Source organism: Miscanthus floridulus, chromosome 6, assembly GCF_019320115.1.
Source record: "Miscanthus floridulus cultivar M001 chromosome 6, ASM1932011v1, whole genome shotgun sequence".
Classification (NCBI taxonomy): Eukaryota; Viridiplantae; Streptophyta; class Magnoliopsida; order Poales; family Poaceae; genus Miscanthus; species Miscanthus floridulus.
The window spans coordinates 48,791,842-48,863,675 of NC_089585.1; the positions used below are offsets into that span (position 1 = coordinate 48,791,842).

Sequence of the window (71,834 nt, forward strand, 5' to 3'; positions counted from 1 at the left end):
CGACAGTTGGCGCGTCAGGTAGGGGCCTTTTGCGCATCTTGACATCCACACCAGGCTTTCGATGGCTAGTCACAATGCCAGCTAGGTCTTAGGCACACACATGCGCTTCGGGAGCCTGGACTTCATCGTCACGACGGATGGAGAGTTGGTGCGGCATCTCGTCGCCATCCAACCTCTCCACTTCATCGGCCTCGACACGATCGTTGAGGCAATTGAGGAGCTATAGCTGCACGCACCAGAGGCCCACGTGAAAGCTCTAGTTTGGTTTTGGTGAATTGATGAAACCCTAAGTGCTAACCTAGTTTATCAAGTGATCACACTTCAAGTGGAGAAGCTAATGAAGATCATAACATGACATTGGTGATGGCATGGCGATGATCAAGGGCTTAAACTTAAAAAGAAGAAAGAGAAAAACAAAAAGCTCAAGGCAAAGGTATAATTTGTAGGAGCTATTTTGTTTTGGTGATCAAGACACTTAGAGAGTGTGATCACATTTAGGATTGATAGCCGTACTATTAAGAGAAGTGAAACTCGTATCGAAATACGGTTATCAAAGTGTCACTAGATGTTCTAACTCATTGCATATGCATTTAGGATCTAGTGGAATGCTAAACACCCTTGAAAATATTTGTGAAAATATGCTAACACATGTGCACAAGATGATACACTTGGTGGTTGGCACATTTGAGCAAGGGTGAAGAAGTTAGAGGTGAAATGGAGTTGGTCGAAATGACGCTGGCGTCGGTCAACTGACCGGACACTGGGTCACTCTACGACCGGACGCTGAAGGGCTATGTCCGGTCATGTTGTCGGTCGACACAGTGATTAGGGTTAAGCACCGGACGCTGGGTTGTGTCCGGTCAAGCATGACCAGACGCGTCCGGTCGGCAAAAACTTGTTTTGGACCCTTACTGTAAATGACCAGACGCTGAGGGTCCAGCGTCCGGTCAGCTCTGTTGGAGCGTCCGGTCAACATTTCGACCGTTGAGATCAAACGTTCACAGTTGAATGCAAGAGACACGTGGCCGCCATCGGGCAACCGGACGCTGAGGAGCAGCGTCTGGTCAGTTGGACCGGAGCGTCCGATCAGCCCGTGTTATGCCTAGTGAAGGGGTATAACGGCTCTATTTCATGGGGGGCTTCTATTTAAGCCCATGGCCGGCTGTAGCTAAGATCTTTGGCCATTTTCATTGACATAGCAACCTTGTGAGCTTAGCCAAAGCCCTTCCACTCATCTCCATCATTGATTCATCATCATAGTGAGATTGGGAGTGAATCCAAGTGCATTGCTTGAGTGTTTGCATCTAGAGGCACTTGGTGTTCGTGTTTCGCTATAGATTTCGCTTGTTACTCTTGGTGGTTGCCGCCACCTAGACGGCTTGGAGTAGCGAGGATCGTCGAGCGGAGGTGGTGATTGTCTCTGACTCCGATCGTGGTGATTGTGAGGGGTTCTTGACCTTTCCCCGGCGGAGCGCCAAAAGATACTCTAGTGGATTGCTCATGGCTTATGTGATCCTCATCTTGTGTTGGTTGTGCGGCACCCTATTGAGGGTTTGGCGTGTGAAGCCAATTAGCACGTGAACCTCCAAGTGAGTGAATCGCCACAACGAGGAGTAGCTTGCCGGCAAGCAAGTGAACCTCGGTAAAAAATCATTGTGTTCATCATTGATTCCGAGGTGATTGGTCTTCATTGTCATTCATCCTTGTGATTGATTGGTTTCTTCATCTACACGATGGTATAACCTTCTTGATCACTCTCTTTACTTTATCACAAACTAGTTGACAAGCTCTTTAGTATAGCTAGTTGTGAGAGCTTGCTTGCTTGGTTGGTGTGGCTCTTTAGTTAGCCTTTGAGAGCACACTAACATAGGGTAGTGTCATAGCTATTGTGTGAATAGACACTATCTAAACTAGAATTGTTGTAGGTGGCTTGCATTTTGAGTAGGCTAGCGCAACACTTGCTTCGCCTCATAATTATCTAACCATTTTGTTAAGTATTGTTGTAGAAATTTTATTAGGCTATTCACCCCCCCCCCTTAGCCATTAGGACCTTTCAAGTGGTATCGGAGCTGAGGTCACCGTTATTTGAGGCTTAACAACCTTTGGTGTAAAAATGGCTCAAATCAACAACACCAAGAAGCCACCCCAATTTGATGATACAAAGTATCCTTATTGGAAGTCAAAGATGACCACACACATCAAGTCAATCAATAGAAAGGTGTGGAAGGTGGTAGAAATCAAAATTGAGATTGGTGATCCAGAGAATCCCACCGCCGCCGAAGTGCTTCTCCAAAACAATGACATTGCTCTAAGTGCTATTCATGATGCAATCGATGATAGAACATTTAAGCAAATCAAGAATATTGAGATGGCTCATGAGGCATGGAAGAAGTTGGAAGAATCATTTGAGGGCACTCAAGCCATGAAGGGTGCAAAGGCTTACATTCTCAAAGAGAAGTTTGCAAGCTTCAAGATGAAGGAGGATGAGAGTGTGCCGGAGATGTTTCATAGGCTTGAAGTGCTTATCAATGATCTCAAAGCACTTGGAGAAGAGGTGAAGGACAAGAACTTCTCTCACAAGTTCTTGAGATGCTTGCCTTCAAGATTTGGCACATTGGTCATAATTCTAGTGAGGAGTGGTTTGAACACCATGACACCAAACCAAGTGTTGGGAGACATCATGACCGATGATACATATAGAGATGAAGATGAGAAGGAAGAAAAGAAGGAGAAGAAAGATGAGAAGAAGGATGAGAAGAAGAAGAGTGTGGAATTCAAGGCCACATCATCCAAGGGCAAAGCTAAGCAAGAAACATTAAGTGAAATAGATGAATCATGGGATGATGATGATGATGAGAAGATGGCTCTATTTGTCAAGAGATTTGGCAAGTTCATGGTGAAGAAAGGCTACCATGCTAGAAGAAAGAAGTCTTCATCCAAGAACAAAGAAGAGTCAAGAAGGTGCTTCAAGTGTGGAAGCAAAGATCATCTTGTTGCTCAATGCCCATACAATAGTGACAATGATGATGACAACAAGAAGAATAAGAAGAAGGACAAGAAGGAAAAGAAAGAGAAGAAGGACAAGATGACCTTCAAGAAGAAGAAGGGTGGCTCATATGTAGTCACTTGGGATAGTGATGCTTCCTCAAGTGAAGATGATGATGATAGTGATGATCACAAGACCACCAAGAAGAAGGTTCTTGCAAGCATTGCTATCAATGAGAAGCCTTCTCTCTTCAAATCTTCATCATGCTTCATGGCTAAGGCCACTAAGGTACAATCTTGTGATGATGAAAGTGATGAAGAACATGTTGATAATAATGAACATGAAAATGAAAATAATAGTGATAGTGATGATGATGAACCTACTAAAGATGAATTAATTGGCATGCTAGAAGATGCTAAAGAACACTTTGACATCAAGAGAAGGGAATGCAAAAGCTTGCGTAAGGAACTTATAGCCCTTAAGCAAGCCTTTGATGAGCTCAATGCATCTCATGAGAGGCTAGAGGAAGCCAATGAGAAGCTTGGAAAAGCTCACAAAAAGCTTGAAAAGGCTCATTCCTCTTTGCTTAATGAGCAAAATAAAAAGAAGCATATTGAAACTTGCAATGTAGATTTAACTTGTGATATAATAGATGAATCACTATCTATGCCTATCATTGTTGCTCCTACTAACCCTTCTTGTAGCACTCCCACTTCTACCTCATCTAGTAGTGATGGTCTCACTTGTGACAACTCACTAGTAGTTTAGAATGAGAACCTCAAGAAGGAGGTCAATAAGCTCACTCACACCTTAGCTAAAGCTTATGGTGGTGAGGACCACTTGCTTATGTGCTTGGTAGCCAAAGAGCTTCTCTCTACAAAGAGGGATTGGGCTATACCTCCAAGAAAGGCAAAGTAGCCTTTGCTCCTCACAAGACTAATTTTGTGAAGAACAACGGTCGGTTTTGCACTAGTTGCAAGAAAGTGGGTCACAAAGAGCAAGAATGCAAAAATAAGAGCAAAAATGCTAATGTATCCTTCATTAAGCTTGATTTATGCTATATACTTACTAAGGGTACAAAAAGTGTGAAGGCTAAGTTCATTGGTAAACCATGGATGGGCTCAAATTTGGGTACCAAAGAGCTTAGTAACTAACCTTCAAGGACCCAAGCAAGTTTGGGTACCTAAAAAGAATTGATCTTCTTTTATAGGTCAATTACAAAGCCAGAGGAAGGCATTGGGTTCTTGATAGTGGGTGCACTCAACATATGACCGGTGATGCAAGAATGTTCAACTCAATCAACACCAATGGCAATGATGGTTATGATAGTATCACATTTGGTGACAATGGCAAAGGCAAGGTCAAAGGGCTTAGTAAGATTGCAATATCCAATGACATGAGCATATCAAATGTGTTGCTAGTAGAAAGCTTGAACTTTAATTTGCTATCTGTGGCTCAATTGTGTGATCTTGGATTCAAATGCATATTTGGAGTAGATGATGTAGAGATCATAAGTGTAGATGGCTCTAACTTGATCTTCAAAGGTTTTAGATATGAGAATCTATACTTGGTTGATTTCAATGCTAGTGAAGCTAGATTGTCTACATGCTTGTTCACTAAGTCTAGCATGGGTTGGTTATGGCATAGAAGGCTTGGTCATGTTGGAATGAAACAATTGAATAGATTGGTTAAGCATGACTTAGTTAAAGGCTTGAAAGATGTTGTGTTTGAAAAGGATAAGCTTTGTAGCTCTTGTCAAGCCGGCAAACAAGTTGGAAACACTCATCCTAAGAAAAGCATGATGAGCACTAGTAAAGCATTTGAGTTATTGCACATGGATTTGTTTGGGCCAACATAATACACTAGTATCGGTGGTAACAAATATAGATTTGTCATAGTGGATGATTACACTAGATACACTTGGGTATTCTTTCTAGTGGACAAAAGTGATGTGTTTGCAATATTCAAATCATTTGTCAAGGGCATTCACAATGAGTTTGAAACAACCATCAAGAGGGTTAGAAGTGACAATGGTAGTGAGTTCAAGAATACTAGAATTGATGAGTTATGTGATGAATTTGGAATTAGACATTAATTCTCAGCCAAGTACACACCTCAATCAAATGGCCTTGTTGAGAGGAAGAATAGAACATTCATTGATATGGCAAGGTCTATGCTTAGTGAGTACAATATGAGTCAATCTTTTTGGGCCGAAGCTATCAATATGGCTTGCTATTGTAGCAACCGCATGTATTGTCACCGATTGAAAGAGAAGACACCATATGAGCTCTTGAATGGTAGAAAGCCCAACATTGCATATTTTTGGGTCTTTGGTTGCAAATGCTATATCTTGAAGAAAGGCACAAGATTGGGCAAGTTTGACAAGAAATGTGATGAAGGATTCCTACTTGGCTATTCCACCACAAGCAAAGCATATAGAGTTTGGAATTTGGATAGTGGTACTCTTGAGGAGGTTCATGATGTTGAATTTGATTAAACCAAGGGTTCACAAGTAGAAGATGAGAACTTGGAAGATGTTAGAGGCATTCAACTTTCAAATGCCATGAAGAACATGGATATTGGTGAATTGAGGCCTAGGCAACTAAATGATGATGAAGATGATCAAGTGCAAGTGCTCTCTAACTCAAATGTGCAAGATGATACAAATCAAGTTAGTGCAAGTGGATCTCATGAAAATGAACAAGATCAAGTGGCTAGTACATCATCTCAACCCAATGATCAAGCAAGTGCAAGCAATCAAGTTCCAATCCTCTAACCAACCAATGTTGCAAGAGATCATCCTTTGGACACTATAATTGGAGATATTTCAAGAGGTGTACAAACAAGATCAAGATTGGCATCATTTTGTGAACACTTCTCATTTGTGTCATCCATTTAACCAAAGAAGATAGATGAAGCTTTGAAGAATGTTGATTGGGTGAATGCTATGCATGAAGAATTGAATAACTTCACAATAAATCAAGTATGGGAGTTGGTAGAAAGACCAAAGGGACACAATGTGATTGGAACCAAATGGGTCTTTAGAAACAAGCAAGATCAAGAGGGGATAGTAGTAAGAACAAAGCAAGATTGGTAGCACAAGGATATACACAAGTTGAAGGTCTTGACTTTGGAGAAACATATGCCTCGGTTGCTAGATTGGAAGCAATAAGAATCTTGCTAGCCTATGCTTGTGCTCACAACATCAAGCTCTATCAAATGGATGTCAAGAGTGCATTTCTCAATAGTTATATCAATGAAGAAGTATATGTTGAGCAACCTCCTGGTTTTGAAGATGATAAGAAGCTCAACCATGTGTACAAGTTGAAGAAGGCATTGTATGGCTTGAAGCAAGCACCTAGAGCATGGTTTGAGAGATTGAGGGACTTCCTCCTCTCTAAAGGGTTCATAATAGGAAAGGTTGATACCACTCTATTCATCAAGAAGATTGGAAAAGATCTATTTATTTTGCAAATCTATGTAGATGATATCATATTTGGATCAACAAATCAAGAAATTTGTGACGAGTTTGGAAAGATGATGGCTAATGAGTTTGAAATGTCCATGATTGCAGAGTTGAGTTACTTCCTTGGTCTTCAAATCAACCAATTGAAAAATGGTACATTTGTGAGTCAAGGCAAGTACATCAAGGACATGATCAAGAAGTTTAGAATGATTGATAGCAAAGTCATTAGCACACCAATGGGAACCAATGGCAACTTGGATAGTGATGCAAGTGGAAACATGGTAGATCAAAATTGTATCGGTCTATGATTAGAAGCCTACTCTATATGACTGCATCAAGGTTGGATGTCATGTTTAGTGTATGCATGTGTGCAAGATTTCAAGCCTCACCAAGAGAAAGTCATTTGAAGGCTACAAAGAGAATATTGAGGTACTTGAAGCATACACCAAATGTTGGTTTGTGGTATCCCAAAGGAGCAAAGTTTGAGCTAGTTGAATACTCCGACTTGGATTATGCGGGATGCAAGGTTGAAAGGAAGAGCACCTCAGGCACATGTCAATTGTTGGGAAGATCACTTATTTCATGGTCATCAAAGAAGCAAAATAGTGTTGTATTATCAACTGCCGAAGCCGAATACATATCCGCCGGTAGTTGTTGTGCACAAATACTTTGGACGAAGGCCACTTTGAGTGACTTTGGAATCAAGTTCAAGAAAGTGCCATTGCTATGTGACAATGAGAGTGCAATTAAGTTAACCAATAATCTGGTTCAACATGCAAGAACAAAGCACATTGATGTCCGCCACCATTTCATAAGAGATCACTAACAAAAAGGGGACATTTGCATTGAGAGTGTAGGCATCGAAGATCAACTTACCGACATATTCACCAAGCCATTGGATGAGAAAAGGTTTTGCAAGCTAAGGAATGAGTTGAACATATTGGATTTCTCAAATATGTGTTGATGCACCCCCACTAATATGACATGCCTCTCTTTTGAGCAATCCAAGGTAAAAGTTGATTGGCATGACATACATCCTTGCTAAGGACATGTTTAGTGCGTCTAGTCATATTTTCAATCTAATTAGGACCTTTCAAGTGGTCCTATTTTATTAGGCTCATTCATAAAAATCAAATGAATTTGATGTTTATATGGTATCACTATTGCTTCTATGCTTGATTTGATCTAGTGATAGCATATGATATGTTTATGGGCTTGTAAACCTAGTGTTTGATCTAGAAAATGAGTTATAAGTGTTTAACTCAACATGGTACAAGATAACCCTTATTTGGAGGTGTGAAGAAGCTTGTCCTTGGATCAAACCGAGTTAAATATCTTTGGCAAATAATCTAGACTAAACCAAATTTGGGAAAATGATCCTCACCCCATTGATTGACATTGATAATCTCAACCCTACAAGTAATACTATCTATTTTTAGAACCTTTGTGGTCATTGATGACAAAGGGGGAGAGAAACAAAGATAGTGAAAAAGGGAAAAAAAACATAAAGATATCTTGATATATGACATAGGGGGAGAGATATGACAAAGGAAAGGGATCAACTAAAATTTTGAGCACACAAGTAGGGGGAGCAAGCTCATGAACTTGTATGATGCATTTGAATGTGCATTTCATATGTTTGCTTGCATGGCATAAGTTCTAAAATTCAAAATATCCATGCTTGTGTGATATAAGCTAGTTATAAGATTGAATAATAAAATGAAATCACTAGATAACTTTCATTTCCAAGTAAGTCTTTACAAGTGGTATCTTTTCAAAGTATGTTTCCAAGTGATATTAAGCTAACCATGGTGCTAAGGATGGTATATTGGTGCACTCTGATTGGTATCACGCTTCAAAGGTCCATCTTTTATACCTTAGCATCATTTGGTAGACATTGACTCCTATATTTCCTATCTAAGCATATGTGCAAGCTTCAATCCAAACTCTTAGCACATATGTAGGGGGAGCAATTGCTATCATTTGGGGTTTATGAAACTTGTCCATATCCTTTTACACATGGTAAATATGCTTGGGCAAGCAACATGGATTCAATTGAATTTCAATTCATATCTTTGTATAAGGGTTGACATCAATTACCAAAAAGGGGGAGATTGAAAGCTCTAGTTTAGTTTTGGTGAATTGATGAAACACTAAGTGCTAACCTAGTTTATCAAGTGATCATGAGATAGGTAGCACACTTCAAGTGAAGAAGCTAATGAAGATCATAACATGACAATGGTGATGGCATGGCGATGATCAAGGGCTTAAACTTAAAAAGAAGAAAGAGAAACAAAAAGCTCAAGGCAAAGGTATAATTTGTAGGAGCTATTTTGTTTTGGTGATCAAGACACTTAGAGAGTGTAATCACATTTAGGATTGATAGCCATACTATTAAGAGGAGTGAAACTCGTATCGAAATACGGTCATCAAAGTGCCACTAGATGCTCTAACTCATTGCATATGCATTTAGGATCTAGTGGAATGCTAAACACCCTTGAAAATGTTTGTAAAAATATGCTAACACATGTGCACAAGGTGATACACTTGGTGGTTGGCACATTTGAGCAAGGGTGAAGAAATTAGAGGTGAAATGGAGTTGGTCGAAATGACGCTGGTGTCGATCAACTGACCGGACGCTGGGTCGCTCTGCGACCGGACGCTGAAGGGCTGCATTCGGTCATGTTGTCGGTCGGCACAGTGATTAGGGTTAAGCATCGGACGCTGGGCTATGTCCGGTCGGCAAAAACTTGTTTTGGACCCTTATTGTAAACGACCGGACGCTGAGGCTCCAGCGTCCGGTCAGCTCTGTTGGAGCGTCCGGTCAACATTTCGACCGTTGAGATCAAACATTCACAGTTGAACGCAAGAGACACGTGGCCACCATCGGGCGACCAGACGCTAAGGAGCAGCGTCTGGTCAGTTGGACCGGAGCGTCCGGTCAACCCGTGTTATGCCCAGTGAAGGGGTATAACGGCTCTATTTCGTGGGGGCTTCTACTTAAGCCCCATGGCCGGATGTAGCTCAGATCTTTGGCCATTTTCATTGACATAGCAACCTTGTGAGCTTAGCCAAAGCCCTCCCACTCATCTCCATCATTGATTCATCATCATAGTGAGATTGGGAGTGAATCCAAGTGCATTGCTTGAGTGTTTGCATCTAGAGGCACTTGGTGTTCATGTTTCGCTGTGGATTTCGCTTGTTACTCTTGGTGGTTGCCGCCACCTAGACGGCTTGGAGCAGCGAGGATCGTCGAGCGGAGGTGGTGATTGTCTCCGACTTCGATCATGGTGATTGTGAGGGGTTCTTGACCTTTCTCCGGTGGAGCACCAAAAGGTACTCTAGTGGATTGCTCATGGCTTGTGTGATCCTCATCTTGTGTTGGTTGTGTGGCACCCTATTGAGGGTTTGGCGTGTGAAGCCAATTAGCGCGTGAACCTCTAAGTGAGTGAATCGCCACAACGAGGAGTAGCTTGCCAGCAAGCAAGTGAACCTCGGTAAAAAATCATTGTGTTCATCATTGATTCCAAAGTGATTGGTCTTCATTGCCATTCATCCTTGTGATTGATTGGTTTCTTCATCTACACGACAGTATAACCTTCTTGATCACTCTCTTTACTTTATCGCAAACTAGTTGACAAGCTCTTTAGTGTAGCTAGTTGTGAGAGCTTGCTTGCTTGGTTGGTGTGGCTCTTTAGTTAGCCTTTGAGAGCACACTAACATAGGGTAGTGTCATAGCTATTGTGTGAATAGACACTATCTAAACTAGAATTGTGGTAGGTGGCTTGCATTTTGAGTAGGCTAGCGCAACACTTGCTTCGCCTTATAATTGTCTAACCATTTTGTTAAGTGTTGTTGTAGAAATTTTATTAGGCTATTTGCCCCCCCTCTAGCCATTAGGACCTTTCACCACGCCCTTAGGAGCGACCAGCTCCTTGGCTTCGACTACGGGAGGTTAGAGCGTCAGCTCGCCATCTTCCTATGACCCCAACCATCACAAGAGGATCTACGCTACCTCACCTTTTCGTTCACCATTGTCATGGCATAGCTTGCCAGGAGAGAACCACTCTCGCCAGAATACCTCATCCGGAGCACCCCGATAGTGCTCCCATTCAATCTCCGCAATGCCGCAGAGACCGTTGGCCACCTTGTGGCAGAATGCACTCCTCCATCCCCCATGAACGACGAGTTCGTGGGGATGACCAAATATGTCGTGGCGTCTTTCCACGACCTCCTCGTAGGAGAAACAGAGCCGCCCTTCACCTCTGACTCTAGCAGGGGGAGCCATCACTCCTCTCGTGAATGTGACATGACAGGTACCCCCAAGGAACACTTCGAAAGCATCCATGAGGAAGAGGCTGCCCCTATGAATGACCTCGATGACGAGGTCGAGGGGGACGTAGGGGCCCCACCTTGCCTACAGATGGAGCAGCTGAAGGCCTGGCACCAAGAGCTCAAGGAAGCATGACTCTAGCTCGAGTAAGAACGCACAGAGCTCGGTCGAGAGATCGAGCGCCATGAAGACAGTGGGCGTGCGCGCACCATGGCCCGTGACATGAATCGGAGGATCATCGAGGACGATGAAGCCTTCCCACACTTCACCCAGGCAAGCCAGAACATCACCGCTGCGGCGGCCTTGCTCCGGGGGCTTCTGGGGCCCATGACACCCGAGCATAATTGGGCCCATCTTGAGATTCGCATGCTACTCGAGTGTGCGGTGATGCAATAGGTCGAGAGCTCGCTGTCTCGACGACGTGAGCTCGATGATAGCCCGCGCATGCCCTCGGAGTGATCCAACTTGGATGCCTTAGTCCACCAGGTGCCGCAAGGCGGCAAGCCGCGCACCATGGTCCCGGTGCATGAGCGTCTCGACCACCACCATGATGCACGCGACACCCTTGATGCCCATAGGCATGCCCATGATGATGTGAGGGAGGGGGCTAGCCATGGCTACCACCCTCATCATGGTGGACGCTATGACAGCGGCGATGACCGAAGCCCAAGCCCCGACTTGCCGAGACCTCAGGCCTTCGGTCGACATATCCTCAATGCCACCTTCCTGCCACTGTACCAACCACCAACCAACATCCCAAAATTCTTTAGGGAAACGAACCCTAGACTATGGCTCAAGGATTATCGGCTTGCTTGCTAGGCCGGTGGAGCAGATAATGATGATTTCATTATCTGCAACCTTCCATTGTTCCTGGCCGATTTGACACGAACATGGTTGGAACACCTTTCGCCCAACAAAATCCAAAGTTGGGCGGACCTAAAAGAGATCTTCGTGAGAAACTTCTAGGGCATATTCATGCATCCTGGGAACCCATGGGATCTCAAAAACTACTGATAGAAGGGTGGAGAAACCCTTCGTGGGTACATCCGACGCTTCTCCCTGCAGTGCAACAAGCTGCCTAACGTCGCTGACACCGATGTCATAGGAGCTTTCCTATCTTGGAATACCAATGAGTCCATGGTCCATATGCTAGGACATAAGGGCCCGTGAACCACCAAGGAGCTCCTCGACATCACCACTAGCCACATAACATCGCCGACGCTGACATCATAGTAGCTTTCCTATCTAGGACCACCTATGAGTCCCTGGTCCATAAGCTAGGACGTAAGGGCGCGCAAACCACCAAGGAGCTCCTCAACATCTGCCTAACATCGCCGACGCTGATGTCATAGGAGCTTTCCTATTTGGGACCACCTGCGAGTCCCTGGTCCATATGATGGGACGTAAGGGCGCACAAACCACCAAGGAGCTCCTCGACATCTACCTAACATCGCCGACGCCGACGTCATAGGAGCTTTCCTATCTAGGACCACCTACGAGTCCCTAGTCCATAAGCTAGGACGTAAGGGCCCATGAACCACCAAGGAGCTCCTCGACATTGCCACCAGCCACATAAACGACGCCAACATCATAGGAGCTTTCCTATCTAGGACCACCTGTGAGTTTCTGGTCCATAAGCTGGGACGTAAGGACCCATGAACCACCAAGGAGCACCTCAACATCGCCACCAACCACACCTCAAGCGAGGAGGTAGTCGGTGTGATATTTGACCGCCTTAAGGGCAAGGTGAAGTGGCACGAGGATGCTGACGAAGGTGCCTCCAACTGCCCTAGCAAGAAGAAGAACCAGTAGTGGAGCGAGGGCTCGCTCATGGCCACCGCTGATCGTAAGGGGGGTCAGAATCCCATAGAGGATACCTCAAACCACTTTGAGAAGCTACTCAAAGGACCATGCCCGAACCATGCCTTCCCTATCAAGCATCTTTGCAAGGACTGTGGCCTCATGAATCAGTTCTTGTTCGAAGGCTCCAACAAGGGGGAGCATAGGGGGGACCCCAAGCCGGCCATAGACGATGCCGTGGGGAATGACTATGGCTTTTCGACGCTAGATGGTTGCCTCATGATCTTTGGAGGGTCAGCGGCCTACGACTCTAAGCGCCACCAAAAGCTTGCACACCGTGAGGTCTATACGGCCAAGCCAGTCATGCCTGCCTTCCTCTGATGGTCAGAGTCCGCCATAACCTTTGATCGGATCGACCACCCAGAGAGTGTCCCGCAACTAGGGAGATATCTGCTCGTGGTCGACCCAATCATCGGCACGAAGCGGCTCACCAAGGTATTGATGGATGGAGGCAGCGCCCTCAACATCATGTATGCCAAAACACTCTATAACACACTAGGTGTTAGGCTTGCATAATTGCACTTGCATTGCATGAGCATAAGCATCATTCATTCATGCATAAGCATTTTCATATGAAACATTGCTATGAAACATGTGAAACATACTATTGTTCTTCAATGGTTCATTGTATGTATGCTTTATGATCATGTGTGGCTAATGCAAGTGGTGATGTTTGGTCACTAAAACACCTTAGCTACAATTAGGATGCCTAATGGAAAAATGTTCATGTGGATCACCTTACCTAATTAAGCTCCTAAGTGATAACAAGCTTAGTTTGACCTAGGATGTGACCAATGTATGAAATGCTTGTGGGACCATAGGCGTGCCTTAAACATGTTTAGAATGTCATATGGAACAACTTTGGTATTCATGACTTGGACCAATTTAGCCTCTAAGTCATGGTTATAGTGTAAGTAACCATTTTCATGATGTATGTTTGACCTAAGTTGAACTATAGCATAGAGTGCTTGCATGGTAGTGCATCCTTAAGAAAAGTTGTAGTACTTGACTAGAGTAACAACTTTTATTTTTGGGTCAAGAGCTAATTCAGTGGCTAACATGGTCAAATAGGGCTCACAAGAATCAACAAATTACTGTTTTTCAGACTTAGAATTTTCTCTAAGTCAAAAACCGGTTTACAGTTTCATGTGCCTTACTTTGATGCGTTACAATTTGAAAACCAGCTTGAACTAGACCAAGCTCATTTAAGCAAAGTTGGAGTTTACATGTAGCTCTACAACTTTTATTAATGGAATTTTTGCTAACTCACCACAGATTAGGAGTACTAACGGCTTGAACATTCGTTGTCAGATGGCCTGATGCCGGGTTTGAACCGGCGCCGCGCGCCGTCAGTGGTCGACCGTGTAGGCCACGGCCGCTATGTGGTGGTCGTATGCCGGCGACGGCCGAGCTGGTCGGGCAGCAGCGCAATGAAGACTGAGGCGACCTCGCTGCTCCATTCACTTCCCATTCTCTCACTCTCGCACACCTTCTCTCTCGCCTGCAAAGCCACAGCGCCACCGTCGCCATCGCCACCATGAGATCATCGAGCTCGCGCGCAGCCGTCACTGCTCCAGTGTCCAATTGCTCATGCATGTAGCATCGCCTTGCTCCGCTCTACCACCTTGAACCACCAATTTTACCGCTCGAGTCAAAGTGAGCTCGTATTTCCAGTCGTCGTCCGCCATGGCCGCAGTGCATAGCCGAGCGTGAGCTCACCGTGGCCAGCCACAACGCATGCACCTCCGCTCCTTCTCACCCTCCTCTAGTCTTTGTCGTAGGTCCTAGGATCTTAACCCACTATCCTTTTTAGATTCTACCATCGGGTAGCGACGAAACGTGCCACCACTCCCGCCGCTCCCGACATATCCACCGTGACATGCAAGTTCGCCGCTGCCGAGCTGACCTATCGCCTTCATCCTCTCTCATGCGCCTTAGGTTGAGCAACAATATACCTAGTAGGTGGCATGATGGAGACCCACCTCTCGTCGGCGTTTAGCCGAAACGCTGAGAGCACCACCGTGCTCTGTGCGCCACCGCAATGGCATGCACGCGGTCAGAGCTCACCGTTGCATCACTGGATCCCTAACCACCCTAACTAGCTCTGTTGAAGCATCGTGGAGCCGTAGGGCTCGTCACCTAGGCAAATGGTGGCAAGAGACCGCCGGCGTACCACCGCGCACCCTCCACCATCCGCCATTAACGTGGGCGAGCTTGCTCTGGTGGACCTCCGACCAAACCAAGGGTACCCCTGTGCGCGGGAGGTCATGGGGAGTGCAGCGGTGGTGATCTCACCGCCGGTGGCTTCCCCATCGACGAGTAGTGGCCGGTCAACCACCTTGCTCTGTCTCTGTTTGACTAACAAATGGGGCTGTTGTCCTCTGGGTCTCACGCGTCAGCGGCTATAGCTTTAGGGTTTTGTTTTATTCTTTTCCAGAATTTTGTGCTAACTTTAGAAAATCATATCTGGAGCTATTGGTGTCCAAATTGAGTGAACAAAATTTTGTTGGGTTCCTCATGAAATAGTATTTGATAAAAATATGAAATGCACTATTTCTGGTATTTTTCTGGGAGAATAAAATAGAGCTAGATAAATGTGTTTTAAATGTTTCAATCTTATCAAATGTATAACTTGAGCTAGGAAAGTGATAAAATATGATTCCATTTTTGCTGATCTTGTGTTGACATGCTCTAGCTATGAAAAATACTAAAACTACAGTAAGCATGCTTGGAATAGGGTCTTCCTATTTAATCTTAAATAATTGCTGGTTTCTAGTGAAAATAAATGAGGTAAAAATACATAACTAATGATCATGCAAATTTTTACAAAGTATTATGGTACTAGAAGGCATGTATGAAAAATATAAAATATGTTGTTTGACACTTTTCACTAGGCTAAACTATTTTTGCTAAAATAATCCTAGGCAACTTGTCATTTTTTTAGAGATGGCTATATTTATCCAAATGGCATGAAGTTTGTACAATATACTTTTGGGAGCATAAGTAGGCTACTATAATTTTCTCAGAATTTATGGTGCACTTTTGATAGAATTTCCTTATTTCACCTTAGTATCCAAATAAATTAATAAATGTATTTAAATAATTTACTTGGGCTTGACCATCATGCTTTCTAGAGTGTATGTGATGCCTATGAGCTGTTGGTACCATTGGTTGTGCCCAAATTTGATTACTTGTATGTAGTGAAATATTAATTGCTCTATAATTCAATTTTAGTGACTGTTTGGACAGTTTTGGTTGTGAAGTAAATTGCATGGGTAAAACGATGTTTTCTGTGAATATTTTCAGTAACAAAGTTATAGATAACTTACTTATCTTGCTTGTGTCAAATTTTCATGGCAATAGGCTAAATGGTTTGAGAATTATAGCTGTTAGAAGTTGGTCTCTAGAAATGCTCATTCTCTAGAAATTTCTAGACAGACCTGGGAAGTTTACCTATTTTCACTAGGATAATGCTTGAATCTCCTGTTGGTGATTAAATGAAAGTTGTAGGAAGTTTTATAAGCTTTCCATAAAGTCCAAGATCATAGTATTTGGTTGAGTAGAACTCCTGATATAACCAAATTAAGTAGCTTCTATTTACAGCATGAAATGACTAAATCAAGTATAGTTGTTTGTCTTATGTGATGCTTGTGTAGATGCTTAGGCTAATTGAGATTAGTTGTTAGCTGTAGGTTCTAGGCCTCTTACTAATGATGAACAACTTTACCTTAGGTTGCTAGAACTTAGTGAGTGTATGTTTCTTGTATTATTGGGGAGATATGCACCTACTCAATAAAAATCAACTAGAAGAAAGTTATACATCTACTTGGTTGACGAGTGTTAAACTTATCATACACCTTATGTATAACCATGCTCATGCATACACAATTTATCATATGATCTAATCTCTTATGCATTCATGGTACTCATTTGTGCATATGCATGCAATAGGTTTTGTGGAAGGAGTGACGCTTCTCGAGTTCGAACTCAAGCATCAGGAGGAGCAGGCAGCCCTTGCCGCTGGAGCTCGACGGGGGCGCCATCTCACAAGCCTCGAGTGCCTTCGACAGCTCACCGGCCTCATGCATCCGGTGGACCTCCTTGACACCTGTGGGATCCTGCTGCCTGTGGTGGAGCCCAGCGTGACGTGGAGCTCGTCCTTGAACCCCGAGTGCATCGACAGGTCGCACTCATCGACGAGCACGCCGTAGCTCTGGAGAATGGACTTGGTGGACCAGCAGTCCTCGTACGTCTTGTGGATGCCGTGGAGGCTTGTCAGGTACAGCACCACCTTTCGAGCACTGTCCGCGCGGGGGTGGTAGAACCGACGGCTATGGCTACGGCAGTGCCAGCTTGGCGAGCTTCATGTCGATCCTCTGCTAGAATGCGCTGACCCAAGCGCGGACGATGCCCAGGAACCTCTGTATCTCGCGCTTCTTGACGCCCTCTGATGTAGACAAGGCCCGATCTTTTGAAAGGTATGGTAGCGTCGATTGGTGGAGACTCAACGTTCATGATCTAGGATTTGAACCAAGTTTGATTCGGACCCCCACAACCGTTACACCACTGCTCCGTTGGTTATCAACCACACGAACGCGATTGACCTCGCCGAGAAGGCATTTCTGCAAGCGAATCGAGAACACAAGCAAGAACGGGATGAACGCAATCTGAAATTGCAAATAAATATGAGGCTTATGAAATCAAGAAGAAGTTCAAGTCTTTATTCAAAAGGACTAATCGCCACAGGCGAACAAGATCAAGAACTAGGGCCCTGGTTCACAGCAAGCAGCCTTGGCAGCACAGTTGCAGCAAAACGATATCTATTTCACGAGGAAATTAAGAACTAAACAAAACCCAAACCCTAAGGAGAGCGATGGCTTCTATTTATAGAGTCTTGGGCGTCACTCCCCTGGACGCGCCCCCTAATGGGCCCAAACATGATACACAGTCCAACGGACCAAAAGAGGGTGTCGCAGCACCCTGATAGATTCTGGATGCTAACTTGTTTCGACGATTCCCATTGATTCCAAAGGTCTTTTGATATGAAACCACTTGGATTGGCTTCCTTATCAAATTAGCTTTCCAACCATATGTGGATTGTTGAAAACGGAGTCCGGATGCGTCCTAGATGACCAGTTTAAGCCAGACTGGTCCTAGAGCCCGAGCTGGACTCGAACTTGAGTTGGACTAGGCTTCCACCATGAAAAAGATGAATTGGACACCCATGTTGGACCTCGTCCTCTCCTTGGCCTGTATGCGATGAAGTAGTGATGTCCTCATCATCCTCCCTTTCTTGAATTGAAGTCGTCCTCGACTGAAGTAGATCGTCTCCTCTATTGGATGACAGCAATGATGGTTCTAGAAGAAGACGTTTATCTTGGCGCCCCATCCTTCACAAAGGCGGCTGCCATAGTGGCTTCCCTGTTGGGAATTCATCCTCCTTCTCCTGCAAAATGTTAGTACCAATAAAAGGCATAGCACTAGGAGTAGGACCAAGTGGACATATAGGCGATGTACAAGTTAGAGCATAATATGGTTCATCATGAACAGCAAGAACATATTTTAGAGCAAATAAAACTTCTTTCATGTTACTTGAAGGTTCATTTAATGGTTTGCTAGAGTCGTTATCAAGGCCTTTCTTTTTCTTTTCAGCAAGTTCCTTTTCATATTGCACAATTTTAGCAGGTGTTAAAGGAAGTAAAGCAATGGTCTTTCCTTTAAACATAAAAGTATATCTATTTTGACTACCATGATGTAGAGCATTATTATCATATTGCCAAGGACGGCCTAACAAAAGTGAACAAGCTTGCATAGGCACGACATCAAAATCAACATAATCATGGTATGACCCGATAGAAAAATGCACATGAGCAGATTGTGTTACCTTTGCCTTACCACTATTGTTGAATAACTGAACATGGTATGAATGTGGAAGAGCACGTGTAGATAAACCAAGAGTCTTGACAAGCTCAAAACTTACTAAGTTATTGCTGCTCCCTCCATCAATTATAGCACGAACATGGAAATTATTGACAATGAGGAACATTTGAAACAAATTATGGCGTTGTAGCTTATCTACTGGCTCAACTTGTGTACTTAAAACACGCTGAACAAGGATTGATTTATAGTCTGCAGTGCATGCCACACTATTAATTACCTCATCAGGATCCTCAGCACTATCCGCAAATTTATCTGCATAAAGATCAGTTGCAAGTGCAAATTCATTCTCTTCATCACTAGCACTAGCATACCCACCATCATCAGTAGCAATATATGCGCGTTTGCTGGGGCATTCTTTCGCAATATGTCCCATGCCCTTGCAGCGATGGCACACAACTTTAGAAGAGCTGCTAGAGGAAGGTGTAGCAGATCCACTAGAAGGAGGTGTGATAAGAGAACTCTTCTTTACAGGCGCTGGTGGTGTCTGCACATTAGAAAATTTACTCACCTCGGTTGGACGTGAAGGAATAGATGGAGATGGTGTCACGGATGGAGTCGTGGATCATCTAGGTTGTCGTCTCTGTACTTCCCTTTCAGCTTTAATAGCATAATAATATAATTGGGAAAATCTAGTCCATTCTTTATAGTCAAGAACATCCTATATTTCACGACGCAAACCTCCAAAAAATCTAGAACACTTATCCATACCATCCTCTTGTATGTTACTACGTGCTAGACCAATTAAAAGCTCCTGATAATATTCTTCAATAGTTTTACTACCTTGATTTAAACGTTGCAGTTTTAATCGTAGATCACGCTGATAGTATAGAGGAACAAATCTCGATTTCATTCTTCATTTAAGTACAGTCCAGGTTTGAGGTATTTGAGCATTAGCATTAGCATTATTGCAAATATTATTCCACCAGAAAAGAGCAAAACTAGTAAACTCACTAGTAGTAAGTCTAACTCTATATTCTTCAGGTACTTGATGGGAGCTAAATTTTTGATCTACAGCCATCTCCCAATCTAAATATGCTTCAGGATCAGCAGAACCAGAAAAACGAGGTATTTTAAACTTGGTTTTAGAGAAAGGATCATTATTACCTTGGTTGTTACCTCCCATACCGCGTCGGTTAAAGTTCAACCGATTATGGTTACGTACATCCTCAGCACGTCGTTGAGCTTCGGCTTCAGCCTCTGCGCCACCATCGTCCTCCTCAGAGAGATCATCATCATCATCTTCATCTTCAGGACGTGGTTCAGGATATCGTTGTTCAACATCTTCAATCCTCTTGGCTAAATTGGTGATTTGTTGAAGGATCTCATTGAACTTGTCATCAAGAATGACACGAAGCTCATTCTTAGAAACACAGTCATTGAAATCTATAGGTGTGTCCTCGTTTCCTTGGCCACTGCCTCCAGCTTTTCCTGATATGGTTAGTAGAAAGAAAAAGACAACACAAATAGTATTATCCCTACCAACTACTTAGGTTGTGGACAAGGAAAAATAAGGCACTCAACTCTCAAGCGTCTTACCACGGTCTTACAAGTGTTCTTACCAAAGCAACAGGTAGTGTAATCGGTCGGTGACTGTGATACCGTTGTAGCTTGAGTGTAATAGTTGCAAGGCGAACCTGTACTTGGTTAGAAGAAAGTGGAGCTTGGACAGGCACAATATAGTAGCAAGGAATAACAAAATTCGTAACTGAATAGCAAAGCTGAATAAGTATCCCAAGTACTTGTCTTAGTTGTTGGCCTACTCACGTTCTAAGTACCAGATGTATCAAGTGATGTGAACAGCAAGAATATGATTAGGAACAAGGAAGAAATCAGCACACGCAAACACAGCTCAAATGACGCTCTCTATGTGCTCCTCTAGATATTGTTCCACTTTTGCCCCTCTCTTTTTTCTTTATTTTTGGGCTGTCGTTGTTTTTTTGGGATTCTTTGACTTTTTCTTTTTATTTTTTTGATATTTTTTCTTCACTTAGGAGCACAAAAGAAGTAACCACAGAAAATATAAGCTTAAACAAGTGAAAGACGTGGTTTGTTGAATTTTCAGAAGACGTGCTCGAAATCGACAAAGACCTTGTGACCACAAAAAGAGGATCTTGTGACCACTTTTTGATCAAAATAAAAATCTTCGACCCCGGCAAAGCCGGAGATGGACGGATCCGAAATTTTTTCTGATCAATTTTGATATATGGAACGTCGAAATCCGAGTTCGTATGCGAAAACTAGACCAGTTTTAAGAACGGACTCCTAATTAGATGATAAAACGGGAACAATACGCGTAAAATTAGTCACGACAGCAATGATTTGATGGAAACAGTGAAGACAAGTGTAGGAAATTAGATGGCGTCGACTTTGGTGGATACAAAGGAAACTCAACAAGACTTGGAGATGTTTACAGATTATGATGAAAAACAAAGGAAAAAACACAAACTAGACTCAGAAACGATCTAAAACTAGCAACCAGAACTTGACCAGGGCACAAACTCAACAACGCAAAACAGAGATAAAATTGCATGGCACAATGAGGTTATAGGATAGGGAATATGTGACGATGTATATTTTTTTGACTTTTTTGGACTATAGGTAATACAAAAACAGTAACAATCTAAAGGGGGAACAAAGTTATACCTAATGGACAACAAGGGCTTTGATACCACTTGATATAGACAAGGCCTGATCTTCCGAAAGGTATGGTAGCGTCGATTGATGGAGACTCGACGTTCATGATCTAGGCTTCGAACCTAGTTTGATTTGGACCCCCGCAACCGTTACACCACTGCTCCGTTGGTTATCAACCACGCGAACGCGATTGACCTCGCCGAGAAGGCTTTCCTGCAAGCGAATCGAGAACACAAGCAAGAACGGGATGAACGTAATCTGAAATTACAAATAAATATGAGGCTTATGAAATCAAGAAGGAGTTCAAGTCTTTATTCGAAAGGACTAATCGTCATAGGCGAACAAGATCAAGAACTAGGGCCCTGGTTCACAGCAAGCAGCCTTGGCAGCATAGTTGCAGCAAAACGATGTTTGTTTCACGAGAAAATCAAGAACTAAACAAAACACAAACCCTAAGGAGAGCGACGGCTGCTATTTATAGAGTCTTGGGCGTCACCCCCCTGGACGCGCCTCCTAATGGGCCCAAACACGATATACGGTCCAACGGACCAAAAGAGGGTGTCGCAGCACCCTAACAGATTCTGAACGCTGACTTGTTTCGACGATTCCCGTTGATTCCGAAGGTATTTTGACATGAAACCACTTGGATTGGCTTCCTTATCAAATTAGCTTTCCAACCATATGTGGATCGTCGAAAACGGAGTCCGGATGCGTCCTGGGTAACCAGTTTAAGGTAGACTGGTCCTGGAGCCCGAGCTGGACTCGAAATTGAGTTGGACTGGGTTTCCACCATGAAAAAGATGAATTGGACGCCCATGTTGGACCTCCTCCTCTCCTTGGCTTGTATGCTATGAAGTAGTGATGTCCTCATCACCCACCTCATCGCTGCCACCGCCACCACCCAGGCCGTCAGGCTTCTTAATACACTCCTCGATGCCAGGGTCGTCCGGCGGCGGGGGTATCTCATCCAGCGCCTTCCGGAACGTGGCGATGACGTTCGGATCGAACTCGGGCGATCGTGGGGCCGACTTCTTCCGCCGCTCCTCGCCGTCGGCGTCGCCCTCCTCATCCTTGTCATCAAGGCCGTCCATGAGCTCCCACACGTTGATCACCTCGGGCTCGCGGACCTGCGTCTTGGTCGGCGACCCTGGCACCTATTTCTGCCGCCGCATCAGCTATGGCTTCAGCGGCAACGGCGGCGTCTTCGCCGCTCCGACAACTCCACTGTCGTCGCGCCACTTCATCATCTCCTCCTCGTCCCGATCGAGGCTGAGCGACCCCAGCGTGGAGGACTTCAGCGCGACGGCAGTGAGTTGAAGGATAGGCACGAGGCTGCGGCGCGTAAAGTTACGCGGATGAGGAGGATTTTTTCCAACTCTTAAAATATTAGGAGAATGTAATAGGAGTTGTTGGAGATAGATTTTTTATGGATCATTCTAAAAACTTAAGATTAGGAGGATGATTAGGTAGCGGGAGGGAGATCATTTGGGCGCACCGCTCCTCCCGTTGCAGCCAACGGTGCCAATTCCTATGAAAGCCAGAAAATCTACTAATAGGTTTAGTGAAACCATCAATTTCATGTTACAAATATTGGCATGTTTTTTCTATAAACTTCGTTTAAGTTAGATGCATTTAGTTTATAGAACACAGGTAACGTTACATATAATCTAGAACAGATGAGTTAATACCTCTTTGAACCTATATATTCTAGTACAATGATTAAGCAACCACCATTATTTTAGTGAGCTTCTCGAAATGGCAGTGCTACCTACGTCATACCTGATCTCACCGTCAGGCAAGACGAGCCAAAAGTTAGGAACCACCCGGGGTGGCTCTACTGCCCTTGCTTGATTTGGGGAAAAGCTATTTAGATTTGGAGACTTGATATAAAATTTAGAACATTAATAACTTCTAACTATTTAGATTTGGGGAAAAGCTATAGAACTGTCGGTTGTTTCTGTGACATCCGACACCTGATTTTTTTGCCGTCGGATCTGTTTCTGGCTTCGCTTTCAGCCGTTGGTTCCACGGTGCCTGTTTGCATCTCGTATTACTATTTGTTCTGTCACTGTCATCTGGCCCATCGTGAGATTCCGGGGGCTTCCGGGGCCCATGACACCCGAGCATCATCGGGCCCATCGTGACATTCACACGCTACTCGAGTGTGCGGCGATGCAGCAGGTCAAGAGCTCGTTGTCTCGATGACGTGAGCTCGACGACAGCCAGCGCACGCCCTCGGAGCGACCCGACTAGGACACCTTAGTCCACCAGGTGACGCAAGGCGGCAAGCCACGCACCGCGGTCCCAGTGCATGAGCGTCTCGACCGCCACCATGACACACACGACACCCTTGATGCTCATAGGCGTGCCCACGACGATGTGAGGGAGGGGGCTAGCCATGGCTACCACCCTCATCGTGGTGGACGCTATGACAGCGGCGATGATCGAAGCCCAAGCCCTGACTTGCTGAGACCTCAGGCCTTCAGTCGACATATCCTTAATGCCACCTTCCCGCCACTATACCAACCACCAACCAACATCCCAAAATTCTTTGGGGAAACGAACCCCAGACTATGGCTCGAGGATTATCAGCTTGCTTGCTAGGCCGATGGAGCAGATAATGATGATTTCATTATCTGTAGCCTTCCATTGTTCCTGGCCGATTTGACACGAACATGGTTGGAACACCTTTCGCCTAACAAAATCCAAAGTTGGGCAGACCAGAAAGAGATCTTCATGAGAAACTTCTAGGGCACATACATGCGTCCTGGGAACCCATGGGATCTCAAAAACTACCGATAGAAGGCCGAGGAAACCCTTCCTGGGTACATCCGACGCTTCTCCCTGCAGTGCAACAAGCTGCCTAACGTCACCGACACCGATGTCATAGGAGCTTTCCGATCTAGGAATACCTATGAGTCCATGGTCCATAAGCTAGGACGTAAGGGCCCGTGAACCACCAAGGAGCTCCTCGACATCACCACCAGCCACATAACGTTGCCGCCGCCGACGTCATAGTAGCTTTCCTATCTAGGACCACTTATGAGTCCCTAGTCCATAAGCTGGTACGTAAGGGCGCGTGAACCACCAAGGAGCTCCTTGACATTTGCCTAACGTCGCCGACGCCGACGTCATAGGAGCTTTCCTATCTAGGACCACCTACGAGTCCCTGGTCCATAAGCTGGGACGTAAGGGCACGCGAACCACCAAGGAGCTCCTCGACATCTGCCTAATGTCGCCGATGCCAACGTCATAGGAGCTTTCCTATCTGGGACCACCTGCGAGTCCCTAGTCCATAAGCTAGGATATAAGGGCTCGTGAACCACCAAGGAGCTCCTCGACATCGCCACCAGCCACATAACATCGCCGGCGTGAACGTCATAGGAGCTTTCCTATCTGGGACCACCTGCGAGTTCTTGGTCCATAAGCTAGGACGTAAGGACCCATGAACCACCAAGGAGCACCTTGACATCGCCACCGGCCACACCTCAGGCGAGGAGGCAGTCGGTGTGATGTTCGACCACCTTAAGGGCAAGGTGAAGCAGCACGAGGATGCTGGCGAAGGTGCCTCCAACTGCCCTAGCAAGAAGAAGAACAAGTAGTGGCGTGAGGGCTCGCTCATGGCTGCCGCTGATCATAAGGGGGGGCCAGAATCCCATAGAGGGTACCTCAAACCACTTCGAGAAGCTAGTCAAAGGACCATGCCCAAACCATGCCTTCCCTATCAAGCATCTCTACAAGGATTGCGGCCTCATGAAGCGGTTCTTGTTCGGAGGCTCCAACAAGGAGGAGCACAGGGGGGGACCCCAAGCCGGCCATAGACGATGCCGAGGGGAATGACTATGGCTTTTCAACACTGGATGGTTGCCTCATAATCTTTGGAGGGTCAGCGGCCTATGACTCTAAGCATCGCTAAAAGCTTGCGCACCGTGAGGTCTATACGGCCGAGCCAGTCATGCATGCCTTCCTCTAATGGTCGGAGTCTGCCATAACCTTTGATCGGATCGACCACCCAGAGAGTGTCCCGCAACTGGGGAGATATCCGCTCGTGGTCGACCCAATCATTGGCACGAAGCGGCTCACCAAGGTACTGATGGATGGAGGCAGCGCCCTCAACATCATGTACGCCGAAACACTCTGTAACACACTAGGTGTTAGGCTTGCATAATTGCACTTGCATTGCATGAGCATAAGCATCATTCATTCATGCATAAGCATTTTTATATGAAACATTGCTATGAAACATGTGAAACATACTATTGTTCTTCAATGGTTCATTGTATGTATGCTTTATGATCATGTGTGGCTAATGCAAGTGGTGATGTTTGGTCACTAAAACACCTTAGCTACACTTAGGATGCCTAATGGAAAAATGTTCATGTGGATCACCTTACCTAATTAAGCTCCTAAGTGATGACAAGCTTAGTTTGACCTAGGATGTGACCAATGTATGAAATGCTTGTGGGACCTTAGGCATGCCTTAAACATGTTTAGAATGTCATATGGAACAACTTTGGTATTCATGACTTGGACCAATTTAGCCTCTAAGTCATGGTTATAGTGTAAGTAACCATTTTCATGATGTATGTTTGACCTAAGTTGAACTATAGCATAGAGTGCTTGCATGGCAGTGCATCCTTAAGCAAAGTTGTAGTACTTGACTAGAGTAACAACTTTTATTTTTGGGTCAAGAGCTAATTCAATGGCTAATATGGTCAAATAGAGTTCACAAGAATCAACAAATTACTGTTTTTCAAACTTAGAATTTTCTCTAAGTCAAAAACCGGTTTACAGTTTCATGTACCATACTTTGATGCGTTACAATTTGAAAAGCAGCTTGAACTAGACCAAGCTCATTTAAGCAAAGTTGGAGTTTACATGTAGCTCTACAACTTTTATTAATGGAATTTTTGCTAACTCACCACGGATTAGGAGTACTAACGGCTTGAACATTTGCTGTCAGACGGCCTGATGCCAGGTTTGAACCGGCGCCGCGCGCCGTCAGTGGCCGACCGTGCCAGGCCGTGGCCGCTATGTGGTGGTCGTATGCCGGCAACGGCCGAGCTGGTCGGGCAGCAGCGCAATGAAGACTGAGGCGATCCTGCTGCTCCATTCACTTCCCATTCTCTCACTCTCGCACGCCTTCTCTCTCACCTGCAAAGCCACAGCGCCACCGTCGCCATCGCCACTGTGAGATCGTCAAGCTCGCGCGTAGCCGTCGCTGCTCCAGTGTCCAATTGCTCATGCATGTAGCATCGCCTTGCTCCGCTCTACCACCTTGAACCACCAATTTTACCGCTCAAGTCAAAGTGAGCTCGTATTTCCAGTCGTCGTCCGCCATGGTTGCAGTGCACAGCCGAGCGTGAGCTCACCGTGGCCAGCCACAACGTGCGCACCTCCGCTCCTTCTCACCCTCATCTAGTCTTCGTCGTAGGTCCTAGGATCTTAACCCACTATCCTTTTTAGATTCTACCACCGGGTAGCGACGAAACGTGCCACCACTCCTGTCGCTCCTGACATATCCGCCGTGACATGCAAGTTTGCCACCACCGAGCTGACCTATCGCCTTCATCCTTTCTCGCGTGCCTTAGGTTGAGCAACCATATACCTAGTAGGTGGCATGATGGAGACCCACCTCTTGCTGGCGTTTAGCCAAAACGCTGAGAGCACCACCGCAATGGCATGCACGCGGTCAGAGCTCACCGTTGCATCACCGGATCCCTAACCACCCAACTAGCTCCGTTGAAGCATCGCGGAGCCATAGGGCTCGTCACCTAGGCAAATGGTGGCAAGAGACCGCCGGCGTACCGCCGCGCACCCTCCACCATCCGCCATTGCCGCGGGCGTGCTTGCTCTGGTGGACCTCCAACCAAACCGAGGGTACCCCTGGGCGCGGGAGGTCATGGGGAGTGCAGCGGTGGTGACCTCACTGCCGGTGGCTTCCCCATCGACGAGTAGTGGCTGGTCAACCACCTTGCTCTGTCTCTATTTGACTAACAAATGGGGCCGTTGTCCTCTGGGTCTCACGCGTCAGCGGCTATAACTTTAGGGTTTTGTTTTATTATTTTTCAGAATTTTGTGCTAACTTTAGAAAATCATATCGGGAGCTATTGGCGTCCAAATTGAGTGAACAAAATTTTGTTGGGTTCCTCATAAAGTAGTATTTGATAAAAATATGAAATGCACTATTTCTGGTATTTTTCTAGGAGAATAAAATAGAGCTAGATAAATGCGTTTTAAATATTTCAATCTTGTAAAATGTATAACTTGAGCTAGGAAAGTGATAAAATATGATTCCATTTTTGCTGATCTTGTGTTGACATGCTCTAGCTATAAAAAATACTAAAACTACAGTAAGCATGCTTGGAATAGGGTCTTCCTATTTAATCTTAAATAATTGCTAGTTTCTAGTGAAAATAAATGAGGTAAAAATACATAACTAATGATCATGCAAATTTTTACATAGTATTATCGTACGAGAAGGCATGTAAGAAAAATATGAAATCTGTTGTTTGACACTTTTCACTAGGCTAAACTATTTTTGCTAAAATAATCCTAGGCAACTTGTCATTTTTATATAGATGGCTATATTTATCCAAATGCCATGAAGTTTGTACAATGTACTTTTGGGAGCATAAGTAGGCTACTATAATTTTCTCAGAATTTATGGTGCACTTTTGATAGAATTTCCTTATTTCACCTTAGTATCTAAATAAATTAATAAATGTATTTAAATAATTTACTTGGGCTTGACCATCATGTTTTCTAGAGTGTATGTGATGCCTATGAACTGTTGGTACCATTGGTTGTGCCCAAATTTGATTGCTTGTATGTAGTGAAATATTAATTGCTCTATAATTCAATTTTAGTGACTGTTTGGATAGTTTTGGTTGTGAAGTAAATTGCATGGGTAAAACGATGTTTTCTGTGAATATTTTCAATAACAAAGTTATAGATAACTTACTTATCTTGCTTGTGTCAAATTTTCATGGCAATAAGCTAAATGGTTTGAGAATTATAGCTATTAGAAGTTGGTCTCTAGAAATGCTCATTCTCTAGAAATTTCTAGACAGACCTAGGAAGTTTACCTATTTTCACTAGGATAATGGTTGAATCACCTGTTGGTGATTAAATGAAAGTTGTAGGAAGTTTTATAAGCTTTTCAGAAAGTCCAAGATCATAGTATGTGGTTGAGTAGAACTCCTGATATAACCAAATTAAGTAGCTTCTGTTTACAGCAGGAAATGACTAATTCAAGTATAGTTGTTTGTCTTATTTGATGCTTCTGTAGATGCTTAGGCTAATTGAGATTAGTTGTTAGCTGCAGGTTCTAGGCCTCTTACTGATGATGAATAACTTTACCTTAGGTTGCTAGAACTTAGTGAATGTATGTTTCTTGTATTATTGGAGAGATATGCACCTACTCCGTAAAAATCAACTAGAAGAAAGTTATACATCTACTTGGTTGACGAGTGTTAAACTTATCATACACCTTATGGATAACCATGCTCATGCATACACAATTTATCATATGATCTAATCTCTTATGCATTCATGGTACTCATTTGTGCATATGCATGCAATAGGTTTCCTGGAAGGAGTGACGCTTCTCGAGTTCGAACTCAAGCATCAGGAGGAGGAGCAAGAAGCCCTTGCCGCTGGAGCTCGACGGGGGCGCCATCTCGCAAGCCTCGAGTGCCTTCGACAGCTCGCCGGCCTCATGCATCTGGTGGACCTCCTCGACACCTACGGGATCCTGCTGCCCGTGGTGGAGCCTAGCGTGACGTGGAGCTCGTCCTTGAACCCCGAGTGCATCGATAGGTCGCACTCGTCGATGAGCACGCCGTAGCTCTAGAGAATGGACTTGGTGGACCAGCAGTCCTTGTATGTCTTCTGGATGCCGTGGAGGCTTGTCAGGTACAGCACCACCTTCCGAGCGCTGTCCGGCGGGGGCGGTAGAACTGACGACTATGGCTACGGCGGTGCCAGCTTGGCGAGCTTCGTGTCGATCCTCTGCTGGAACGCGCTGACCCACGCGCGGATGATGCCCGGGAACCTCTGTATCTCGTGCTTCTTGACGCCCACTGATGTAGACAAGGCTCGATCTTTCAAAAGGTATGGTAGCGTCGATTGGTGGAGACTCAACATTCACGATCTAGGCTTTAAACCAAGTTTGATTCGGACCCCCACAACCATTACACCACTGCTCCGTTGGTTATCAACTACGCGAACGCGATTGACCTCACCGAGAAGGCTTTTCTGCAAGCGAATCGAGAACACAAGCAAGAACGGGATGAACGCAATCTGAAATTGCAAATAAATATGAGGCTTATGAAATCAAGAAGAAGTTCAAGTCTTTATTCGAAAGGACTAATCGCTACAGACGAACATGATCAAGAACTAGGGCCCTGGTTCACAGCAAGCAGCCTTGGCGGCACAGTTGCAGCAAAACGATGTCTGTTTCACGAGAAAATCAAGAACTAAACAAAACACAAACCCTAAGGAGAGCGATGGCTGCTATTTATAGAGTCTTGGACATCACCCCCTAGATGCACCCCCTAATGGGCCCAAACACGATACACGGTCCAACGGACCAACAGAGGGTGTCGCAGCACCCTAATAGATTCTGGACGCTGACTTGTTTCAATGATTCCCGTTGATTCCTAAGGTCTTTTGACATGAAACCACTTGGATTGGCTTCCTTATCAAATTAGCTTTCCAACCATACGTGGATCGTCGAAAACGGAGTCTAGATGCGTCCTGGGTGACCAGTTTAAGGTAGACTGGTCCTGGAGCCCGAGCTGAACTCGAACTTGAGTTGGACTGGGCTTACACCATGAAAAAGATGAATTGGACGCCCATACTGGACCTTCTCCTCTCCTTGGCCTGTATGCGATGAAGTAGTGATGTCCTCATCACCCACCTCATCGCCGCCATCGCCACCGCCCAGGCCGTCAGGCTTCTTAATACACTCCTTGATGCCAGGGTCGTCCGGCGGCAGGGGTATCTCATCCAGCGCCTTCCGGAATGCGGCGATGACGTTCGGATCGAACTCGGGCGATCCTGGGGCCGACTTCTCCCGCCGCTCCTCGCCGTCGGCGTCGCCCTCCTCATCCTTGTCATCAAGGCCGTCCATGAGCTCCCACACATTGATTACCTCGGGCTCGCGGACCTGCGTCTTGGCCGGCGACCCTGGCACCTGTTTCTGCCGCCGCATCAGCTGTGGCTTCAGCGGCAGCGGCGGCGTCTTCGCCGCTCCGACAACTCCGCTATCATCGCGCCACTTCATCATCTCCTCCTCGTCCCGGTCGAGGCTAAGCGACCCCAGCGTGGAGGACTTGAGCGCGACGGCAGTGAGTTGAAGGATACGCACGAGGCTGTGGCGCATAAAGTTACGCGGATGAGGGGATTTTTTCCAACTCTTAAAATATTAGGAGATTATAATAGGAGTTATTGGAGATAGATTTTTTTATAGATCCTTCTAAAAACTTAAGATTAGAAGAAGGATTAGGGAACTCTTGGAGATACTCCTAGGTCGTCCACAGCATGTGCTAGCGGGAGGGAGATCATTTGGGCGCACCGCTCCTCCAGTTGCAGCCAACGGTGCCAATTCCTATGAAAGTCAGAAAATCTACTAATAGGTTTAGTGAAACCATCAATATCATGTTACAAATATTGGTATGTTTTTTCTATAAACTTCGTTTAAGTTAGATGCATTTAGTTTATAGAACACAGGTAACGTTACATATAATCTAGAACAGATGAGTTAATACCTCTTTGAACCTATATATTCTAGTACAATGATTAAGCAACCACCATTATTTTAGTGAGCTTCTCGAAATGGCAGTGCTACCTACGTCATACCTGATCTCACCGTCAGGCAAGACGAGCCAAAAGGATCGTAAATTTCCAGTCGGAAACAGTATTTTTCTCTCACACTAAACCAACCAGCAGTAAATAATCCACGATACGATACGGCCTCCCGAACAGGCTGATAGTAGGGCCTTGTATAAAATTTAGAACATTAATAACTTCTAACTATTTAGATTTGGGGAAAAGCTATAGAACTGTCCGTTGTTTCTGTGACATCCAACACCTGATTTTTTTGCCGTCGGATCTGTTTCTGGCTTCGCTTTCAGCCGTTGGTTCCACGGTGCCTGTTTGCATCTCGTATTAACTATTTGTTCTGTCACTGTCATCTGGTCCCACGTACAGTATTTGATTTTGGGTAACGCGCCCATTTTTTAATCGTTCTTTTCGGCTGCTTGTCTTCTTCGGTGGTAGTCGAGTCTAGAGATCTCCAGGCGTGGAGCTCGCCGGGATCTCGCGGCGACTGGTAGGGTTCGTGTCTCTGCCCCTCCCCTTTCCAGTTTTTTTTTTTTTTTTTTGCCTGTTCTTCTCAGCCTGCGCTGCTGTTTCCTGTGGCCTGTGGCTTCCTTTTTGCGGTGTTTGTGTTGGGCTGCGGCAAGGGGCTCAGGCGCCGGCAGTGTAAGAGATGGACGCGCCTGGACCTCCCCCATGGCCACGCCCGCGGCCAGCGACAGCTCCGCTCACCTGCTCGCCAACACCATCCCCCAATCCGTTCTCCATTACCTGCGCAGTTGCTGCCCCTGTGCTTCGCGACAGTAGCATGGTAGCGGCGGCGTGGGGGGCACCGGGCGTCGGCGGTGGTTGCCTGATGGCGTGATGCGGACGGGCAGCACGGCGATGGCGCGATGCGGAATAGGATCTGCGAACTGGCGTGACCGAGCGAGCCGGCTATTTTGTTGTTGTTGTTTGCTTTTTAAATTTGATCCCTACTTCATTGCTTGTTTTGTTTTTTTGTTTTTCTTTGTTGTAATTTGGTGCCCCAGTTAGCAGTTTTTTGTTGTTGTTGTTTTGTTTTAAGTTTGACCTTTAATTGGTAGCCCTATTTATATGTAGTTATTTTTTATATAATTTGGCCTTCAGTTGTTAGTTTTTTTGTTTTTTTTATTTCTGTTTTTTTTTTAAATTTATCTCTAGTTCACAGTTTGTTTTGTTTTAGGGATGTTTTAATAATTCGATTACTATCAGCTGTTTTTTTTTTTTTTTTTTTTTGCTTTTTTAAGTTTGGCTCTTAATTGACAGCCCTTTTTTATGTTTTTTTTTATATATAAATTTGGCCTCCAGTACGTGGCCTTTCGGTATTCAGCTGTAGCTTGAACTATAGCATTAATGGCTGCAATTATGCAGTAATGATCTTTGTATATATGACACGTTTGCAACTTGCCATATGCCAACGATGAACCTGGTAAGTTTTAAGAGCTCATTGCAGATCTCTGTGGCCTGACATGGTTGGTTGTGAGATGGTGTGGCCTGATGGTGTGTTTTGCCTGTAATGGCCTCGGTTGACAGAATTTTGGTTGAAACTGGCTGAAAAACGCTGTTCTTGCTGAATTGTTGTGAGAGAAAAATATTGTTCCGGCTGAAAAAAGAAGTCAAACAAGCCGAATATGGGGTAAGCCGAACGGAGCCAATGGTTACCACCTGTATCCGAACCTGCACTTGTAGTATGGGCTATGAGATTTGCAATTTTTGGCCTTTCTAGATTTAATTTGTCTGTTAGTTTTCAAACATGTATTTTACCATCCTGTATAGCCCAGTTATTTGTTAGACAACAAAAAAAAAACAGCACAATACATATTTGGATGGCACAATTGGGCTTCATGAAGCCTGCGGATTCGACCTTTCCACCTAAGCAACCGGCCCACAAAAGCAACAAAACAGTAAAAAACAAGAAGGCGTAAGATTAAAATCCAATGGATCAAAATTTGTGTGTTGCGACGTGTTGAAACACTCGAATCTTTGCTATGCCGTGCATCGGTTGTTTTCATGGGCTGTAATCACGTTGGAAGCCTACAAAACAACCGAATGACAGGTAGACACTCCCACCTAGATTTGTCAACATTGTTCTTTAAGATCCCACCTAGATTTGACCCGATGATCCAAAAGCTCCTCTATGTCATGCTCATCGCCAAGCGCAAGCTCCGGCACTACTTCGACGCCCACCCTATGGTGGCCGTGTCTTCTAGTGGCTTGGGGGACGTCATCAACAACCGGGAGTCCACCGGCCGCATCGCCAAGTGGGGGCTCGAGCTCATGGGCCTCTACATCACCTACGCCCCCCCCCCCCCCCCCCCCCCCCCCCGCACCGCAATCAAGTCCCAAGCCCTCGCCGACTCCGTTGCGGAGTGGACCGAGGAGCAGGCCTCGACCGCCCCCCGTTAAGGTGGAGTATTGGACCATGTACTTCGACAGCTCCTTCACCCTTGAGGGGGCAGGCGCGGGGTTCTCCTCATATCCCCCAGCGGCGACAAACTAAGGTATGCCCTTCAACTCCACTTCCGGACCACTAACAACGTTGCAGAGTACGAGGCGCTCCTCCACGGTATCAGGGCGGCCGTCAAGCTCGGTGCTCGGCGCCTCTTCGTATGAGGAGACTCCGAACTGGTTATCAACCAAGTCATGAAGGAGTCAACTTGCCACGATGTGAATATGGAGGCCTACTGCACGGAGGTCCGGAAGCTAGAGGACAAGTTTGACAGCATCGATCTCCATCACGTCCTCCGGCGGGACAACGAGGAGGCTGACTCCTTGGTGAGGCTGGCATCCTCCCAGAAGCCCCCGTCGTTCGGAGTCTTCCTCGACAGCATATTTAGAACCCCCGCACGTCTCTAAGAACGTCGGAGAGATGGATCCAAAGTATATAGCCATTTGACACACATCAGAGGCGTGTCTTTTTGGTACATGCATGTCCATTTGACGCATCTCTAATTATACATTGTGACGATTCATGTTTTAGCGGAAAAAGATGTGCATGTCTTCTTTGTGTGTGATGCTGTCATGGTGTAGGAAACAACTATAATTACTGCAGGTAACCTCCCTGACAAGTGTTTTATTCATTACAATCTGCATAAGAAAGCAAACAGCAATGTCTGCATAGTAAATAAAGTAAAAATACAGGAGCATCACATCACATACCAAACACCCACAAGTGTTTGTTTATTGTAACAAACCTTAGGGAAAAGAAAGTGGCGGTGCCTGGCGGCACCAATACGGCTATATGGTAGTACATCTCAGTCGCGAAGGTTCCTCAGGATCATGGGAAGCCCGAACCTGGGCATCAGGGTGATCGCTTCCTTGGGTGCATGGACATACTTTGCCGAGAGCTCAAACGAGAACCTCTGAAGGATCATGGCGATCCCGATACGGGCCTCAAGCATTGCGAAGTTCTGGCCAATGCAGGCCCTAGGCCCCTGGGAGAAGGACAGCAGGGCATTCGGGGTGTTGCCAGCGCCTTTGGACACGCCGTGCTCGAACCTGGCAGGGTTGAACTCGTCGGCATCATGGCCCCAGACATCCTTGTCCCTGTGCAGCAACGCAATTGGTATCGATAGCATTGTTCCCTTGGGCACCCTTAAGCTGCCGAGCTGGATGTCTGAGCCTGTGCCCCTTCTTATCAACACCACGGGGCTGTAGAGCCTCAGTGACTCGAGAAGTACCATGTTAACCTGAACAGCAACAGCAACAGATGTCAATATAACATCATCCAAAATTGACTTGTCGTTTCGTCTGTACAGTTGGGGAAAGTGGGAAACCACTTTAATTTTGGAAGGGGATATATATGCGAGGTTTACCAGTTTGAGCTTGGTGACCATGTCCGGATTTGGCACTGCATTGCCACACTCTCTCAGCACCTCCTCCCTCAGCTTGTGTTGCCACTCGGGGTACCTGCTCAGCAGGAACATGGTCCAGGTGAGGAGGTGCGAGGTGGTGTCCTGCCCTGCGAAGAAGAAGGTCTTGCACTCGTCCACGATCTCCTGGGTTGTGAGCATCTGGTGCCCTTCTTGCTCCAGAGCGTGCGCTTCGAGCATGAGACCGAGGAGATCGTTGCAGTATCCATTGGTGTCCTTCTCAGCAAGGCGCCCTTCGATTATCGCCATGAGCATGCTCCTCACCTTCTGGTCCAGTTTTTCAACTCGTCGGCTGCTCTTGCTAGTTGGCAATTTCAGTTTCCTTCATGTATATATATGGAGATGAATTTGGATTGAGTTCATAATTTAGTAGTACTGTATTTGCTAAAGTCATTGCCTTTACACAAAGTAGCAAGCATTGCATGCAGTTGATTAGTTGAATAATCAGTGTTTACCTTGACAACCAGGAGCTGGGATATCAAGCGATGCTGAGAATGCGAGTTCTTGGAGCTCCTTCTGCGCGACGAACACCTCTTTGCCCTCCTTGTAGCTGCTCCCGAAGGCCGTGTGCGCGATCACATCTGAAGTCAGCTCTGAGAATTCACTGCAGAGTTCAATTTCAGCCTCATGGTTGGTATCCTGCTGTATCTGAGATTGCCATTGCTGCATCATACGCTGCGCCAAGTCTGCCATGACCACAGACATCTCCTGCGACATGATAATGCAATTATGTTTTTTTAAAAGAGATAAATTCTGCTTTGAAGAAAGCAATGTCCATACAGGACTGGGGATACCAGTTTAAAAAGGAAATCAAGTCAGCACTACTAATGCGATTATGTTAAATAAGTTAAGGAATTAAGGGACAAAATAAACTTAACCTAAAGAAAGCACTATATAAATCATTATGCAGGAGTAATTAATAATCACATTGTATTTGTATATGCAGTGGATCAGGTATGCTTGATCAGACGTCAGGCAGACCTTGAGCTTGTCGAGGTTGAAGGCCGGGTGCACCACCTTGCGGTGGCGTTTCCACTCTTCGCCGTTGGTGAGAACGAGACCCTTGCCAAGGAGTGCCTCCATGTTGGCGTTCAAGTAGTCCTTGGGGAACAGACCTGTCCTCTCCGCGAGCACCTGCTTCACCAGGTCCACCTCGGCGACGCAGATGGTCGGCACTGCGCCGAACCAGTACAGAAATGTCTTCCCTGAACGACAGACGACACACACATTTATGATGCAATTGCAATCAGGAATCAGATAGTGGATATATAAATATCCTATCATTCGATAATTCGAATAATGTCAAGATGAACATCACTTGCTAATTTATATACTGTTGTATAATTACAGATACGTACCGTAATCTGCCACCCATTTGCGGTACTGCGGCTGCACGATCGGGATGAAGTCATGGGAGCCGACGTCGAGTATGATCTTGCTCCCGGCTGCTTTCATCCGCTTGATCTCCGGCAGGGAGCCGACGAAGAACCTGTAGCTTGGACCCCCGACGCCCTGGCCCCTAAACCACCTGCTGACAGCATAGGGCTTCCACACCAGAAGGAACAGCACTCTGATCAGCAGCGTGGAGACAAGCACGGCCTGGAGGGCACCCAAGACTGAACCGATGGAAACATCCATTTTTTTTTATCTGCTGATGGATGCGTTTGCTCGTGTGGCTGTGTACGTATGAATGATCGAGCTGAAGATGTGTTGGTTATGAATGATCGAGCTGAAGATGTTTTGGTTGTGTTGGTGCGTGGTTTGATCCATGGAGTGGAGACTGGACAGGTATATATAGGACTTGGTTCAGCTTATTATTTGGCTTTGTGCGATGCTGAGATCAGAACTGACGTCACTACTGAAGATTGAGATAGGGCTAATGAACCACGTGCATAGCCAGCAGTACCAGTGACAGCTCTTTTAGAGAATGTGATCGACCACTGGCTGTGGCTATAGCCTACTATGTAACTAGTACGTACTTGTTTGATGAGCTCACAACTGATGACAGCGAATTGCATCGCCTTCTGTTGGACGTCCATGTTAACCAGTCCTGGCACTACTAGAAAGCAGCCAGCCTTAGGGCGCGTGTAGTTCCCAAAAATTTTTTGGTTTGGGTACTGTTTGGATACTGTAGCAATCCGTTTGTATCTTGTGATTAGTATCTAATTATGGACTAATTAGGTTCGAAAGTTTTGTCTCGTGATTTCTCATCTAACTGTGCAATTAGTTTTATTTTTCGTCTATATTGGGTTGAAAATTCGATGTGACACTTTGGGTTGAAAATTTTTAGAATCTAAACAGGGTCTTAATTTCTAGAAAGCCACAGTAAATCTGCTGGAATTTTTTTATTCGGGCTGGGCTGAGCTCTGCGTGTCTCTGTCCAAGTGAGCGCACCTGCTGCTTGGCCTGCACTTTTGTGGGCTGGGCTGCCCCTCTAAAAAATATCCATCAGATTGTTCAGACTAATCGGGTCTAAAATGGGCACGTGCTACGGTCTGCCTCAATCACACATAAGAAAATTTATGTCCAAGTGAGCGCACCTGCTGCTTCGCCTGCACTTTTGCGGGCTGGGCCGTCCCTCCAAAAAATATCCATCATATTGTTCAGAGTAATCGGGTCTAAAATGGGCACGAAACGTTATAACCTAGATTAGAAGTTACTTTGATGACAGCATGGGATATATCCTCGGGTCTAAAATGGGCACGAAACGTTATAACCTAGACTAGAAGTTACTTTGATGACAGCATGGGATATATCCTCGTCTTTAGAAGTTTATCCTTGACTTGCTTTTACTTACCACATTTAGGCTTCCATATTGTTCTTTTTCATATAATCTTTACCTTTCTTATATTAGCATAGGCTAGTTGATAGCAAATTGGTTCTAGATTGCGAAACCCGGGCTTTGGTAGGTACAGCACGATAGAAGAAAATTAAGATCACATCATGCTATATTAATTTACGGTTTTTCTAGTGAAATTCAAGTAGTGCCCTAGCACTACTCCAGCGAACTTGACGGAGGCGGGCAAAACACATTTTCTGAGGCGGGCAAGCAGTCCGCATGGAAGTTAATGCTTGCATTAATCCAGATTATCGGAGGCGATCAAATGCTCACCTCCGAAAATAAATTAAAAAAACAAAAGAAAAGAAAAGCCCGTCCACAACCCGTTAAGCCCATCAACGGGCCCACGTCGTCCTGGATCCGTAGCGGGGGCGTAGCTGCCTACATACGTGCCAACCGCGCAGCCAACCTGGATCCGCCGCCAGGGGTGCTCACTACTACAGAATGGACTTGTTGTCCCGGGCGGTAACGGTCTTTAGTCCCGGTTACCGCGCCGGGACAACGATCTCGGAACTAAAGGTGGAACCTTCAGTCCCGGGTCATCGAGCCAGGACTAAAGAGGGACCTTTAGTCCCGGTTGGTGTTACTAACCGGGACTAAAGGCCCTCCAGCCGAGCAAACCTGGCACACCCTTTAGTCCTGGTTGATAACCCCAACCGGGACTAAAGGTTCACCCTTTAGTCCCGGTTGGTAACCTCAACCGGGACTAAAGGTTCCTTTTCTTTTTCTTTTTTTTGTTTAATTTGTTTTCAGTTCAGTTACACATATTTTTTTAATATATAATATGTTTTATGTACGTATTCTACGCTGCTAATATAAATACATGCACGCATATAATTACATCTAATTCTCATCTCGAGCATTATTATATCCGAATAAAGTATGAAACTATATATATTATAGATATATATGTATTGTCGGTGTTTCGGACCGGGGGGTCCTCAACCGACTAGTGAATTTGAACTGCGTGCTCCTAATCTCGGATTGTGATGCAAAGAGACACAAGGTTTATACTGGTTCAGGCAATCGATGCCCTATGTCTAGTCTGAGAGATCGATCTTGTATTCCTTGCACCGAAGTGCTAGTAGTAGGGGGTTACAAGCACGGTGAGAGAGGAAGCTAGTCCTAGGTCTCGGCGAGGTGTCGTGTGGGCTGCTTGAGACGTTGCTCTCAGGCGGCTAGGATGTGTGTGTGTGTGTGTTACTAGGTGTTCTTCTCCGTCCGTTCTCCTCTTAGTGGCCCAAGTCCTCTCCTTTTATAGTTGAAGGGAGGACAAGGATAGTACATGTGCTAACTACACGGCGTCGTGCCAATAGGGGCGGCATGTCCGAGCCCTATGGCTTGTTCCTGTGGCAGCGTGGTCGTCGGAGTGGTCCGTCCTTGGAGCACTGGGGCGGCATGCTGGTCCCATCCGATCCTGTGCGTCGTGGGAGCCCCGGGACTGCCTCGGAGTGGGTGTGGTGGTGAATGTGCAAGCCGCTGTGGACTGAATGTGCGCGAGACCGAGGCTCGGTCGGTGCCGAGGCTGCACCGCAGTGGGGGGTCTCGGCGGACACGAACCCCGAGATAGCCGAGACCTTGGTGCACAGTGCCGAGGCCCCGAGAGGGCGGCTGATCTGGCGCGCTGGCTTGGAGGCGGTGATGACCCGGGCCAGTTTGTCCGTGCAATGTTGTTTTTGAGACGGGGATCGCAGGGCACAGTGTAGTGTGGGCGCTGATCGTGGGCACAACATTAGAACACAGTGGCCGGTAATCCCCGCCGTGCCCTGTCCCAGCCGGTATGGCGCTGATGTGACCTCAGGTCCCGTCGGCCATTCTGCGGTGTCGAGCCATCGTCCGGCTGAGATTGCAGGAGTGGTTGATGTATTAATAGGACATGACGTGCTGTCGGGAGGGTCGGTCGAGGCGGGGGGCGTCGGGCTATGGACGAACCAGCCTTGAGCGATACGGAGAATGAGGCCTCGCACGAGACAGAGATCGGACTCCTTGCCGAGGCCTTCCACGAGAGGCCTCGCGCGAGGTGGAGATTGCGTCAGGACGCCGAGACCTCCTGTGCGAGGCTCGAGGTGGGGCAGAGAGCCTGGTAGGCTCGGACGTGGCCGGTGAGGAGCCTACGGCTTAGCTTCTAGCTTTGCTTTCTGATGGGATTTAAGTGACCCTTTTGATGTTTGCTCGGGGTACCCGGTTCTATGGTACCCGACAGTAGCCCCTGAGCCCCCGGAGGAGTGCGTGCACTCTCCTAGGGGTTTGCTAAGGTTTGGTTTATAGCCGCTCCCATAGGAATTGGGTTTTGTTTCTTGAGGTTTCGGTGGGTGCGCGCGAGCGCACCCGCCGGGTGTAGCCCCTGAGGCCCTGGAGGAGTGGAGTTACTCCTCTAGGGGCTTTTTTCGTTTCACGTTTGAGTGAGGAGTTTTTATCGTATTTGTCGAGCCCACAAGTGCAAATTCGGGTCACGAGGGTCTCGGCGAGGTTGTAGGAAAAGCCCTCTAGCCTCCGCACGGAGCGAGAGGTCCGTCAGGGGTCCCCCTGGCTTTTGGTACGACCCTCATGCTTCCTTTTTGCTTGGAAGGAGGGGTGGAATGTGCCAAGCTACCCTCGATGGGCACGAGCGTGGGCACTTCTGGTGAGCTGTTATCGGGTGAGTTTGAGTGGAGGCCCGTGCCCCGTTCGCTAGGGGACGGCTAGTGGTCTAGAGACACACTCCAAGAGTACTAGAGGGTTTCTCTAGTAGGTGACGAGGCCATTCGCTAGGCCTCGGTGGCTCGGTGCCTCCCTACGGTGGGATCCCATTCGGAGACTTCCCTGCCGGTCTCGGACACAGCTTAGGACGCCCCGAGCGATTGTTCGCTCGGGCCTTGGCAATTCGTAGGCTCGCCCCAAAGTCATCCCTGACTCTGTTGCCCTAGGGCGGCTATCGAAACCTCTGAGGGCCCAGCCTTTGAACCCCTGGACTGTAACGGGCTCGGTGCCCTTTATTGTATTTGTAATGAAACTTCTAGCGTGAACATAGATTGTTTGTCTTTGTCTTGGGCGCAGGAAGAGCCCTCGAGCCTCTACCCGGAGCACGAGGGTGACCAGGGGTCCTCTGGCTTTTTTATTTGACTCTCTCATGTCCTTTTCGTTCGGACGGAGGGTTTGTTCGCCGAGCCCATTCGGGTGAGAGCCAGAGCCGCTGGGTCTCGGCATGGTTGCAGGAAGAGCCCCTAGCCCCTGCACGGAGCGAGGGGGCCGTCGGGAGCTTCCCTGGCTTTTTATATGCCCCTCGCGTGTGAGGGTTTGTTTGCCAAGGCCCCTTTGGGCGCGAGCCTGAGTCACGGGGTCTTGGCATATCTGCAGGAAGAGCCCCCTAGCCTCTGCATAGGGCGAGAGGGCCGTCAGGAGCTCCCCTGTCTTTTTGTACGACCCTCATGCTTCCTTTTCGCTCGAAAGGAGGGTTTGTTTTGCCGAGCCCCTTCGAGTGCGAGCCGAGGTCGCTGGGTCTCGGCAAGGTTGCAGGAAGAGCCCCTTAGCCTCTGCATAGGGCAAGAAGACCATTGGGGGTTCCCCTAACTTTTTGTACGACCCTCATGCTTCCTTTTCGCTCAGAAGGAGGGGTGGAATGTGCCTCGCTACCCTCGGTGGGTATGAGCGGTGGCACTTCCGGTGAGCTATTATTGGGTAAGTCCGAGTGGAGGCCCGTGCCCCATTCGCTAGGGGACGACTAGCAGTCTAGAGACACACTCCAAGAGTACTAGAGGGTTTCTCCAATGGGTGCCGAGGCCGTTCGCTGGGCCTCGGTGGCTCGATGCCTCCCTACGATGGGATCCCATTTAGAGACTTCCCTGCCGGTCTTGGACACGACTTTAGGCGTCCCAAGCATTTCGCTTGCTTGGGCCTTGGCTCCATATAGGCTCACCCATGGTCGTCCCTGACTCTATTATCCTGGGGCGGCTGTCGAAACCTCTTGGGGCCCAGCCTTCGAACCCCTAGACCATAATAGGCTCAGAGCCTAGTTCCTTCATATGAAAGGAATAGGCCGGGGGGAATATCTTCCCCATTGGCTCGGCAACGGGTGGCGTGCCTTTTGAGGCGGTTTCCTAGGGAGGCGAAACGACGCCTGCTACCATAGTGGCCAAGCGTGATGTGGTGGATGGGACGTAACTGTTCTCGCATTTAATGAGAAAGACGTGGGTGCGTGGGCCGACGAAATCGGCTCGTGGTTAACTGCGCCGGATCGAGGGGAAACTTCCCTGATTTCATTGTCCATTCGTTTCACCTTCCCCTTGCATAAATACCCAAAGAGTCTCGCCCCTCCTCACCTTACCTTGCCTGCATTAGCTCTACCTCCGTCGAGCCATCGCTAGAGCAGCGGGCGCCGGGAAGAAGAGGGGAGAAGAGTGAGCCTAGGGAGAAAGCGAGAGCGTGGGAGAGAGAGGAAAACTCACCGCCGCATCTGATCCCTCCATCGCACTCATGGCCGGTGACATCGTTGTTGTCGAGGCGGACCCCTGGGATCCATCGGACGTTACCGAGGAGATGCTTCAGTTGCTTGTCGACGGTGGACTCCTTCGCCCGGTGACGGACCCCACTAGGCCAGAGTGGATTGCTCCGTACGGCGAGCCAGAGCCGAGGCCTCACGACGGCTACGTTGTGAGCTTCGTCTCCTTTCACGAGCATGGCCTCGGTGTCCCAACGGATCGGTTCATGCGGGCGCTCTCGCACTACTACGGTGTGGAGCTCCACAACTTCAATCCCAACTCCATCGCTCAGGCGGCTATCTTCGTTGCTGTCTGCGAGGGGTACTTGGGGATTGCTCCCCATTGGGAGTTGTGGCTCCACCTGTTCTAGGAGGGGCACACCACCAAGCCGATGGGCACGTCGGGTATGAGGAAGGCGATAAGGGCCAGCGGCTGCACTCTCCAAGTGCGCCAGGACCGCCAACACCTCTACATCCCGGCCCAGCTCGTGTCCTCCAACCGCCGGTGGTACACAAGCTGGTTCTACCTTCGTAACGATGACGGAGGTCTTCCCCCTTACACTGGGCAGATTGTGGGGAGCTGCCCGGAGAGATGGAAGTACGGCATCCTAAAGGACGACCAGCCCAAGCTATAGCCGCTTCTAGAGGGGTTGGCGAGGCTGCGGGGCCATGGTATTACCGTGGCTGTGGTTGTGGCCGCCTTCCACCGCTGGAGGGTGCTGCCGCTAATGGCTCGGCGGCGGTGGCTATTCGAGATGAAGCCGGGTGAGCCCATTGAGGGCATCCGGATGTCCTCCTCTGCCCTTTTCGACAAGGAAATTCTTTGTCGGGTGGGGGAGACGGTAGAGGCAAAGCTGAGGGGCGGCAACTTGACCCCTATCGCGATGCGGCCGTCATGGGGGTTCCTCTCACTGGTAAGTCATGTGCCACTGTAGCCTCCGAGCCTCCTCAGTCTCCCCTTACCCCTTGTTCCCTTATGCGCGTCCGTCATTCTTGAAGGGGATGAGGGACGTGCGTTCCTCTCCGCCGCCCGTTCCTGAGGACACGAGGCGGTGGGCGATCAACCACGCGCACGCTGACGTGTAGAAAAAATAGAAAGATGCCAAGGCAGTGAAGCGCACAAAGCAAATCCTCGCACGTGAGGAGCTAGATAAGCGCCGCTGTCAACAAAGGAAGGATGGTCTCCTGTTGGAGGAGTCCCCGTTGCCGTCGCTGTCGATGGAGGCCTCGAACGGGGATGATTAGGGTGAGGTGGGGTGAGGTCATCTTGACCATCTCCTTAACGTAGTGGAGGTGGTGCCCGGGGCGTTGGCAAGCAGCTTGGCACTCCTGGGAGGAGGAGGAGAAGCGGACCCGGGGTCGGCGATTGCCCGCTCCGGGGCCGAGGCCGACACACCCGGGGCGTGGGCGTTGGGCAAACGCGCCGTCAGCCCGGTGGGCTCGACGACAATGGTGGAACAAGTGGCAGCGGAGGCGACGCTACCGCCCCCGCAGAGGACCGACAGGGCACCGGGGTCCTTTGAGGACCGGCCGGCGCCGATGGACACGGAGGCGATGCCTCTATCGCCGCCTCCACCTTTGTAGACGAGGTTTGCCGTGGCAAAGCGGTTGCCGCCCCATTCAAGGTAGGTGTATTTTTGGCAGGGTCATAGTGCCTTTCGTTCGCCTTTTGGTCTCGCGCTAACCTTGTAGGTTATTTTTCCTTAGTCGAAAGCGGCCCGTGGACGAGCTTCCCTTGGCGCCCCTTAAGGCGCTCAAGGTGAGCCCCGGCTCCTCCACCCACTGGGTGGCGGAGGCACAAGCCGCTATTCAATGCAGCGCGGTGTCGGCGAAGGCCGACCCGAAGGAGCCAGCCGCCCAAGGAGGGGCCGCTGAGGTGACCCCTACACAGATGAGGGAGGGAGTGCTTCCGCCCTGCGAGGGCGAGGCTCATGAGTCGAATGGGGCCGGTGTGCCCTTGGTTACCGAGGCCTTCGGGGTCTCCGAGGCTAAGGCGACGGAGGCCAGGGCGCCCAAGACCACCGAGACCGCAATGGCCGCGGTCGGTGTTTCTACGTCCACCGAGGCCACTGTGGCGGAGGCTGGAGCCCCCGAGACCGTTGAGGCCATAATTGCGGAGGCCGGAGCCCCCAAGATCACCAAGGCCATTGTGATGGGAGCGAGGCCATCTGTCCAGGAGGCGGAGATGAAGGCGGCAGAGGCCTCGGTGGCGCCCTTGGTTCAGGGCCCGCCGTTGTTGCGAGAGAGCGCCCGGGAGGCGGAGGTCTATCCGATCTCCTCCGATGATACTTCCTAGGCACGGGAGGTGGTCGACACCGAGGAGACCGGTGCCATGGAACAGCCAGTGCCGATCTTGGACAAGGGAAGCTCAGCCCTCGTGTGGGCGTGGCCCGAGCCTTGCGGGTGGGATCACCCGCGGGTACTGTGGTAGAGCCAGGACGACCCTAAGGGGGAGCCTCTGTTCACCCTCGAGGATGCAACCGAGGGCAGGCATTGGGGCACCTTTGAGCAATACTGCTAGCTAGCGGAGCAGTCGCTACGGACGGCGCTATCCATGGTGGCCGACGAACTGCCCAGAGTCGCCCAGGTTCGCGTTTTCCTTTCTCGTGCGATGTTGTCTTTTTTTGGGTTTTGTTGCAATCAATGACCCCTGTTCTGCTTCCCCAGGAGCTCGAGACCCGGTCCCTTGGGAAGTTGGTCTTTCTCCGGCGGGAGAGGGGCATCTGGGACCAGCTTCAGCGGCAGAAGGGCCTTCTTGCCGATGCCAACGAGCTCTTGTCAGCACGGAGCACGGAGGTAGAGGACCTCCGCCTTCGTTGTGCCGATGTGAAGGTCAAGGCGGCCATGGCCCAGACGCAGCTCGCCCCTCTGGCGGCGTAGGTCAAGGAGTTGGAGGAGGAGCTCACCCACACGGTCAGCGATCGGGATGCCTTTAGGGGCCGAGCCATTGAAGCTACGACCTCAGCCACGGCTCTCGCGGGGCAGCTGGGGGCGGAACAGAATGCACACCAGCTGACGAAAGGTGCCTTGGATGAGGCCCTTGCCATAGCTAAGGCCTCATGAACTGAGGCTATGGTTTGGAGGGGGATAGTCGAGGGTGAGTTTTAGTCCCCTCATTTTGTTTTCTTTTCCTTATGTTCGCTCCCTAACTCCCTTGTGTGATGCAGAGCTAGGGAATGAAGCTTCTAGGGCGCCCGAGGCTTCTCAGGTCGAGGCCTACCACTTGAAGGAGGAGGCTGAGGCCCTGCGCTGGAAGGAGAAAGCCAAGGCCTATTGGGTTGAGACCCGACGCTGGGAGCTGAAGGCCAAGGGTGAGTTCCGTGGGCTTCCGCTCCTAATTTAGGTTGTTTTTTTCCCTTGCTCAACCTTATTATGTTCTCTGTGGTGTAGAGTCAGAGGTGGAGGTTACTCGGGCAGCCGAGGCTTCCAGCGCGGTGCAGACGGTGCTCAAGACTGAGATCGGGGAGCACGAGGCACTAAAACGTGCCGTCCTTTCCGCCTACGAGGCCTTGGAGGTTGAGGGGGTTCAGTCAGGCAGCTCCCTAGGGAGCCGTTTGATTGCACTGAGCAGCCAGATGTGTGAGCGGCTCTGAGGAGCGCTGCACACGGGTGTCAAGCACGCGTTGGCCATCATCTCTTCTCACTACATCGGCATCGACCTCCTGGCCATCAGTGATGGGTATGTCCTGCCTGATGATGATGATGAGGCCAACGCGGCGGTCACAAAGCTGATGGAGGCGGTGGAAGGCCCTGGCATGGCGCTGGCGATGCTCTTCGAAGAGGAGGTGGTTCCTCCCTTACCATCTACTGGTGCTGAAGGGTTTGAGCCTTGACCTGGGCCCCAGGGGCCATGTAAAAATAGAGTAGGAATTATTTTTGTATCGTAACGCTTGTGGCCGTCGAGGCCTTTATTTTTGAAGTATTTGTGTTTCTTAGTTGTTTTTCTCATGTTTCTGAGCCTCTGCCCTCTGTTGCTCCTGATCAGATTTCATTTGCAAAACACCTCCTTGGGGCCTAAGCCGTCCCTTGGGCGAGAGGTAGTGAGGGAGTGCCGTAACCCAGAGGCGTAGGCCGTCTTGTGACTCTACCGGCCTCTTGCTTAGGAAACAGACTTTGGCCCGAGGGGTTTTTACAACCGATTTGCCAGAGCATGCTAGAGCCTTGGCGTAGGAATTTTTATGAAAAATGACTGAAGAATGGTGCATGGGACCTAGGGGGAGTCCCCCATCTAGCCCCCGAGGGAGGCTTGGTTCTGCTGAGGCAGAGCCGAGTCTCCCTTGCCATGTTATTGTATTGCCGAGACCCACGATGGGCTCGAGGGGTTTCTCAAAAAATTAGACCAACTAAATAACGCTTTTTAATTGTATTTCGAGAAACAACATATACAATGCTTGGAAATTTAGGGATAAAAGCGATGTAGCTGTTCTATGTTCCAAGCATTGGTGAAGATTTTGCCCTTCTCGTTGGCCAACTTGTAGGTCCTCGGCTTTAGTACTTGGGCGATGATGTACGTCCCTTCTCATGGTGGGGTCAGCTTGTGGTGGCCCTTGTTGCTCTGTGCTAGCCTCAATACCAGGTCGCCTACCTTCAAGTTTCGCCTTCGGACGCATCGGGCCTGATAGCGCCGTAGGCTCTACTGGTATTTGGCCGAGTGTAGTAGCGCGACGTCTCAGGCTTCCTCCAGTTGATCGAGGGCGTCCTCTCAGGTGGTGTGGTTACTTTGTTCGTTATAGGCTTGTAGCCTCGGGGAACCATATTCCAAGTCAGTGGGGAGGATGGCCTCGGCCCCATAGACCAAGAAGAAAGGCGTGAACCCCGTGGCTCGGCTTGGAGTGTTCCTCAGGCTCCAGATGACCGATGGGAGTTCGGTGAGCCATTTCTTGCCAAACTTTTTCAACCGGTTGTGAATCCTTGGCTTGATGCCTTGTAGGATCATGCCATTGGCACGCTCTACTTAGCCGTTGGTCCTTGGGTGTCCTACGGCTAACCAGACCACATGGATGTGGTGGTCATCACAAAATGTCAGGAACTTTTTGCCGGTGAACTGTGTCCCGTTGTCGGTGATGATGGTGTTGGGGACTCCAAATCTGTGGATAATGTCAGTGAAGAACAGCACTGCCTGCTCGGATTTGATTCAATTGATTGGACGAGCCTCGATCCATTTGGAGAACTTGTCGATTGATACCAGTAGATGGGTGTAGCCTTCGAGGGCCTTTTGCAGAGGCCCGACCATGTCGAGCCCCCATATGGCAAACGGCCACCTGATGGGGATGGTTTGGAGGGCCAGGGCCAAGAGATGTGTTTGTCGAGCATAGTACTGACATCCTTTGCATGAGCGTACTAGCTTGGTGGCGTCGATGACCGCCGTCGGCTAGTAAAACCCTTGGCAGAAAGCATTTCCTACGAGCATCCGAGGCGCCGCATGGTGCTCAAGGCGCCTGCGTGCAAGTGCTAAAGCAGGGCTCGGCCCGCCTCGGCAATGATACATCGTTGGAGGACACCTGAGGGACTTTGCCTGTACAATTTGTCATTGTAGAGGATGTAGGTCTTGGCTCGGCGCGCAAGCCGTCGTGCTTCAGTCCTGTTGCTAGGAAGCTCCCCCTGATCAAGCCAATTGAGGAACGAGATTCGCCAATCCGCGTCCTAATCAGTCTGCGGAGGCTCGGTGTTGACTTCCATGACCTCAGGCTCGGTCGAGGGGGTCTCGGTAGCAGAGGGGGCGTCGAGCTTCGCCGTGGTTTCCACAGGTGGGCCCTCCTCTGTTATCAAGGTGTAGTCAATGGAAGGTTTGTGGAGGTCTCTGGCAAAGACGTTCGGGGGGACCAGGGCCCGTGCCGAGGCCATCTTTGCCAGCTCATCGGCGGCCTCGTTGTACTTCCACGCGATGTGGTTTAGTTCGAGGCCATCGAACTTGTCTTCTAGGTGACGTACCAACTTGCAGTAAGCCTCTATTTTGGGGTCGAGGCAATTTGACTCCTTCATCACTTGATCTATGACGAGCTGCGAGTCGCCTCGGACATCGAGACACTGTGCCCCAGGTTCAATGGCGACTTGTAAGCCATTGATGAGGGCCTCGTACTCAGCCATGTTGTTGGAGGCAGCGAAGTGGAGCCGCACCATGTAGCGCATGTGTACTCCGAGGGGCGAGATGAAGAGTAGTCTCGCGCCTACCCCGGTCTTCATCAGGGATCCGTCGAAGTACATGGTCCAACACTCCGTCTAAATTTGAGCAGGTGGTAGTTGGGTGTCTGTCCACTCAGCCATGAAATCGGCCAAGACCTGAGACTTGATCGCTTTTCGAGGCACAAAAGTCAAGGTTTCCCCCATAAGCTTGATGGCCCACTTGGCTATCCTGCCTGAGGCCTCCCGGTTATGAACTATCTCCCCTAGGGGAAAAGATGATACCATAGTCACTAGGTGAGACTCGAAATAGTGACGCAGTTTGCGTCGGGCTAGGACCATGGCGTAGACCAGCTTCTGGATATGGGGGTAGCGTGCTTTGGTCTCGAAGAGCACCTCACTGATGAAATAAAGAGGTCGTTGGGTGGGCAGAGCATGCCCCTCTTCCTGCCTCTCTACTACTATGGTAGCGCTGACCACTTGGGTCATTGCAGCGACGTAGAGTAAGAGGGCCTTGTCCCTGGTCGGGGGTACCAGGATGGGAGGATTCGTGAGCAGCGCTTTGAGTCTGTCGAGGGCTTCTTCGACCTCGGGGGTCCAAGAAAAATGCTCGGATTTTCTCAAGAGTCGGTACAGAGGCAGACCCTTTTCGCCGAGGCGCGAGATGAAGCGGCTCAAGGCCACAAGACATCCCATAACCCTCTGTACACCCTTGAGGTCTCTGATTGGACCCATGCTAGTTATGGCCGAGACCTTCTCCAGGTTGGCTTCGATGCCGCGTTCCAAGACCATGAATCCCAAGAGCATGCCTTGGGGGACCCCGAATACACATTTCTTGGGATTGAGCTTGATGCCCTTCTCTCTAAGGCATCTCAAGGCTATCCTCAAGTCATCGATGAGGTTCTCGGCCTTTCTGGTTTTTACCATGATGTCGTCCACATAGGCCTCGACGGTCCGCCCAATGTGGTTGCCAAAGACCTAGGTCATGCACCGCTGGTACATGGCCCCTGTGTTTCTGAGGCCGAAAGGCATAGTCACGTAGCAGTACATGCCGAATGGTGTGATAAAAGAAGTTGCAAGCTGGTCAGACTCCTTCATCTTGATTTGATGGTAACTAGAATACGCATCAAGGAAAGACAGGGTCTCGCACCCTACGGTGGAATCAACGATTTGATCAATTCGGGGTAATGGGAAGGGGACTTTTGGATAGGCTTTGTTCAAACCAGTGTAGTCTACACACATCCTCCATTTCCCACTTTTCTTCTTGACTAACATGGGGTTAGCCAACCACTCTAGGTGGGACACTTCTCTGATGAACCTAGCCGCTAAGAGTTTCTACACCTCCTCATCGATGGCCCTATGCTTTTCCTCATCGAAGCAGCGTAGGCATTGCTTCACCGGTCTAGAGCCGGCCCGGATGTCCAAGGCGTGCTCGGCGACCTCCCTTGGTATGCCCAGCATGTTCGAGGGACTCCATGCGAATATGTCGGCATTTGCACGAAGGAAGTCGACGAGCACGGCTTCCTATTTAATATTGAGGGTGGCGCTGATCCTCAGCACCCGGTCGTTGGGGCAGGCGGGGTTGACCGGGACAAGCTTGATGGCCTCTGTGGGCTCGAACGTCCCTGCACGACGCTTGGAGTCAGGCACCTCGCCACTGAATTGGTCGAGGTTAGCGATGAGGATCTCAGCCTCGGCGAGGGCCTCGGTGTACTCGATGCATTCGATGTCACAGTCGTATGCATGTTCGTACGTGGACTCAATCGTGATAATACCGCTGGGGCTTGGCATCTTGAGCTTGAGGTAGGTATAATTGGGAACTGCCATGAACTTGGCGTAACACGGCCACCCTAAGATGGCATGGTTGGTTCCTCCGAATCCGACCACCTCGAAGGTAAGGACTTCCTTGCAGTAGTTGGAGGGGGTGCCAAAGCAGACGGGAAGGTCGATGCACCCAAGGGGTTGCGTGCGTTTCCCTGGCACGATGCCGTGGAAGGGTGCGACGTTGCCTCGGAGCATCGATTGGTCGATCTCCAAGAGCTCTAGGGTGTTGGCGTATAGGATATTGAGGCCGCTGCCTCCGTCCATCAACACCTTGGAGAGTCGGGTGTTGCCGATGATGGGGTCGACAACAAGTGGGTACTGCCCAGGATTCGGAACATGGTCGGGGTGGTCGTCTCGATCAAAGGTGATCGCCTCTCAAGACTAGTCAATGTACCAGGGAGTGGCCACCTTGACCGAGAAAACCTCTCGGTGTTCCCTCTTTTGCTGCCGCGCCATAAGGCACGCCGAGGGTCCACCGAAGATCATGAAGACATTGTGTACCTCGGGGAACCCGTCGTCCTTGTCATCGTCTCGACCGCCAGCGCCCTTCTGCTTAGCGTCGTCGTCGGGGGGCCCGAGCCTGGCGTAGTAACACCATAGCATGGAGCAATCCTCGAGGGCGTGCTTGATCGGGCCTTGGTGGTAAGGGCAGGGTTTCTTAAGCATGTCGTCGAAAGGCCTAGGGCCTTTGAGGCCTTAGGGATTCTTACGTTCTACGGCCATGACCAGATCGGCCCCCAGGACCTCCTGCTTCCCTAGGTGCCCCTTCTTCTTTCTCTTGGGGAGGCAGGAGGCCGAGGCCTCGGGGGCCTCACCCCTCTGCTTACCTTTGGCGTCGCTGTCGAGGAAGATGGCTCCAACAGCCTCCTCACCCGAGGCAAAGTTGGTGGCGATGTCGAGGAGCACGACAGCTGAGCGTGGTGTGTTTCGACCTAACTCTTGAACCAAGTCTCGGCAGGTGGTGTCGGAGAGGAAAGCCTGGACGATCTCTGAGTCACCGATGTTGGGCAACTCGATGCACTGTTTGGTGAAGCGCCGGATGAAGTCTTGAAGAGACTCGTCCGATTTCTAGTGACAGTTTTTATGATCCCAGGAGTTCCCAGGGCACACGCATGTGCCTTAGAAGTTCCCGACAAAGATCCTAACCAAGTCGCGCCAGTCGTGGATTTGTGAGGGAGGAAGGTGCTCGAGCCAGGATCACGCTGAGTCTGACAAGAGCAAGGGGAGGTTGCAGATGATGAGTAGGTTATCATCCATGCCACCTAGCTGGCAGGCCAGGCGGTAATTAGCAAGCCAGAGTTCAGGGTTGGTCTCGCCGCTATACTTCATGAGATTGGCTGGTTGCTGAAACCGGGCCGGGAAAAGAGCAGTGCGGATGGCCCTGCTGAAGACCCGAGGGCCTGGCGGTTTAGGAGAAGGATTGTGGTCCTCCTTGCTGTCATAGCGGCCGCCTCGGTGTGGGTGGTAACCCCGAGCGGGCCCCTCGTTGTCGTGGCGTTGTCGCCTACTGACCACCTCATGGTCTCCCTGCACCTCACATCAATTGCCGAGGTGGTCAAGAAGCACAGGGGCCCTGTGGGCTATCGGTGCTCGAGCGGGCTCGGGATGAACCGAGGCTTCCCTATCCTGCCGGGGCGGTGCTACGGACAAGTTCGAGGTGCCCCCATGCCGTTGAGAGGCGAAACTTTCAGCCTACTATACCATGGCAGTCTCTAGGAGATCTCGGAGCTTGCTGCGGACCCGCTGCCCCTCCGTGGTAGAAGGCTCGGGCATTGCGCGGACCAGCATTGCCGCAGCCGTGATGTTCTGGCTAGCGCGATTGAAGACTAGGGGTTGCTCACTCCCTTCGTCGTCGTGGATGCGGTGATGCACATCGCGGGCCCTCCGTCAGGCTCCTCCGCCTTCGCCGCGACCTCGCTGCTCCTGTTCGAGAGAGTCTCGAAGCTACTATAGAAGAAGTCGGTCTTGTTCGACCTTGGCCTAGAGCTCATGGAGTTGTTCAAGGTCTGGGCGTTGAGGTCACGCAAGAGCGGGGTTCTTGTTTCGTGCGACCGGCAGGACAATGAGCGGAGGTGTGGCGGCACCTGTACCTGGGCAAAGCGGGGAACGACTGCCCGCCCCCTCGTCCTCCTTGCCCACCCTCAGCATCCTGAGCTCGACATGAAAACACTCACAAGTGGGGTCATAGGTGCCCTCGTTGTCGGAGTGGGGTCGTAGGTGCCCTCGTTGTCGGAGTTGGAGTAGCCGAAGCAGTAGTCGCTTGCGGCTAGGAAACGGCGCATAGCTCCAGGGTTGTGGAGTCCAAAGAAATCCATTTTAGGCCATGCCTCGTCCTCCTCCGAGGAGTCAACATGGGCGTCTAGGTCGAGAGCGAAGCGCTGGCGGTGTCCCAAGGCATCCTCGTGAGCGACAGTGTAAGTGTAAGCATAAGAGGCGGCGGCATTTCTCAACCCAAAGGGGTATGGGGATGGTGCCGCCACCGGGCTTTGCTCTGCCAGAGTTGGGTTCTCAGGGGGTGGTGGAGCGGAGCTTGATGACTAGGTGTTGCCACGTTCCACTGGTGTTTTTCCCTTGTCCAAGCTCAGGCTAGATAGGTCCCCGACCAGGGACCTTGTGCCAACAACTGGTTGTAGGATATCGGCGGGGAGCGGCGTGTCGCCCTAGATTCACGTAGCATCAGGGTGATCTTGCTCATGTCGTGCCTAGCGAGTGTGGTGAGAGCGGCCGCCCGGGCGCCGCCTGCGCCTGGGCTACCGGTGCGTGACTTCGTCGTCGGTTGGTGGGGCTCAAGGAGCAAGAAGTACCATGTCGTACTCATGCCCTAGAGACATGAGCTCTAGGCTCCCAAACCAAACCACCATGCCGAGACGCAATGGTCGTATGGGGTTTGCCATCCGAAACTTGCTGGGATGACGAAACTGACACGCAGAGGTCCCCTACCTGGCGTGTCAACTGTCGGTGTTTCGGACCGGGAGGTCCTCAACCGACTAGTGAATTTGAACTGCGTGCTCCTAATCCCAGATGGTGATGCAAAGAGACACAAGGTTTATACTGGTTCAGGCAATTGATGCCCTACGTCGAGTCTGAGAGATCGATCTTGTATTCCTTGCACCGAAGTGCTAGTAGTAGGGGGTTACAAGCACGGTGAGAGAGGGAGCTAGTCCCAGGTCTTGGCAAGGTGTCGTGTGGGCTGCTTGAGACGTTGCTCTCAGGCGGCTAGGATGTGTGTATGTGTGTGTGTTACCAGGTGTTCTTCTCTGTCTGTTCTCCTCTTAGTGGCCCAAGTCCTCTCCTTTTATAGTTGAAGGGAGGACAAGGACAGTACATGTGCTAACTACATGGCGTCGTGCCAACAGGGGTGGCATGTCCGAGCCCTATGGCCTGTTCCTATGGTGGCATGGTTGTCGGAGTGGTCCGTCCTTGGAGCACTGGGGCAGCGTGCTGGTCCCTTCTAATCCTGTGCGTCGTGGGAGCCCCGAGACTGCCTCGGAGTGGGTGCGGCGGTGAACATGTGAGCCGCTGTGGACTAACTGTGCATGAGACCGAGGCTCGGTCGGTGCTGAGGCTGCACCGCAGTGGGGGGTCTCGCCGGACATGAACCCCGAGATAGCCAAGACCTTGGTGCATAGTGCCAAGGCCCTAAGAGGGTGGCTGATCTGGCGTGCTAGCTTGGAGGAGGTGATGACCCAGGCCAGTTTGTCCGTGCAATGTTGTTTTTGAGGCGGGGATCACGGGGCACAGTGTAGTGTGGGCGCTGATCGTGGTTATAGCGTTAGAACACAGTGACCGGTTGTCGACGAAATATGGTCGGTAGTCTACCTAGGGGTATGCCCAAGGTAGTAGATTGTCGGCAGACAGATGCGCAAGCCACAAACAAGACGGTGACGCAAGACGGACACGAGGTTTTATCTAGGTTCGGCCACCAAGAAGGCGTAATACCTACGTCCTGCGTCTGATTTGTATTGCTGTATGTCAATGAGAGATGTTTTTTAGAGGGATCCCCTGCCCGCCTTATATAGTCCGGGGGGTAGGGTTACAGATCTGGAAACTAATCCTAGTCAGTTACAATTGCCATATGTGGCCGGATAAGGATTCCTATTCTAACCGACCAGGATCCTGCTTGATTGCCAAATCTGCCTTGACTCCTTGCGCGGGACTCCAACCAGGTTGGCTGGGCCGCACATCATCTTTCGGATGGACCGGACCCATCAATCTGGGCCAGCCCAAGCTTAGCCGTAAGGGTATAGGGGTTAATACCCCCACAGCTAGTCCCCGAGCACCATGTATTATGCTGTGACATGCCATTTCGACCTTCTCCGACAAGTAAGGCTCGAGTCCTTGACATCTCTTGACCACCGTCGTCACTGGAGAAATAGGTTGTCTGAAGAATGTCTTGTGCTCTTAAGAAAAAAGAAAAAGATTTTCATCCCGGGAAGTGTGCCCACTTGTATTTCTGAAAAGAAATGTAAGTGCGTCTTGAAGCGTAGCATCTTGATCATCAGAGACGTAGTGGTCGAAAAACAAGCACATTCACCGCAAGGTGAAGTGTGCCCACTTAGTCCCCGAGCCTGGTAGTAGGTGACATAGGCATGTGGTGCCAGGGTCTAAAAAGAATTCCCAGTTAAGTTGAGAACCCAATCGTCGTACAGGCGATATGAGATGCACCGGCAGGTGCATCGTACCGATGTAGTCCCCGAGCTTGCTGGAAGGCGAAGTATGAGCCTTGTAGCAAGGTCTAAATAAATGTCTCTCAACTGTATGTGAGTACAAATCACATGTAGCCAAGTTAAACGATTCTCCGAGCTGTGGTCGGGACAGTCCCCGAGCACGATAGTAATCCTTACAATCATTCAAAGCATAGGGGTCGATTAAAACACATTCACCTCAAGGTGAAGTGTGCCCACTTAGTTCCCGAGCCTGGCAGTAGGTGACACAGGCATGTGGTGCCAGGGTCTAAAAAAGAATTTCCATCGAAGTTAAAAATTCAATCGTTGTACAGGTGATACGAGATGCACCGGCAGGTGCATCGTACCGATGTAGTCCCCGAGCTTACTGGAAGGCGAAGTATGAGCCTTGTAACAAGGTTTAAATAAATGTCTCTCAACTGTATGTGAGTACAAATCACATGTAGCCGAGGAGAACCCTTCTCTGAGCAGTGGTCGGGATAGTCCCCGAGCACATCAGTTGTCGGAGCAGTCCCCAAGCACGACAGTGGTCAGAGTAGTCCCCGAGCACGTTAGTGGTCGGAGCAGTCCCTGAGCACTTCAGTGGTCTGGGCGGTCCACGAGCACGGCAGTGGTCTAGGCGGTCCACAAGCATGGCAGTGGTCTAGGCAGTCTCCAAGCATGGTAGTGGTCTGGGCGGTCCTAGAGCATTATAAGAGTCTAATCCATCCTTGAGCGCAAAACAGGCATCGAAAACACGAACGCCATTGATGTATTTATTTGGTGTATTTATTTATCTCCATTCTCTACCAAGTCCAGTCTGACACTCCTGGTCAAAAATGTAGATGGGTATAGTATGTCATTCTGTCTTCTTACTCTTTTCTGGCAAACAATCACTTGGCACCTGTATGGAGGTGCGTCAGTGTGGGCCCTCTTACACTATCAACAAAGAGGCGCGTACACTGGTAATGAAGGAGCGCGTTTATTGGCGTAGATCTCGAGGTTGTATGAACAACCATCTACGGCGCGTGCGCACGACTCCTAATAATCTCGGGCGGACGAAACGACGGAGCTCTTTGTTTTATATAATGTAGATCTGGTAAGTTACTCACACCGTTCCCCATTGTCATTCGCTGCCGCAACCTTCTTCTTCCTCTTACCAAACCCTATTCCTCCGAAAATCATTGCCAACCCCCTCGCCACCGCATCCACCCCCTTAGTACGGATAGGCTAATGGCGAAGAGAGACGCCCAGAAGAAAGGTGGAGTCATGGCAAAGGAGTGGTGGAAGTCGCAGAGCAATGAGCAAACCATCGAAGACCTCATCGCCATGGGAGTGCTCCACAACAAGGCACTCGCGGGATGGCATGCGCCGGAAGGAGAAAGCTTCCCCGATCCACAACCAGGTGAGATTGTGGTTTTCAAAGACTTCTTCAAACAGGGTTTTGGGATTCTAGTGCACCCTTTCCTTTAGGGTCTCTGCTTGTATTATGAGATTGGGATTTGCAATCTGCATCCCAACTCGATTCTTCTTGTCTCCACCTTCATCCATCTCTACGAGTCTTATGGTGGCTTCCAGCCCCATTTTGACCTCTTTCGCCACCTGTTCTGTCTTCAAAAGAAAGGGAGCAGTGGCTCGAAGATAGCCAGAGGCGTCTACCTAAATCTGCGTGACGGCATGAAAGCCCAATACTTGCACTACCCCTAGAACACCTCACTGGACGAGTGGTACAAGAAGTGGTTCTACATCCGTGAAGAGCCAAACACCATCACCCTATGCGACGTGGGGCTGATTCCAAAGAAGAAGAATAGCTGGACAGAGAAGCCCGAGAACCTGGAGTAGATCACCGAACTGCTTGGGATGATCCTGTGGGGAAAGCTAGATGGCCCAAGTGTGGTTGGAAACTTCATCAGCCAAAGGATCCAACCCTGCCAGAAGAGGGTTCATCCAGGCTTCGAGTACCAGGGGAGCGCAGATCCAACAAGGACCAGGAAAGAGCCGCTTGACAAGATGGAAATCAAGGCCAGGATTGGGGAGCTATTCAACCTGGCCGATCCCAATTATGTCAGGCTGAACGACATCGAGCACGCCTTCAAGCTGGCTTGACCTCCCCCAAAGGTAAATGATGCCTCCTTTTAACTGTAGAGTCATGTTGTAACAAGAAATTGACTGTTGTCCCTATTTTGTGTCTCAGTGTAATGGTCATGACCGGGCAGCAGTGTTCGTGTCACCTCCCCCCGGTGTGGATTGGCCGCAAGCTGTCGGCCCAGCCGCCTAGACCAGCGCTAGGACCAACGACGTCCACTGGGCGGCACTCGAGACTATGGAGGATGCATCGACCAGAGCCGCTGGCAAGCGTCCGGCTGCCAGCAAACGACGCCAAGCCATCTTCCCCCTGTTGGACGATGAAGTAGAGGATGCGGACATCTTCCGGCTCGTCCCTCAAAAGAGGAGAAGACAAATGGGGTCGACGGAGCAGGGTGGCTCCTCTGTGCCAGCAGTGGTCGCATCACTGACCACTGCAACACAGAGGACAAGCGAGGGAAACACTGAGCATCGAACCCCAACGCCTGTACCGAAGGTGGAAAGAGTCCTAGTGGAACCTACCAAGCACGCGGAGCAGGGGCGATCGAGGAGATGCTCCTTCGCCACATCATTCCACAAATCAAAGCTGTAAGTATCTATGTCTTTGATGTAAGCTTGTAATTTGCATTGGATACTATTATCTTCTGAACTTGTCTCTGATATATTAGGTTGGCGTCCACCGAGAACCCCGACCAGCTTGCTGGGTGTGGCACAACTTCGCCAGCAATGGCTGGACAAACTGCCCAGCAGCCAGCCATGGAGGAGCCTATAGTAGGAACTCTGCCGGGACCTCAGCAGGCGGACGACCAGATGTCAGTCCCTGAGCAGCTGGTCGAGGGGACGGCCGAGCAGAGTACAAGTGCTCCAAGCATAGACCCTGCTGAGGCGGATACCTTGGCACCAAGGGAACTGGATCTAGCTGAGGAGCAGCAGCCAGAAGTGGCACAGAGCACTCTTACTGACGCGATGGCTCATGAAAAAGCCATGGTGGTCGTGGAGTCTATAGACTCCAGACCAGCGCCGCCCCCCAAATAGGTTGCTGAAGAGGAAGAAGTAGAAGAGGTCCTGGGCCATCCCCAAGATAGGCGACAACATGTATATGTGTCGCGCTGGCGGAACGACGAATGGGTTATGCACGAAGAAATCCCAGAGGTCGAAGAGACCCTAAGAGTCGAACGGGCGGCCAAGCATCTGGTGACAGAAGTCTAGGTATGTTTGGCTTATTTCCTTGACCCTATTATGTAGTCGAACTATCTGACTTAGCTTGTCTGTATGCAGGACTTGATGAAAACCGCAAAATACCAAAAGAGGTGCTTCGACCAGATTGAAGGGATCACGGCGACCAATAAAGAACTAGCGGCCAAAGTGGAACGCTTGTGGCGCCAACTTGAAGCCGCCGACCAGGAGAGGACAGAGCGAGAAGCATAGAACCAAAACCTGGTCGGCCAGCTCAATAACAAAGAGCAGGAGAAAATAAGTAAATTTTCATCTTATCATAGCAAGTGCAGGACTTGTGTTGTTGTATTTTTGGCAGTAATAGCTGTAATGCAGGTTTAGAAGCTGAAGTGACCCGCCTCCAAGGGGAAAATAGCCATGTGACCACAGAGTGTGGTCGCCTGAAGGAGGACAATGAGAAACTAGCACGCAGCCAGTCTCAACTCCAAGACCACACCACCAAAATGGAGGAACTAAAAAGTAAGTATTCTAGATCACCTTTCTCATTCTGTTGCCCACCTTGCCTTGTTGTGTCATTACATTTGATGTCTTGTACTGTGTTTAGTTTTGAAAGTCAATGCCAAGAGGCACCTAGAGGCCGTGATCAAAGAGCATGATGACTAGAAAGCACGATGCCTCAAGGCCACCGAGGAGAGGGACATGTGGAAGAATCGGTGCCAAGAAGTGGCAACTAGCATTGTGCCTGTCCTCGACCTTATCGACCCGGCGCTCATAGAGGAAGAGCCGAGGACACCCCAGCTTGGACTGGTCGAAAGATGCAGACAAGCGTGGGGATGGTTCCAAGAGTTCGTGAAGGAGGCGGGTGAGTACACGAGTGCCCATGTACTAAGCATGGTGCATGCCCACTACCCCCTGATCAATCTCAATCGCCTGGAGGCTGGGTTCCCGAAGGAGGTAGACCCAGACAAGGCAGAGGAGCTTCGGACGGCCCAGCTAGACTTGTTGTCAAAGATAATTGGCGGTATTAACCTGTGTGGAGGTGGGACAGCACCTGTATAGGGTATGCCATTGACAAGTCAGCTGGAAATGCCATCAGCTGCAAGCCAACCAACGAAGCCTGCGGTCTCGACCAGTCAGTCACCGGTGGGGCCATCCCCTTTAGCTCGACTAGCACAAGAGTCCCCGAGACTCGAGTAGGGTATCGGAAGCGGCGAGCAGTAAGTGCCATGCGCCCCGACCAGCCAATGTAATAGGCTTAGAGCTGTAGAAGGAGGACATAGTTGTGTTATTGTGAACTTGAGCCTCTTCAGGCAAGCTTGTAATAACGTAACTGTATATTATTATAAGCTTGTTTGCTTTGTATAAAGCGCATTTAAGCTTGATACTTTATGTTGGTGTAACTAAGTAAGAACGTGTTAATGTTCTGTTTAGTTGTACCATCGTGCTCGACACATCATCCCGAAAAGGTTGTGCGGCCCTAGTTTTTCCATGTGGTCGGAGTGTGAGGTCTGGTGACCTGTGCACACGTAGACGTGGACAAGTTAAACCAAGGGGGACTTGCCAATCACCCGTAACATAGAGAGCGGATCTCGTGCACGTATTGGGAGGAACTGGAGATAGGGCCTGCTCCGAAAACCATAGAAGGAGTGGTGGTTGGCTTTTACTGGCTAAGTTAGAATAACCATAAAACTCGAAGTGACACATTAGAGTGGTCGGAGAAATCATAATTGCTTTATTGAATTAAATCGAAAGTACAAGAGGAGTACATATCTCAGTAGTTAAGCATAGAAACATCTAAGCTTGTCAATGTGCCATGAGTTTGGTATGTCCGTACCGTCCAGGTGAGCTAACCTATAAGACGTTGGTCGTGTGACTTCCTTGATCATGAAGGGTCCCTCCCATGGGGTTGCGAGTTTGTGTACACCAGCCTAGTTCGTCTTCCACTTTAGGACCAAATCCCCGACCACGAAGAAACACTCTTTAATGTTCTTGTTGTAGTACCTATGCAAAACAGCAAGGTATTTGGCCGTACGTACACAAGAATCGAGCCTTTTCTCTTCTGTGATGTTCACTTCTAGTTCCCATACTTCATTGACCTTGCCCTCGTCGAAGTTCTCTACCCATGCTGATCTGAAAGCTATATCTAGTGGGAGGACTGCCTCAGCGTCGTAAACCATAAAGTATGGTGAGACGCCGGTGTTACGACTGGGCTGAGTTCGGAGGCCCCAGACCACGGCTGGTAACTCCTTGAGCCATCTTCTGGGAGCTTTGTCGTTTTCTCTGTACATCCTCTTCTTTAGTGCGTCCAAGATCATGCCATTTGCCCGCTCGACTTGTCCATTAGCTCTAGGGTGTGCCACCAAGACGTATTTTACTACTATGCTCCTTTCATCGTAGAAGTCCCAAAAAGCATTCCTGGTGAACTGAGTACCCAGATCGGTGATGATGCTATTGGGTAAGCCAAAACGGTGGATGACCTGGTCGAGGAACATGACAGCCTTCTCTGAGGATGCCTGTACCAGAGGCATGCATTCTATCCACTTAGAAAATTTGTCAATCAGCACAAAGACGCATGTAAATTTCCCAAGAGCCGGTTTGAAAGGCCCGATCATATCCAGTCCCCAGCATGCGAAGGGCCAAGAGGCTGGAATCGTCTGGATCTCATGTGCTGGTACGTGGATTCTCTTGGCGAAGAACTGACAACCCTCATAGTGGCAGACTAGCTTCTCTGCGTCGGCTACTGCTGACGGCCAATAAAACCCTGCTCGAAAAGCCTTACCGACCAGTGTTCTTGAGGCCACGTGGTTGCTGCAGGAGCCAGAGTGGATTTGGTCCAGGAGATGTTCGCCTTCCTCCTAGGTTATACACTTCATCAAGATTTCCTCCTTTGCGTTTTTGCGCCATAACTTACCATCGACAAGCAAATACTGCTTACTGCGATGCATCAGACGCTCGTTTTCTATCCGATCAGTATAACCACTGCCATCTGTTAAGTATTTGATGAAAGGTGTTCTCCAGTCTGGCTCATGAGTGGTCGGAGGCGGCTCGGTTGTGCTCGGCGCTGGAACCGCAGCCACCAATTGCTGGTCTGGAGCTTTGTCGACCGTGGAATCTTCCTCTTCGATAGAAGGCGTGAGCAGGTCTTGGACGAATACGCCATGTGGGATTTTGGCTCGGGATGATCCTAACTTTGACAGCGCATCCGTTGCTTGGTTCTTGTCCTGGACCACGTGTATGTACTCGATGCCATAGAACCTACCTTCCAGCTTTCTTATCGATTTGCAGTATGCATCCATTTTTTGCTGGTCGTGTCCTAGTCCTTGTTTAGTTGGTTGATGACCAGAGCTGAGTCTCCGTAGACATAGAGACGTTAAACACCAAGCTCAACTGCAATGCGTAAATCATGCAGGCATGCTTCATATTCGGCGGCGTTATTAGATGCCGGGAAGTAAATCCTGAGGATGTACCGGAGCTGCTCCTTGGATGGTGATACGAAAAGAACCCCTGCTCCTGCACCATCAATGTTGAGAGAGCCATCGAAGTACATCGTCTAATATTCGTCGGATCCCAGAGAGGCAGGCGTGCTTAAGTCTGTCCACTCGACGATGAAATCGACGAGTGCCTGAGACTTGATTGTAGTACAGCTTCCAAATTCCAAGGAGAAGGGGCATAGCTCCATTGCCCATTTGACAATGCGCCCGTTTGCATCCTTATTGCGAATGATGTCCCCCAAAGGGTACTCAGTCATGACCACCACACGATATCTGTCGAAGTAATGTCTCAACTTTCGGGATGTTATCAGTATGGCGTAGAGCAATTTCTGAATCTGTGGGTACCTGGTCTTGGATTCATTGAGTACCTCACTGATGAAATAAATTAGTCGCTGTACCTTATAGGCATGGCCCGGCTCTTCGCGCTCGACCACCATGGTAGTGGAGACCACCCGATTGGTTGCCGCAATGTAAAGTAGGAGAGTTTCATCTTCTCTAGGAGCAGTAAGGACTAGAGGTGATGTGAGGTATTGTTTCAGCTACGTGAAGGCAGCGTCTGCTTCCTCCGACCACTCAAACTTCTCGGATGCTTTGAGCAGCTTGAAGAACGGTAGTCCTTTTTCTCCTAATCTTGATATGAAACGGCTTAGAGCAGCCATGCATCCAGTAAGTTTCTGGACATCCTTCACCTTTTTGGGGGGTTTCATGTCTAAGACAGCTTTGACTTTCTCTGGATTAGGGCGTATGCCGTCATAACTGATGATGTTGCCTAGCAATATACCAGAAGGAACACCAAAGATGCACTTCTTAGGGTTTAACTTCCATTGGAATGTATTGAGGGCCGCGAAGGTATGTTCTAGGTTGTCAACAAGGGTATGTGCTTCCTTGGTTTTGACAACTACATCATCCACATAGGCCTCTACAAGGTCATCTTTTATCTCACCTGCGAGGTAGGCCTGAATGGCGCGTTGGTATGTAGCCCGGCGTTCTTGAGCCCGAACGACATAGTCGTGTAGCAGTAGGCACCGAAAGGCATGATGAAAGACGTCTTGATCTGATCGTCCTTTTTGAGAGCGATCTGGTGATAACCAGAGTAGCAATCGAGAAAGGAAAGGAGCTCGCAACCGGTGGTTGAATCTATGACCTCATCTATGTGAGGTAAGCCGAAGGGGTCCTTAGGGCAGTGTTTGTTGAGATCAGTGTAATCAACGCACATTCTCCATTCATTATTCTTTTTGCATACAAGAACCGGGTTGGCTAACCATTCTGGATGATACACTTCTTTGATAAATCTGGCTGCCAAAAGCCATGTCACTTCTACCCTAATCGCCTCCTTTTTGTCGTGAGCGAACCGTTGTAGCTTCTGCTTGATAGGTTTGGCCTTGCTATTGACATTCAAGGAGTGCTCGATCAAGTTCCGAGGTACACCGGGCATGTTGGTAGGTTTCCATGCGAACACGTCCACGTTGCTCCTCAAGAACCCGATGAGCGCGTCTTCCTATTTGGGATCTAGGTTGGCCCCAATAAGGGCCATTTTGCTGGAGTCACCGTTAACTAGCTGGATCACTTTGTGCTCCTTTGACTTGATGTTCTTGCATGGAGTCTCGAGGTCTGGGATCTCCAGGTGGTCGGCTGAGGTCTTCTTAGCATCGAGCATGGTCTCGGCCATGCGAATAGAGAGGTCGTGGGCCTCTGCTATTTTGAAGCTGTCGTCTTCGTAGGTATAAGCTGCGTATACGTTGCCCCTGAGGGTTAGAACTCCTTTCTCGGTAGGCATCTTGAGCACCAGATACCTGTAATGTGGTATGGCCATGAACTTGGTGAGCAACGGTCAACCAAGAATAGCATGGTAGGTACCGTCGAAGTTAGCAACCACGAAGTTGACGTAGTCGGTGCGGAAGTGGTCTGGAGTCCCAAATTGCACAGGTAATGTGATTTGCCTGAGAGGTGTAGAGCTCTATCCGGGGAGAACGCTCTAGAACTATGCCTCATACGGCTTGAGGTCTGCCTAGGCTATTTTTAGGGCAGGCAGACTATTTTTGAACAATATATCGATGGAGCTACCGCCGTCGATCAGTACTCTATCGAATTGAACCTTGTTGATACAAGGATCGAGGACCAAGGGAAAATGCCCTAGTTCAGGTATGGTGGCCCATTGGTCCTTCTTGCTGAAGTAAATTTTGTGGTGAGACCACGAAGGGAGCCATGGATCGGTGAGAAGGTTGTCGGTGTTTGCCACATTCAAGCAAGCGCGGGCGAGCAACTTGCGTTCTTGTTTGGTCTCAATGGACACCTTGCTGCTGATGATGGTGTGTATGTGATCAGTTGGCTTGACGTATTTATGACGAGGGTCTACGTCGTCATCGTCGTTATCTTCGTTGCGCTGTTCCCCTACGTCGTTAGGCTTGTCGGACGTATCCGGAGCCTGTTAACGCGTGTAGATAGTCTTGAGGATGCGGCAATTCTCCATGGTATGGTTCGACTTAGGATGGAGCTGGCAGGGCCCCTTCAATGCTTTGGCGTAGTTGTCTTCGCGAGCACGCTTGCTCCTATAATCATCACGGCGGTTACGCCACTGATTACGTTGGTCACGATGGTCGCGGGAGTCGTTGCGCTGGTTGCGGCGGTCAAAATTGTCGTTCCGACCATGACTGCCGTGGTAATCGTCGCGGTGTGGGGGGTGGTTGGAACATGGAACCCTTGCTGCTTCTTCAACAATTATCTTTTTAGCGTCATCGGCATCCGCGTATTTCTTGGTGGTGGCTAGGAGCGCTGTGACTGATTCAGGTCTCTTGTGGAGGAGCTTGTCCCTTAGGGCGTCATGGAAGCGGAGGCTAGTGATGAAAGCCTCGATTGCCTCGTTGTTGGAGATTGATGGGACCTTGATGCGCATCTCTGAGAAGCGCCGGACGTACTCGCTTAGTGGCTCATCTTTGCGATCTTGAATCCATTGCAGATCGTATTTGTTGCCTGGCTGTTCACAAGTAGCGATGAAGTTGTCGATGAAGGCTTGCTTAAGCTCATGCCAAGAGTCAAAGTAGTTTGCAGGCAAGCTGACCAGCCATTGGTGACCTACATGGCCAACATCGACTGGGAAATAGTTAGACATGATGTGTTCGTCCACCATGGCTGATCTGCACGCGGTCTCATAGAGCATGACCCATAATTCGGGGTTTTCCTTGCCGTCATACTTTTGAAGTTTTTCGAGTTTGAAATTTTTGGGCCATATGACTTGGCGAAGGTGTGGAGTAAACTGCTTCAAACCTGGCGGGCCATGGGCAGTGTCATATTCCATACGGCGATAGCTTTCATGGGATGCATTATCGTTGGCTCTCTGGTTGATGGAGCGCGCAGGTCACGTCCACCGAGGTAATGGCGGAGATCGTTATTGCCATTGTGGCGATCTTGATTGCCATCTAGATTAGCCCTGCGACCGTAGTTATCACGGCGATTGTCACGGTTTTCTCGGCAGTTGTCATCTCGAATGTCATGGCGGTTATCCTCCTAGCGGCGGTTGTCATCCCGACCACCATCATGACCACCATTTCCACCTTGACGGTTGTCCGATGGGTCGTTGTTGCGCGAGCCATGTTGGTTGAGTGGTTGTGAGCGACTTGAGTATTAGCGGCTGTGGCTTGATTCGACTGAAACGGATGGAGCCCGGGCTTGATTCATCATCTCTGCGGTCTGAGCCATAGTAGCCGTTAGATAAGCTTGTATGTTGTCGCGAACTGCCTCGGTCTCGGGAGTGTTGGGTAGCCACTGCATTGTCGCCATGGCGATGGCTACGTTGGCGTTTGGAGTCTTGAAGACTTGTTTGTCCCCCACCCTATCAAAAGCATTGTTGAGGTCACGTGGCTGGACCCTTATGCGTCGTGCCTCCTAGCCTGCTTTAGCTTCGATCTATCGGTGATTAAACTAGTCAATATTGCGTGCTTCGCGAGCAGTTCTTTCTTGTTCTATTTCACCAACTGCTGGTGGCTCGTCATTGCTGACAACATGGATCAAATCCCCTTGTCTTGGCGGGAAAGACAGAAATTGGGGGAAACCTGGGGCATGGTCTAGGAGATCTAGATCGTATTTGACACCTTCATCTATGTGATGCTGAAGCTCAGTGTGGATAGATGCATTAGATGTGATGCCAGACGAGGAGCTAGAGTCGCCCTTTTGGACTATGTGGACAGATCCTTCTTGATAATCTTCAATCTGGACCATGTTGATGAAGTTGCGTGGCTTCAGCTAAGATCGGTGTATAGGACACAGATCCAAGCGGTATTGTAAGTTATACGCATAGTTGGAGGCAGCGTTTCGTAGGCCGTAGGGTTGGGCCTGGTGTCTCTCCGTCAAGGCTTCGTACTCAGAGAGTTGAAGGCCCATCGCAAAGACTGGCCGACGATGAGCGGAGCGCCCCTTAGGAGTAGATATGACCACGAGATCTATACCAAGTTGTGTAGGATGACTGGCCTGAGCTGGTCGGGTAGATCTGTTGTGGGAAGCGGTTACCTACTCATTAGGTTGACTTTGAATCGTACTTACCAGAGCTAGGGTTTCAGCGAGTTTGATGCTGACCCGATCGATAGAATTGAGCAGGTCGGTTTTGTCGATCTGCTTCCCTTTATAGCGGGGAAGTGGATGACGGGTTGTCGGCGTGGCCGAAGACGATGTAGGCATGGTCGGAGCTAGATGTACCATGGTCGGAGCCAGATCCGTCATGGTCAGAGCCGTATCCGTCGTGGTCGGAGCCATAGCCGATGCAGGAGAAGTAGTGGTCGGCGCAGACTGAATCCACGCCTTCTCCGTGGTCATGGCGACGAAGTTGTCGAAGCCGGTGGTCCATGTGATCTGGTCGACGGTGAACGTGAGGCCGCTCGGCGTAGCCATGGAGCCGGAGGAGATGACCATCTTGTTTGCTTGGAGAGCAGTACGCACACCCCCTACCTGGCGCGCCACTGTCGACGAAATATGGTCGGCAGTCTACCTAGGGGTATGCCCAAGGTAGTAGATTATCGGCAGACAGATGCGCAAGCCACAAACAAGACGATGACGCAAGACAGACACGAGGTTTTATCTAGGTTCGGCCACCAAGAAGGCGTAATACCTACATCCTACGTCTGATTTGTATTGCTGTATGTCAATGAGAGATGTTTTTAGAGGGATCTCCTGCCCGCCTTATATAGTCCGAGGGGTAGGGTTATAGATCTAGAAACTAATCCTAGTCAGTTACAATTGCCATATGTGGCCGGATAAGGATTCCTATTCTAACCGACCAGGATCCTGCTTGATCGCCAAATCTGCCTTAACTCCTTGCACGGGACTCCAACCAGGTTGGCTGGGCCACACGTCGTCTTTCGAATGGACCGGACCCATCGATCCGGGCCGACCCAAGCTTAGCCGTAAGGGTATAGGGGTTAATACCCCCACACCGGTAATCCTTGCCGTGCCCTGTCCTAGCCGGTATGGCGCTGATGCGACCTCAGGTCCCGTCGGCCATTCTACGGTGTCAAGCCATCGTCCGGCTGAGATTGCAGGAGTGGTTGACGTATTAATGGGTCATGACGTGCTGTCGGGAGGGTCGGTCGAGGCAGGGGGCGTCGGGCTATGGACGAACCGGCCTCGAGTGATACGGAGAATGAGGCCTCGTGCGAGATGGAGATCGGACTCCTTGCCAAGGCCTTCCGCGAGAGGCCTCGCGCGAGGCAGAGATTGCACTCCCTGTCGAGGCCTTCCGTGAAAGGCCTCGTGTGAGGCGAAGATTGGGTCAGGATGTCGAGACCTCCTATCCGAGGCTCGAGGCAGGGCGGAGAGCCTGGTAGGCTCGGACGTGGCCGGTGAGGAGCCTACGGCTTAGCTTCTAGCTTCGCTTTCTGATGGGATTTAAGTGATCCTTTTGATGTTTGCTCGGGGTACCCAGTTCTATGGTACCCGACATGTATATATACAACACTTTCATAATCTTGTTCTCGAAAATAACGATATCAATAAACATTTAATTTACATCATTAGTTCCTTAGATCAAAGTAGAACTCATCGTTGGAATTTAGCACTTTTTCTAGAAGATATCCTGCTATTGACTCTTGAACTGCTTTCAGATGGTCTTTTTGCATGACCCTTCGTTTCAACCATTCAGTCTTGCATTTGAAATAAAAGGAAAAGTATTAATACATATATATATATTCATTTAAAAATAAATAAAAAATTGATATATACGTACTATGAGGACATCTTCAGGAGTTCTTCTTATGTATGTAGTGATAAATTCACAAACGTAGTATCCACACAAGTTATTACCTGGTTCCTGCCGCAAACACCACTGTACGAGAAGAAGATTATTCTCATCACCTCACACGTAAATTAAAGTATGATATAGTAATTAAACACGTGGGGAAGTATATATAGTACAACTTACTGGTATTTCAACTACATTAAGTGGTGCCTTGCAATCCTTGCGGTGTTACCGAATAAACTCTTTCCAAACCCTATGCGACCAATAATGTACGATCGTTAATAAATTATGGCAAAGTCTATTCAATAATAGTTGTGCGCGAGAGATTGAAATTACCCCTAGATAATGTCTATCATATCTTGGTATAGTGCTCGCTCTTTTCTCAAAGAGTCCAAGATTACTAACTGACTTGAGTTTAACTCAATGACAATGAGTATCCAGTGAAACCTGCATTGGTTTATACACACACGTACATGCATATAAGTTGTATTGATATTATATAAAATGTGTAGACTATATTACTATTAACACTTACTCAAAGTTGTACGGGAAAAGTATTGTTGTCTTGTTATGCTGCTTCACGAAGAACTTCATGATATTCGTCTGTGCTTCAGATTGTAACACCCGGTTTTAAAGACAAAACCAGATACACACTATATGTGAGCCCAGGAAGTCAAATCTCACATATAGCCACAAATAAGGGTAATATCAATAGACAATGCTTAAATACATAACATATAAGTATAAAGGATATAACCTCAGAGTATAGACAGCGGAAAGGCAACTCCGATCTTCTGGTGAAGACTCCAAATCCATAGGGACGACTGACTGGTTGACCACAAGCCTAACTCCTCCAAACCAGCCATCTGGTACCCATCCGGGATTTTCATTGGATGTAAAGCAAGTGTAAGCTCACCATGCTTAGCAAGTATATCAAAGGGATCTATGAGGCTCAAAAGGCATGACACTGTTTGACTGCGGTTCGCAATTTTAGTTGATCAAATTTTAGCATCCTGAATCACTACTTTAATGAACAGTCCCAATTCACAAGTGATATTAAAGTATAGTCAAGCTTATCTCAATTCCCAGCCATCCACCATCCACAGCAACCACTAATCTCGAAGGATCCAGACCGCTCATATCCGTGAGCACGGCTGTTATAACAGGTTAATTATTTCTGCAGAAATTGTACATCTTTACCCACCGAGCCGTGATTCCCAATGCCGGGGTTTGCAAAGCCCACTACACCTCTTCCCAAGAAGTGTGGCAGAGTTTCACTATGAAATCCTTAGCTAGTTGCACTAACAAGTCATAGCTACAAAGGAGTGGCACACGTGGGCATCGTAGCACGGTACACACCCTAGCAGAAAAAGGAAAGATACCCTCTTACCCTTACTGGAGCTACAAACGAGCTAGTACAATCTAGTTAACAGGTTAAAGTCAGAGCCATATGACACTCGAGGTTGTATGGAACCTCCTGGGTTGCCGCTTCAGGATTAAGTCCTTATGGAGAGGCACTAGAGTACTCAACCCCGTACTCTAGCCCCCTATCTGTTGCTACAAAGCTTCATGTTATCATATTGCATAATGTCTTTAGTCATGTTTAACTATTATTCTATGTTCAGCGCTGCATCATCTATCCAAAATGCATACCCAAACCATAGGTAACAAGGATATGTGGTACAAGTAATCATCTAGGTAAAGTCTTTAAAGGTATTTTAAATTAGACACATGCATGAATATGAATGGTAATAGTTCATAGGTAACAAGGGGCCTTTGGTACACTTGCCTTAACTTGCTTTTCCCCCAAAGCAATACGCTCAAAAGCCTTTCGTATTCAACTTTCAATCTTCTGCTTCCAATTCTTAGCTTCTAGTCTTCAGAGATCAGCTTCTTAATCATCACGTAAACCTCACCGATTGACTGAACCATACATCACCACACAAACATCCATACATGGCATACAAACAAGAATATATGAGAACAGTACATCAACCAATAAAATAAGCAAAGCGGCGTATCGCTACGAACACACAAACGCAAAAGACACGCTATATGTGATTCAACGAAAAAGCGATTATAGAAGGATCTTCAGTGCAAATGAAAATAAAACCTATCCATATAACTTATTTTAATTATAGAAACACATGTAAATATATTCATTAATCAACTTGTTTAACTGCTTAAGAAAGAGCGTAGTATAAAACCTATATTGACTTTATATTCCGAAAATGATGCAAGTGATAGTATTAATACAATTAACTTTTTAACTACCAAAACACATTTGAGTAACATGAGAACCACTAACGCCACTACGTAGTACACACCGATAATGAAACTATGGTACAAAAGAAACGACTACCAGAGTTCTATATTATAAAAGAAAAGCCTAAATGCTTGATTTATTTTAATTAAGAAAAAACATGTGAAGGTGTTATTAATTTGGATTAGGTAAAACATAATTTCATCAAGTTAAGCTACATCTTTGCAAAATAAAGTATATGTGAAAGCAACTAAATGAGTTTATCACACATGCAACGTGTTTAACTAATCAAATTTTATTTATAAATATCTCGATACCATTTATGCTAATTCAATTTTAACTTGCAAATACAAGTTAACATCTGAGAGCACCTAATCGAATTGTATATGACTTGTTGTTAAACTAAGCAAATTGTATTTTAATTTAGAAACTGAGTTAAAGTAATCATATTTTATTCATAAATGTTGCCATGTAGATTGAGCAAGTTAAACTTTAACTTTGCAAAAGTAAAATGCATGTGAGAGCATCTATACAAGTTTATCATATATACAACGAGTTTAAACTAACCAAACTTATAATTGAAAAGCATATTAATATCAACCATTAATCATATTAATATTATACATGAATTGCCGAGATATGAAACATATATTACTTAATCATAAAACTATTTGCATGCATATTTAATCATCTTAATATTTAATTATACATACAAAATCATGTGACATGATAAACGTCGTTACTAACATATGGATTACGTCAACACGAACCAAACGCAACTTAAACGGTGCAAAACAGAATTAGAACTTAAATTGCTTTTAATTAAAAAGTTATTAAATAATCCTTAATCAAATTAATATTTAACTTATAAATTTCTATGATGTGAGGCATGTTAAACGTTGCTGCTAACACGTATCACACATTGCGATGAAACTTGCACAATCGAATCGAAATCGAAAACCTAAATCGACTTTAATTAATCAGCGATTAATTAATTATAGGCATAGTTAATATTTTAATAAAATAAATTCATAAACATGTTATATAAAAGCTAATAGCGCTACTGCGTAGATCTCAACGACACGAAACTAACACAACTGGAATGAACTGAAACGGAGTTAAAACGAAGAAATTGCGGAGATTAACGAAGCAGTGGCAAACTCGTAATTAAGTCATCTTCTTCATTGGAAACAGAACGTGGTGGCTGTGGAGGGGGCTTCGGCTGCAGCCCTGTCCAGAAGCTGTGGAAAGCTTGACCAAGCCAGGCCTGGAGCAGGGGGCAGCCAAGGCCGGGCCGGCCGGCAGCACGCTGTGCAGCGGCTGTGGCCTGCAGGGCACGCGGTCGAGCAGCAGCCACCGGCGGCTCGCTGAGGAGCAAGGTGCGGGCGGCGGCCTGCTCCTGCACGGGCCTGTAGGCCGGCGGCGGCCCTGCTCGACTGTGAGCAGGCGCACGTGATGGGCGACGGCGTGGGAGGCGCGGGTCTGTTCGTCCTGAGGCGCGACGTGCCCGAAGGAGAGGCGCAGGGCGATGGGGTGGCCGGAGAAGACAAAGAACATGGCCGGTCATGGACGAGCTCGCCGGAAAAACTATTGGAAAAACGAAAACGAAAGGGAAACAATCAAATGGTGATGGATTCAACAAAATGAATACACTACGGTGTAGAGAACGACGAGATCTACCTCTTGGTGGTGGTGGTCGACGCCGAAACGCAACGGTTTTGCCGGAAAAGCTCGCCGAAGACTTCGCCGGAAACCTAGC

The 71,834-nt window shown here is 48.5% G+C and overlaps 2 protein-coding genes and 3 pseudogenes across 2 annotated transcripts; 1 reads left to right on the forward strand and 4 right to left on the reverse strand.

The window, feature by feature from the left end:
- Positions 1-16,571: 16,571 nt before the first annotated feature.
- LOC136460583 (uncharacterized protein At3g28850-like) lies at positions 16,572-26,402 on the reverse strand (annotated as a pseudogene).
- Positions 26,403-28,780: 2,378 nt separating this feature from the next.
- Positions 28,781-30,607, reverse strand: LOC136460584 (uncharacterized protein At3g28850-like; annotated as a pseudogene).
- Positions 30,608-34,059: 3,452 nt separating this feature from the next.
- On the reverse strand, positions 34,060-36,637 carry LOC136458237 (cytochrome P450 709B2-like; annotated as a pseudogene).
- Positions 36,638-43,678: 7,041 nt separating this feature from the next.
- Positions 43,679-45,822, forward strand: LOC136460586 (uncharacterized). The gene is made up of 4 exons (XM_066460229.1): positions 43,679-43,809; positions 43,922-44,492; positions 45,438-45,540; positions 45,620-45,822. Exons 1-4 carry the CDS (start codon positions 43,679-43,681, stop codon positions 45,820-45,822), a joined length of 1,008 nt encoding a protein of 335 aa, XP_066316326.1.
- A 4,051-nt stretch (positions 45,823-49,873) lies between these two features.
- LOC136460587 (uncharacterized) lies at positions 49,874-50,437 on the reverse strand. The gene has a single exon (XM_066460230.1). It carries the CDS (start codon positions 50,435-50,437, stop codon positions 49,874-49,876), a length of 564 nt encoding a protein of 187 aa, XP_066316327.1.
- Positions 50,438-71,834: the final 21,397 nt, after the last annotated feature.

Coding starts and splice junctions, on each gene's coding strand:
- LOC136460586 (XM_066460229.1), top strand. CDS start 43,679: ATGGTGGAACAAGTGGCAGCGGAGGCGACGCTACCGCCCCCGCAGAGG. Junction 43,810..43,921: donor CTATCGCCGCCTCCACCTTT/GTAGACGAGGTT, acceptor CTAACCTTGTAG/GTTATTTTTCCTTAGTCGAA. Junction 45,541..45,619: donor CTGGGAGCTGAAGGCCAAGG/GTGAGTTCCGTG, acceptor TCTGTGGTGTAG/AGTCAGAGGTGGAGGTTACT.
- LOC136460587 (XM_066460230.1), bottom strand. CDS start 50,437: ATGGACGGAGGCAGCGGCCTCAATATCCTATACGCCAACACCCTAGAG.